Source organism: Gambusia affinis, linkage group LG01, assembly GCF_019740435.1.
Source record: "Gambusia affinis linkage group LG01, SWU_Gaff_1.0, whole genome shotgun sequence".
NCBI classification, from domain to species: Eukaryota; Metazoa; Chordata; class Actinopteri; order Cyprinodontiformes; family Poeciliidae; genus Gambusia; species Gambusia affinis.
Genome location: NC_057868.1, coordinates 32,748,568 through 32,804,116, shown reverse-complemented (window position 1 = coordinate 32,804,116; position 55,549 = coordinate 32,748,568). Strand labels below are relative to the sequence as shown.

At 37.7% G+C, this 55,549-nt stretch overlaps 1 protein-coding gene across 2 annotated transcripts; it reads right to left on the bottom strand.

Moving 5' to 3' along the window:
- Positions 1-13,125: 13,125 nt before the first annotated feature.
- Positions 13,126-44,173, bottom strand: dlgap4a (discs, large (Drosophila) homolog-associated protein 4a). 2 transcript variants are annotated; one of them, XM_044130635.1, is made up of 12 exons: positions 44,090-44,173; positions 34,781-36,023; positions 34,267-34,502; positions 33,840-33,917; positions 32,537-32,684; positions 29,394-29,613; positions 20,335-20,759; positions 20,151-20,248; positions 18,141-18,571; positions 17,227-17,318; positions 16,203-16,355; positions 13,126-15,971 (listed from the first exon to the last, which is right to left on the bottom strand). In XM_044130635.1, exons 2-12 carry the CDS (start codon positions 35,957-35,959, stop codon positions 15,747-15,749), a joined length of 3,285 nt encoding a protein of 1,094 aa, XP_043986570.1. In that variant the 5' UTR covers positions 35,960-36,023; positions 44,090-44,173; the 3' UTR covers positions 13,126-15,746. The 2 variants fall into 2 exon arrangements, with proteins under 2 accessions (XP_043986570.1, XP_043986572.1); XM_044130637.1 differs by lacking the exon at positions 33,840-33,917.
- Between the last annotated feature and the right edge of the window lie 11,376 nt (positions 44,174-55,549).

The following is a 55,549-nucleotide window of genomic DNA, read 5'->3' as shown; positions in this document are numbered from 1 at the left end:
TGAAGTGACCCAATTACAATTTTAATATATATTTTATAATTTTATAATTAATTTTTTTTTTTGCCGTGGTCGTTCACACTTACAAATATATGCGACTCCGGTTTGAACTACAAACGGCCTCCAAGTGTCCCGCATGCGCAGTAGAGGGCGCAATAACGTCACAAATAGAGCACGCTCAGTGTTTCGCTAACCGCCATAAAAGTAATAATAATAATAAGAAGAAGGAACGCTCGGTGTTTGCGGAAGTAAACATGGATGCTAATGATGGAGCATAGCTTACGATTTTAAAGTTGTTGTCCGACCGCAGCCAGCATATTAATAACTTAACCCTCATTATCGTCCGCCATTGTTGTTGTTATTCTTCCTACTCGCTCGTATTAGGGCGCAGAATAGTGACGTTGGTCGAGTATCAGTGACGTTCAGGTTGTGCTGGCCGTTCTGGCCTGTGTTGTTCAGACGTCATGAAAATATCACATTCAGGTCGCATTGAGGCAAAAAACGGAAAAAATAAAATAAAATAAAAATCAGAATTGGGTCACTTCTGGCAGCTGTGTGATCACATCCTTAGTCACGTGGAAACCATAAACTTTGACATATTTTTACTAGGATTTTATGTTACAGACCATGAGGTGAAAATGATACATGGTTTTATTTGTTTTCACAGTTAACAAAATATGTAAAAAGTAGTTATCCAATATCAATACTTTAAAGGTCAAGTATGTAGCTTTTATGAAAAAATATGTTGCTGTCATGACAGTTTGTTATGAGACACATAATCTATGAAAAGATTAATGTCCTCTACCCAATTTCTGTGCAGCCTGAAGAAATGCGTAGCTCTTGACAAAAAGCAACCAATCAGAGCCAGGAGTAGGGCGTTAGCGCCGGTCGATGCGCTAATGGCAGAAGAACAACTTACCATTTATACAAATTCAAAAATACTTTGTTGATTCCAAAGGAAAATTAAACGTTGTAACTCACCAATACAATTTTTCAAAGAGTTATCGTCAACAGTGATGGCTATTGGCAGGAAAGATCGCTTGTAGCGGTATCTGTCGTCACCGGATGCTAACTAGCCTTAGCATTTACAAGAGGTTCTGTTGGCGGGGAGAAGAAGTATCATTGCAGTGTTTTCTATAAATTTTATGTCAATAAAATTTTTATTTTATTGACAATTCTTTACTGACATGTAAAGACATGAGCAAGGAAAACAAATTTATGTTTTTCTTGTATTGTAGTCTTAGCGCTGTTAATAAACATTGTGTATGCATTTCTAAATGTGTTAAAGGTGGAGAAACAACTTACAATTACAAGAAAACCATTTATACCAGTGACCATGCTAAGTAGAATTAGCATTCATGACAGGCTGTGCTGGGTTGAGCAGCGTCACACACAGGGAGAAGGAAGAGAAGCTTGATTTTTTCATAGATTATTTGACACATACCCTATGGTCACAACGTAGTGACAGTTTTAACAAATATGTAAAAAAAAAAACAAAAAAAAAAAACCTATATAAATATAAAATGTATATGATTTTATATTTATATTTTTTTTTTTATAAAAGTGGCATACTGCAGCTTTAAGGAATAACAATTTGCTGCAATGACAGCAGGCATGTTTCTCCCAACTTCTTCTCAAAATAGCTCAGAAGAACATTATTTGTCATTTATGGCCACAAGATTCCTCTTTTGATTTACACCAGTACTTTGAGTAGGCCATTTTAACACATGGATTTAAATCAGCGGTCTCCATTTTCAGCTCTCAGAAGCATCTTTGTATGTTGAATTAAATAGTTGAATTATCTCTCTAGAATGCTATCAGGTGTGGAAAAGGCTGATTCAGATGTTTCGGGACCATTAACAGGTTATATTTACTTAAGAAACTTATTGGAAAAAATTACCTTTTGGAGTAATTTTTTTACTACGCTGTACTTTTTACTTTTTCTTGAGTAGCTTTGTTATAAAATATCCCTACTTTACTGAGTAACCTAGCTGAAGGAAAGTTGTTTTGACCAAACACAGACTCACACCTGAGTCTGTATAACTAACTATATTATTAGGGTTTTTTTTTTATTAAAAATTTTTAATCTAATTTTTTTTCAAATTAGAAACTAATTTGAAAAAAATTCTTTTGTGTAATTTTTTTTTATTTTGTAATTAATCATGTTACTTATATGAATCATTTACATTCTAGTCCTTCAAATACCCAAATTTTTACATGGCTTTATATCTTGGTCCATCTGATGATGTAATTGTAAATATGAAATGATTGATAATTTGATCAGTTACTCAATACTTGAGTCGAGTTTTTACCAAATACTTGTTTAGTAATTTCTTGGATGGCTACTTTTTACTTTTATCTGAGTAAAAAGATGTTGAAGTACTGCTACTCTTACTTGAATATAGTTTTTGGGTTCATGTAAACCAAAAAATTCAGTTTTGATATCTAAACTTGTATTATTGATTTTCCCACCTTATTTATTGATCTCTACAGGTTACCATGTTGTCTGATTTTATGATTTATACTTCACTAGGTTTGCAGTTATTTCTCTTTTAGATGGTTTAACAGCTTTACTACAAACTTTGGTTGTAATTTAACAATAAATGAATTAATCTGTTCCGTTAAAAAATATCAGTGAACAAAAACAAAGTCTTTTTGCTAATTATGTGTTTTCCAAAACTACTGGTTCCTCCTGAATTTACACAGGGGAATCAGAAGGGGTTAAGTAAAAATGAATGTCATAAATGTTTAGTTTATCAGTAAAAAAAAAAAAAAAAAGTTAAAACCATAATTCACTTATCATGAGTTAATCTGTCACATATTTCTAATAAAGTACACTTTAATTTTTTTTATACTTTTAAAAGGCAGTGTAGGTTTTAAATATGTGTTCAAATATGCAATCATGACAATTGATCTGCTTATAAATTGCTGAAACATAAACACAACACCTTCTTTTAGGCACTAACAAAGACTGAGATTGTGATGTTTTTGCTGGATTACAGGAGGAATATAGAATAGTACAATAAAATAAATTCATAAAGTTTTACAGCAATATAGACTCACTTGTCTCAACCTGCTGTTGCAAAAAAGAAACTTTTATTTCTTCACTGCACTTTTTTAGAAGCAGCAGTGGGAAATTAATTAATCCAATAAAAACAATGAGAAGTTTCAGGTTTTAAAGCATAAATAAGAAGTGTTAAGCTCAAAATCTTTTTTTTCTATTGGAATCTTAAAATTGATTAGATCTGAAACACGATCAAATGGATTAGCTGACAACTAACTCTGATTTCTGGAAAATGCCTCCAAGAAGTTTGCCTACAAATTCTGGTTTATAGTCTATAAAACGGCTTAAATGGAAACAAAAGGTTGAAAACGAACAAATATATTTTCTCTCATCTCACGCAGATTCAAAACTCTGACTGTAAAAAGATGTTCATCCAAAATTTGTTTTCCTTTGTGTACCTTATAAATGTTCTATAAATATATGCAGTACAGATCAAAAGTTTGGACACACCTTTTCATTCAAAGAGTTTTCTTTATTTTCATGACTGAAAATCGTAGATTCACACTGAAGGCATCAAAACTATGTATTAACACATGGGGAATTATATACTTAGCAAAAATGTGTGAAACAACAGAAAATATATCATATTCTAGCTTCTTCAAAGTAGCCACCTTTTGCTTTGATTTCTGCTTCGCACACTCTTGGCATTCTCTTGATGAGCTTTAAGAGGTAGTCACCTGAAATGGTCTTCCAACAGTCTTGAAGGAGTTCCCAGAGATGCTTAGCACTTATTGGCCCTTTTGCCTTCACTCTGCGGTCCAGCTCACCCCAAACCATCTCGATTGGGTTCAGGCCCGATGACTGTGGAGGCCAGGTCATCTGGCGTAGCACCCCATCACTCTCCTTCTTGGTCAAATAGCCCTTACACAGCCTGGAGGTGTGTTTGGGGTCATTGTCCTGTTGAAAAATAAATGATGGTCCAACTAAACGCAAACCGGATGAAATAGCATGCCGCTGCAAGATGCTGTGGTAGCCATGCTGGTTCAGTATGCCTTCAATTTTGAATAAATCCCCAACAGTGTCACCAGCAAAGCACCCCCACACCATCACACCTCCTCCTCCATGCTTCACGGTGGGAACCAGGCATGTAGAGTCCATCCGTTCACCTTTTCTGCGTCACACAAAGACACGGTGGTTGGAACCAAAGATCTCAAATTTGGACTCATCAGACCAATGTCCATTCCTTGTGTTCTTTAGCCCAAACCAGTCTCTTCTGCTTGTTGCCTGTCCTTAGCACTGGTTTCCTAGCAGCTATTCTACCATGAAGGCCTGATTCACACAGTCTCCTCTTAACAGTTGTTCTAGAGATGTGTCTGCTGCTAGAACTCTGTGTGGCATTGACCTGGTCTCTAATCTGAGCTGCTGTTAACCTGTGATTTCTGAGGCTGGTGACTCGGATGAACTTATCCTCCGCAGCAGAGGTGACTCTTGGTCTTCCTTTCCTGGGGCAGTCCTCATGTGAGCCAGTTTCTTTGTAGCGCTTGATGGTTTTTACGACTGCACTTGGGGACACTTTCAAAGTTTTCCCAAGTTTTTGGACTGACTGACCTTCATTTCTTAAAGTACTGATGGCTACTCGTTTTTATTTACTTAGCTGCTTTTTTCTTGCCATAATACAAATTCTAACAGTCTATTCAGTAGGACTATCAGCTGTGTATCCACCTGACTTCAGCACAACACAACTGACGGTCCCAACCCCATTTATAAGGCAAGAAATCCCACTTATTAACCTGACAGGGCACACCTCTGAAGTGAAAACCATTTCAGGTGACTACCTCTTGAAGCTCATCAAGAGAATGCAGAGTGTGTGCAAAGCAGTAATCATAGCAAAAGATTGCCACAAACTTTCCCAGCTGGGTCAGTTTGCTGTTTGGGAACCGTTGAAGGTTTGTTCCCAAAGGAAGTGCTCTCGTCCTGAGAGGCACTCTGGTCCAAGTCCTTTCCAGGAAGGTAATGGTCAAACAGTTTCTTCATACCTGTTGTGACCAGGTAACCAAGTCCCCAACCGACTGGAAAAATTAAGGGGTAAGGCATCGCTGAAATACTAAAAATCCTTGTCCGACACAAAGCTGCGTTTCACTGAACTGTTTAGATCTTGACTGACGATGAACTGAGTTACATGCATTTAAAGTCTCATAGACTTTCATGAATGACCTCACTGGTGCAAGGTCTTGCTTCTGATCGTTGCTATGGAAACAATCACATCAGTTCTGCATGACTCAACCTATAGATGAAATGACTAAATATTTAAATGATGTCATATTTTTTAAATACAATTACATAAAGAGATCGACAATAGATTTTTATATGATTGAATTGTTTCATTTGTAGTTTTCTGTATCAGCTGTGGTTTAAATTTTCTTAACCCAATTATCCATTATTATTTTTTAACACAATCCTTTGGTAAGCTAGCTGTACCAAACTATGGTCAAGGGGACCCCAGTTTGAGAAAGATTGGTTTGAGCAAATCTAATCTACTATTATCCGACACTTTGATCGCTCTGATTTAAGGGGATAAAGCAGATGAGATTAACAATAATTTCCCAAAATGAAAAAAAGAAATTAAATGATCTATGCGGTTTGTCTTCAAGCAGCGAAAAGGTGCATAGACCTTGCAGTCATAGTGATATAGCCTATAATTTATTAAATGATAACGAAAAACCTACTTTGAAATATATATTTCAGGGCTATCAGCATTAATACATGCGATTAATGTATATATATATATATGTGTATCTAGAGATATATCTGTAAAAACATAATTTCAGGTATAAAACCACGTCTTTTTTGATTCAACAACAAAAACAAGCTACATGATGCTGAATGCCAGTTGCACTTGAGGTAAAAGCATTCATAAAACAAACCTTATGTAAGAAGCTGCACTGAATGATTATGTTACATTAAGATAAAATGGATATGATGGAAGAATATAGCATGCTTTTATCCTAATTAGAGTCTGATTGAAATCCAGACAGTGGATGATTGTATAATTACACTAAAAAAATAATTAGCTCATATTTCAAAAATGAATGCAAGCTAATTTCTATTGTCTGCCTTGGAGCACTGAGGCTGTGCATGTCAGAGATGTTTCCATTGTAACCAGAATCCTCAAAATATTCCAGGTTTGACAGGTTGCATCGCGTCTGCCTCCTCATCTCCGACTGCTTTATTTTTAGTCTGCTTCCCTCTTCCCCATCACAACAAAAAGGCCATCTTCCCTATTAGTTGCTGTACATTTAAAAAGGAGTTTTCCTTGTTTAGGTTTTCCTGCCGTTTTGAAATCTTCAAATAACTGTGAACTCTGACAACCTGAAACTTTCATCTTTAGCTGGTGTTATTCAAGAAAGTCAGGTCAGTTTCATCATAAGATTTTTAAAAAATGAATTTGACCATGACTGCTGGTAAAGTGGATGCAGAAACATTAACATGAAGAGTATTAAATAATAATAAAATCAGTGAAGGTTACAGTTTCCCTGCATATAAAATTAATTTTTAAATCTTATTTTCTTTTCTCCTGAAAACAGTGTGGATACTGAAATACAAAATAATCTCTGGAGTATCATTAATGCATTATTCTGGCAATGCAACACCAATGCATCACTTTTATGGCTTCAGTAGACATAAAGTATTGGATCACAAGCAAATAATGAGACATTCTTTTTGCCCCATCTCTAACATTTCCTACTTTGTTCAGAAAATATTGCGGTGCTAAAATATTATATTCACAGAAATAATTTGATTTATTTAGTAGCACAACGTATTCAGGGTTTCACCAGTCCAAATTTAAAAATTTTAAAGACCTGTATCACATCAGAAACGGACAAATCCATCCATCCATCTTCTTCCGCTTGCAGGGTCGGGTCGCGGGGGTAGCAGCTTCAGAAGGGAGGTCCAGACTTCCCTTTCCCCAGCCACTTCTTCCAGCTCCTCCGGAGGAATCCCAAGGCGTTCCCAGGCCAGCCGAGAGACATAGTCCCTCCAGCGTGTCCTGGGTCTTCCCCGGGGCCTCCTCCCGGTGGGACGTGCCCGGAACACCTCACAAGGGAGGCGTCCAGGAGGCATCCTGACCAGATGCCCGAGCCACCTCGACTGGCTCCTCTCGACGTGAAGGAGCAGCGGCTCTACTCTGAGTCCCCCCCGGATGACTGAGCGTCTCACCCTATCTCTAAGGGAGAGCCCAGCCACCCTATGGAGAAAACCCATTTCGGCCGCGATCTTGTTCTTTCGGTCATGACCCAAAGCTCATGACCATAGAAGAGGGTGGGAACGTAGATCGACCGGTAAATCGAGAGCTTCGCTTTTTGACTCAGCTCTCTTTTCACCACGACGGACCGGTACAGCGCCCGCTTGACGGCAGACGCTGCGCCAATCCGCCTGTCGATCTCCCGCTCCCTTCTTCCCCGATTCGTGAACAAGATCCCGAGATACTTGAACTCCTCCACTTGGGGCAGGACACCCCCCTGACCCGGAGAAGGCACTCTACACTTTTCCGGCTCAAGACCATGACCTCGGATTTGGAGGCACTGATCCTCATCCTGGCTGCAAACCGCTCTGCAAACCTACTTGATAAAACAACATATATATATAAAAACCATACAATTCATTCTGATTAAAAGAGACAAATGTATGAAGCCTGCCTGCAGCGTCAAACAACCACACGCCCAGGTAATTACCACCGGAACACCATTAACAATGCAGCCCTGCATAAAAACAGCACAACTTACTTAAGAGAATCACTCCTCAAAACCTACCACAGCCAGCAAACAGCGTGGGCCCAACACACACCTGGTCTCACACAGAAAATTAACACTTGGCCACCGCCCTCCCAGCTTCCCTTCCATTGAGGCTCAGGCTGTGGAGAGTGCGACACTTAATGGTGGCACCCGTTATACTCAGAAAAACAACTTTTTTAAATAAAAATTTGTGGAAAAAACCCCCAAAACAAACAAAAACAGTCCACAAGCATCCTCATTCCAAACACGTTCACTTTCATTTTTATCACTTGGTACATGTTCACATTATTTGACTGTTTTGAAGAATGATCAAATATATTTTGAATTTAACTGAAGATATGACATAATACAATATAAAATAAAATACAATGACTTAAATCTTATTGTATAGACTAAGTCATCAAATCGGTCTGTCAACTATGTTGCCTGTAGGGATTTTTTTAATGTCCACCAGGTGTCAGTATTCAGTGACAGTATGGTGGTATGACAGCTTAACTTTACACAAGTCTGAGCTTCCTGCAAATGATGAAGACCATCGACTCTTTAAGACACCAAGTTTCTTTTTATTGGCTTGTTCAGCACTTACCACGTTCTTGAAACATCTTTTTAATGTTTCATCAGCTTGAGCAGATGACAAATGTCTAGTTAGGGGGATGGATGCTTTCTCCAAAAGTGGACCAGGCTCCTCCAGCTCCACCAAATCTGGAAGTAACGGAATGCTGTTACTTTTGGTTGCTGCACCACCGTTACGCCCCCAAGGTCTAGGGATCCAGGGGCTGTAACATAAAAATGTCCAGAGAAAAAGGGGTTAGATAAAAATGTGATTTATTACCAAAAAAAAGGAGGTTTCACAGAACCAAGACACAATAAATTCAACCCAAATAATACAGGAGAGAATAATAATTAAAAAAACAAAACAAGGAGAACTAACAAACTAAAGAATATTAAGTGTAAATGAAATTACAGAGTGTCCAAACAAGTCAAGCCAAAGTAAACTCAAACCAACCCAAAAGAAAGAACAAAAGGGAGCACCAAAACGCCCAAACACAAGCTTCAAGCAAAAACAAAACTATTCAAAACTGCCCAAAGCAGTTACAAGTATCAGCGGTGGGGGAACAGCTTCACAAAACCTCTTCCTGATAGCTGCCCCACCAGAGGAATGATTTTTAGGAGCCTTTTATAAGGTACAGGTGGGCCTCATCAGCGTCTGATTGGCTTTGCTGATCCAATGGCGTTGCAGCTTCCAGGCAGCCAATCAGGAAGGTGTTCTGCAGCTGAACCTGCATAACAAAAAAGGAGCCTGCACAGCCTCAAGAGGCCAGGGGTCGTAACAACCACCCTCACTAGAAAATGTAGACATCAAAACAAAATCAGAATTGGAAATATCAGGGTCTTTGCGTGCCTGGGCACAGGTGACCACACAGGCTGGGTACAGCCCAGGGTCTGAAGAGTCTGGGGTTGTCTAATTTATCGAGTTAATGACCTCTTTGCTGTCGTTCTCTCCATCTTTAGTTGTTCATCAGACTTCCCATCAGCTGGTTCTGCCATCTTTTGAATCAGTCTCAGTGATGCACAGATATGAAGCAAACAAATGATGTCAGCAACTGTCTGTCCTTCAACAAGATCCTTCAATTAGTTTATTTTTTTTTTCCTTCAGCAGTTTGTGGCCGGTTTTTACTGTTTTTTTAAATTATTTGTACAGCTTCCATACTTGAAAAGGGATGGATAAATCGATGCAGACTTTTGTCAACAGGGTTTTACTCAAAAGACCAAGTGGTTTTCTTAATTTTATCCTCCGTCTATTTAATGTGTGTTGGGACATTTCATGACTGGTCCAGGTAAAAACCGGCTGCCTCTCCGCCCGTCTACAGATTCCTCCAGATCTGCACAAGTCGACCAGGATCTCTGATCAAGAGTCACCAAACTCCAGTCCTCTTTGTTTGGCTTTCTCTTCCGCTTCCCCCCCACATTGTCCGTCCCTGTTTTAGGTCCGTGTGGAACAAAATGAGCGCATATCTCCCCCCCCCCACCCCCCCCCTTTTCTTTTTCAGATTTGACTTCACAAGCGGTGTGTCTTATTTAAAGCACACAATGAAAAGTTACTAGAAAATATTCCAAATTTGTTTTCAAATGAAGAATAATTTTATAACCTCAGACGAAAATACAAATTCAAACTGTTCTTATTAAAGAAAATGGTTTACACTAAATATGAGAAACTGTATTCATGCTATTGTTGGAAATCAACATTAACAATATTCTGTACTTGACACTATTATTAGAGCTATTGCTAATATATCAATGAGTGTACTGCATTAATCAGGAAGTAAAATGAAGGTGTACTTATAAAATACATATAAACAAGATGAGATCATTTTGTGATGTTACTGGAAAAGGGCTGGGACTTATTACGTTTACACTTCTACCCACTCCTTTGAACGTTTGTGTTGTTGCACTGTTGTAATTTTATTGTAACGTGGCATGTTCAATAAAGTAAATAACCTCTGTGGGATTAGAGGAATGGCATATAATTGGTTTAAAAGTTACCTTTTCGGTAGACATCATTATGTAGCTATTAATCATAAAAATTGGGGAAATCAAACATGAAGTTTCCCAGGATTCAATTTTGGGACTGTTAGTTTTCATCATTTATATTAATGACTTTGTAAACTCTTCTAAAATCTGATCTAGCAACACTTCCCCTAGTTATATCAGAAAACTTGAAAGCTTTCAATAGAAGATAGTAAGAGGTGTGTGATGGTCCCAGAATATCAGTGTTGTTTTGTACAGCCCTGGCTGTGACATGGCCTGATATAAATATGTCTAAAAAATATCAGTTCAGTTAATTTCTGCTGTATTCACCCGTCCTGGAGTGTGTTTGTCGCTCCATCCTGTCTCAGTGGGGACTTGTGTCGTTCTGCACCAGCCAGCAGTGAACCCCTGTCGTTCTGTACAAACCAAGTGGAAACCTTTTATTTTTCCTGTGATAAGTTTGACATGGACTGTTGTAGATTTGTCTTTAAAAACTTAGCTCTGTAAAATACTTTGTTACTCTTTATTCTGACCACTTTGTGCTGCAGATCCCTTCCCTATTGGAATGTCAGTTCCAAAGCTCTATAGCCAGAATTTGCACATAACTTTACATTTTTATCTGTCTGAAGTCATCATCTTTATGTATTAAAGTCAGATGATCATATCAGTTGCTTGAGTAGCCTTTTAGGAAATATGTTTTATTAGAGAGTTAATTTTTACTTGTACTTGTTATATATGGTAGGTGTGATACTTCAACTTCCTAGTTAATATAAAGTATCCTGGTTCATCTTGGGTTGTGAATTGCAAATTGGTTAAGGCTATAAATGCCAAAGTATTCAGTATTGCTTAACTCTTGTCCCAATGCGAATAAACAATGAAGAAATAAAGATATATAATAATAACAAAAATAAGGTAGGATAATGTAAAGAAGGGTAAGTTTAATTTAATTTGTTCTGTGGTTTTGTATTTCTAATAATATGTTTTATTCTAAAAGTATTTTTATTTTACTTTGTTTCAATTTTGTTGAAAGTAAAGTAGAAAAATTAAATAATACTAAACAAACCATCAAATGTGTGTTAAAATAATGTTAGCTAGGATTGCATAAGGGGTGAAAATTCATTGAACTTTTGAAAGAATTGTATTTTTTAAAGTAAATAATCCTTACTCTTCATTGACTGATTCAACGTTTAAATTGATAAGACATATTAGATATTTGAATAAGAAAGTGTTTCATTTTTAAAGTTCGTCTTTGACAACAAGCCAGCAGGGGGAGCTATGATCAAGAAATGGACAGGTGACGTGTACTGAATTTTCTTTTTCTTGAGGTTTTGTTAAAGGGATCAAGGATGAAGTAACTGTGAAATATTTATAGATAAGCATTCTTGATGACTGTGTTGGATTGTGTAAATATGTTGAAGTACACATAAAGCAAACAAATTGCATCCATATGTGAGAAAATTACTGGGACCAGTACAGAGTCATTACTTCTAACACAGGTTACCTTTTACAGCCTGAATGTTTGTTTTTGCTGCTGCTCTACAATCTGCAGCAACAAAAAACAAAGAGTACATGAGATATCACATTAGGTAATACCTGCTGCAGTTTCTGTTCTAGACAATCCGGAAACTAGAATATATTGCCAGAATTTTCATAATACAATTGTCCATATTTAGTGGATGAACTGCAGTTTTTGTTGTCCTTATGGCTGGTGCTCATTTTTCTGACTAGGGTTAATATGAAGCAAAGGAAATCAGTTACTGATCCTTGTTTTTATTTTTGGTTATAAAGCAAATGTAACAACTGAACACAAAACAATATGGAAACACAAAGACTGGTTTGCTGTATTTTTTTTTCTCTGTGCCATGTATGAGAAGAGTTAATAGAATTGAGACAATTCATAAATTTTCTACACAATAAATAAAAATATGCATTCCAAAAACCCAGTGGCATTCCTCTTTAATTCTACATCTTATGTAATACAGAAAATATGCCACATAAATCATTGCAATCACAATTCTTATCTTTGAAAGAAACTAGGCTCACAGTGTCTAACTAATACATAGTTAACTTTAAACAACCCTTCATGTGTAAGATATGTGCTTCTCGTGTAAAATTATTCAGAACAACAGATTTTTGAACTACAGTTTTTGCTTATTTGACTAGCTGGCTCTCTGAGAGGACAGATATGTGGCCAGGGAGATGAGGCCACTAAGGATAGGTTCTCCAGTAAGAATGTTTATTTAATGATTATGTGTTTCAGTCCATCAAGCAGCCACAAGAAACAGATTCCTCACATAGCCGGAAAAATATTGCCTCACTCACATGGTGGCTGGAAAGCACATTAGCAAAATGCACCTCCAGAGTTGCACCTTCCGGTCAACGTTTGTCCATTTTGTAGCCCTTTGAGACCCGGGAAGTACTGGTAAACTGTCTAAAGATCCCTGATCGGAGGTCTTGCTCTCAGTGTATGGGCAGATAAAGGGATCCGGCTCGAAGACGATACGAAGAAAAGAGAGAAAGGGCTTTCCACCATTCGTCACAGTTATAAACGCCAACGCACAGTACATACCCTGAATGCCTCACACAGATCATTTGCAAGACCCAGTTAAAGGAACACTGAAAGTTTACTGGTAAGAATCTTTGTATATCTTATGTTAAAGAAAGGCCATGCTTTCAGAGATTACACAGTAACAATAAAAGATCTGCAGTAATGTCTATAATTTACTATAGGTGTAATATTAACTTGGCAGCTAATATTACCATTGGATCATGAATGAGTGCAATAAAGAAAGACAGCAGGAATGATGACCAGGACATGTAGCAAAGGGATGTTTAATGATTTCTTTGGACAATGAGGTGCACATGTCCATTGTTGTTATACAAATAGAACTGATTATGCAGTGCTGTATCAGCATTCCCAGTTCAACATCCTTTGCTTGATCATTTATGACTGACTCAAAGAAGAAGCAATACATGTTCCGAGTGTCACGCATTAACTGACCAGTAGGGGGAGAACCAGCTCTTAGAAACAATCTTTACCAACCTAAAGATGGAGGGACAAAGGTGCCAGAATTCTATTAAAACAACCTGAAATATGTGATAATGTAATTGAAATTGGTAATGCATAACCTAACTAAAGTATCTCTAGTTACATAAACATTTTAATATATCAAAAACTCTGTTTTAACAAACTGAATTTATTACAGAAAGCTTCTATGCTTATCTTATAGTCCTGTTTGCTACAATTTATTTGATTGGTCAGATTTACTAATTAAAATGAAATTGTGATCACACAAGATAGACAAGGTGATTGTTCTGTAGTTCTCTGCTGCACAGATTAAAGCAATCAGGTATTAGGATCTACTGCGGATGTGCAAGTAAAATGAGATAATGATGATTTAACTTCACTTAATGATTAATTCATATTTATTTTGATGTAAAATATTTCATTTATTTTAAACTTGTTTCAAGTAAACATTTAATTTTTAAGCAATCACATACTGCATAAGGTTAAACATTTTCAAAAAGAATCTATTAGGTGAATTGTAGCACTTTTGCCCCTCTGTACCTACATCTCTGAAGGATCATTTGCAAAGTCCAGCTCCAATCATAAAGTTCTCAAATTTATTGTTTTGAAAAAAAATATTCTAATTAAAATCTATAAGACATGACATGTCACATATGAAGAGGCAAAACACATGAAAAAACAAACAAATTGCAGCCAAACTTAAAACATTTAAATAAAAAATTAAATAAAGTGATAAAATGAAACAGAAATGAGAGTTGCTAACTTGACAGAGTAGAAATTTTCTTGCATTTCATACATTTGTTAAAATTACATGTTTATGTAATTTATATTAAAAATGAAAGTCAAAAAATACTTCAAATAACATTAAAACTTAAAGTAAAACAGTTGTACCTCACTTTGATTCTAAAAAAAAAAAAAAAAAAATAATAAAAAATAAAAATCATGATGCAACAAATAAGACAGACATGTCATTCGTTTTATTAAGACTGTACAAAACTGCACCACACTTGGGAGAGGGAGGAGCATCTCTTAGAGGAACAATTATTATGTCCAGATGCATAAGAAGTGTTTTCGAAAGGTTCAGAGCATTTGGCCAATTGTTTTAAGCTTATATAGCAAATATTCAATGTATAGTGGTTTTACTGTCAAGTGTTCAACCTGAGATTTTTCATTCCAACAGCACAGTTCACTTTTTTTGTCCTTCACATTAAGATAAACAATTTAAGAATGGACACCTGCAGCTTGCATTGGTCTGAATTAGATTATTGCTTTCCTATTTTGATTCCTTACCAGGAGCGAGCAACCCTCCCTCTGCCCTCCCCACCTCACGCTGCGGCTTGGTTGAATGGGAACGCCACATTGAGAGGTGAATGTCTTGGTCCCCCACATCCCATCGGGATGCAGTGAAAAGTTAGAATGATTAAGAAAACCAAAAAGGTGGCCGAACTTGATCTGTCGTGAACTGAAAGTGCGGTGACCAAGTCATAAGTTCATACATTCCACTATAGATGATTAAGCAGTCTTTCCATAAATCCCTTGCTCAAAAATCAACATAAGATTGGATATTGACTGACAGCTTCAGATGAATGTTTGTGAAAGGGAGGAACAAAGGAAAATGATGAAGTGAATGATTGCATCAAGCGCTAGTATATCATGACAGTAAATGTACTCGATTTATAAAAAACTAACTTGGTGCTTAACACTGACCTCTTTCTAACAATTATTCTGGTATACAGCATTTACAAAATTAACATTGTAATAGTGTGTTATTTATAATATTTGCTACTGCCTTCCTCTTGTTCTCTTCGGTTCAAACGCCATCTTGTATTCCTCACACAGTAAAGAGCTTGCGCCACACGCCAAGTACAAAGAGAGAACAGGAAGACTCTGTGGATAGTGAGTACACCTGCATGTGTGTCCTGAGTGTGTGTGGATGGTAGCTCAGCTCGTAAACCGCACAGCCACAATTTGCCGGTAGACTCAGCAGTGAGGGTTTTTATTTTTCTAGAACGTAAACTTCTGGGATACCAAGATTTTTCGGTTCACAAGGTACATGATGTCCTAATCCAAGATACTCACACAATTAAAGACAGTCTTGAAATATTTTAGGAGATAATTATAATATCAACAATAACAATGAGAACAATAGTATTAAACATCTGTGAAGGTTTTTCTGTCCCAAGGTGGCCAGATCACGACCTGGAATATTACAGTGCCCTGCGATCCTCGAGTCTTTTATCCATCAGCCGCGCTGCTAAAGCAGATCGGCGTCTGTGCATCCGTCATACGAGTGTGTATGTGTGTGTGTGTGTGTTCATCTCACAACTGTGTCTGTGTCAATGAGTATCTGAAAGCGAGTCAGGATTTTGTTTCATCATCATCAAATTTAAATTTCTCAGAGGCGGGTCTGGGCCTCGGGGACGTAGATTTCGATGCTGTCAGCACTTTCCGTGGCGGAGTTCTGTCGTACTGACGCCGCCTTTTTCGCTGCCATCAAACGCTTCCTGGCTTCCTGCCGCTGCTTGTCCACAGCAGAGTCCACGCTCCTGTCCTTCCCTGTTGACAGCCGCGGCTTGGACGGCTTCTTTGGCACAGATGATGGAAGCTGCTTGTTTTCATCCTGAGAAAATTATGTCACAGGTAGAGGAATGTGAGGGAAACTAAATGAAGACGCATTAAGTCATACTGATAATTAAGAGTTGAAAACAACGCAATCAGTAAAAATGTTGAACTTATTTAAGGTAGCAATTTGATGATTAACAATAACAATAGTACTAAACACTGTTCCCACTGTTATTTATCTAATGACTATGCATGTGTAATTGTTGTACATTACTCTGACAGAAATCACCTTCTTCTCCGGCTTCTCTGGAAGTTGCCAGTTGTTTGCTTTTAGTTGGTAGAGCTCATCGAATTTCATGCTGATGTCTTCTATCGAGAGCTGCAGCAGATCCCAGAAGCCTGCAAGGTCTTGTGCCGTTGGTCTTGGGTTGGCGTTCAAGTTCTATTTGTTGAAAAAAAAAAAAAAAAAAATTGTAATAAAATAAAAATCCATTTAAAATATTTTATTAGATCCGAAATTGAAGGAAATATTTGACTTTTCTTTGTTAATGCTAAACCAATAGATCAAGAGAAAACACATCCTCACCATGTGTAAAATAGGAATAGAAAACTTTGTTCTGATGAAAATACAAGTCATCAGGAATCATATCACACACAAAATGAAAGTTGATGGATCAGTTTACATTCATAGGGGCAATTACCAAATTTTAGAGTCACAAAACCTATAAATAAAAAATGGATGTAAATAACGCAGTATGTCTGTAATTATATATGCATGCAATTACAAAAATAAAACAAAAAGGAAAAAAGAAAACATGGTTCCACATGTCTCTCAAAACTGAAAGCTTAAGAGATGCTCGTCATTCACTTCATCTTTCTCCTCTATGCAGTCTGATAGACTATTGTTGCGCAGAGGACAGACGGTTTTCTTCATTAAAAACTGGAATAATTTATAAAAATATGGCCATTTATACACAGAACATTGACTGAATCAGCCCTTTTGCTTGATCAGGGAGTCGAGATGTTTGTGAGCATAAAGTTTGTCAGGTAAAAAGCTACTTCCTTCAATGCTACTTTTACCTCTTTATACATCATCCTTCAGTACAAAAGCACTGATATTTAGCCATAAAAATTTTAATTAACAGAAATTTATTTATTTTTTTCCCACGTGAGCCAAATGAACGAGTGACTGCAGTGAGCTACAAGTCTGACCAAACTGGCAAATAAATGGCAGAAGGCCGAGAATATCTACCTTGTAAATAGGGTAGCATTAATCTGCAGAGGAATACTGAGGATGTAATAAAACTACTCACCAGATTCTCGTTACAGAGGCCTCTGAACTGCTCAAACTTCTGTGAAATGAGAAGCTGAGCACTTCCTACTGCACTACGGATTGTCCCCAACACTGAAATAGGCAGAGACACACAACACTTCTTTACACGTCGCACAAGATGTAAAATTATGTGAGTGATGTTTGTTCGTCTTGTCACACTAAACAGCTTTTTTTACAAGCCCTTCATTCACTAATTCAGTAATTTTATTCCTTGTATTTACATGTAAATGGGAACTCATTACTGAACGTCTCAGAACAGAAACGATTTGAAAAACCTTTTACTGCTCATTGTCTTCCCTCATTTATTTTTCAGAAAGTAGATATTGACTGGTCTGAGAGCCTGCTTCGTATTCTGGAAGATGGAAACATCACATGACTGCAGTGGAGTTAAACCATCTAAAGCAGAGTTTACACCCACTTTTAAGGGCCTGCAGTAGTTGAGTTAATGGAAGTAAAGGATGCACTGCTTTAACTCAACAGACACAAACGCATTTGAGACATAACCTAGAGAAGTCTGTGAAATTTGTCATTGCTTTAAAAACCCAGTTGCAAAAAAAATAAATTTGTATGGATATATGAATAAAGTACGTACAGAAGAGATGTCAAACAGAATCAAATGTTGCCATGAAAACCAAAAGGAAGTGGATTAAAGCCAAAAGTCATATAAGCTGTAGATTCTGCCTACTTCACTAAACATTAGCATGAAAAATACAAGTTCAAAGCATTTGGAAGATTTTGGTCAAATCATCCTTTGCAATATAAATTATGCACGCAGTGATAATGCTGTGACTATATATCGTACATACATTACGCAGCTCTAATGCATGTTGTAATTCATGAGGATGGCAGATATCGAGAAGTCGACAGGGCCTAAATGTTTTGATGTTCACTTACCCTCCTCTGAAAGATTGTTGTCTTTGGTCTCCTGCTCCATCTGTTGACACCAGCCCTCCATGCGGCCCGTTTCTGCCTGCAGAAGCTTCAGGAACCAGTTCCCGTCTCGGAGGCACGCTGGCGTACTGGAGTGCACACCGTCTCCCTGGGAGCTGCAGTTCCCAGGCTCGAGGCTGGGGTCTGGAGGCGGCAGGGAGGAGGGGTCTAAAGCTGGATCCAGAGTCTCAGGAGGCAAGCTGGATGTCCTTGATGGAGCCGACGTGTGTTTAAGGTGATGCTGTTCCATGGCTTTGTCTTGTCCGTTAGTTGTGGTGCTATTCAGAGTCTGGCTGTTGGTGCAATTGGTTGCGTTTTCTGTGGGTGTGGCATCCTGCGGCTGAGACTCAACCTCTGTATTTTGTCTGGAGGCCATGCTGTTATCCCGACTGAGACTGCAGAGATATGGACAAAAACATCAGCTTCTGACAAACCTAAAGAAGATAATTGGACTTTGGGCCCATACTACGAGTTTGAGGACAGACTGCATTAGAATCCAAAATAATGAGGCATTAAGAGCCCAAAAAGACATGACATATGGGACAAGGCAGTAGAAAAACTGGAAAGAAATGTACTACTGAGCATTAATGTTTATGAAACTGCTGTTACCTGATACAACAGGCAGGAGAAAAAGCAGCAAGTAGTCAAAAAAGATTACAGCAAAAATACTCTGAACAGAACAGAGCTTTGCTGCAAAGCGAACTGCCAGAATCACCAACAACCAAGATGAACTATCAGTAAACCTTAGCTATGGGGGAATAGAGGCTGGAAATACACTACTTACACACACATACACAGGTGTTCATGGAGAAATAAAAATAAAAAGGTTAACATACTGCTCAGCATCAGTATTCTGTGACAATGCGCCAACAAAGACCAGGTGTTAATGCTGATCAGAGCCGTTCCTAGGATGCGATTTACTCCAAATTATGTAAGAAATTGGTTTGTGCCAGGAATCAGATAAAATCTACTTGACCGTTATCTAAAAATGAAGTCAGTGGAAGTACAAGAACTGTAAGGAGCTACCGTACTTAAAAGACAACTATTTCCTATTGAGGCATTTCAGCTGCTCACTCAAGCTTCTACAGCAGATAGGTAGACCTCATCAGGTCCTGGGGAGGTTTTTCATTTACAATTTCAAAGTTGTGTTAGGCTGTTTTGTTGATGATAACCTGATTTAATTAGAAAAATCAAAATAGAATAAATTATCAAAGTAAGATCTCTGAACTTTAAAGCCCTTACTGTTCAGTGGAAATATGTTTTCATCTCACAAGATGCTTATGTTTTCTTCAAGTTTGAAATAATGAAAGAATCGCTACTAGAGCAACAGTCACATTCAGCATCCTGAATCATCATCCATAAACAGTGCAGATGTGAGGCCAAACTGGAACCTATGATGCTCCTCACAGCCTGAACAGGTCAGTTATTTTACAATCACCAAGAGGAAACCAAGTCCATTTTTAGTGATGCGATCAACATTATCTTAAAGAGATTAAGGGTTAGTCTTTGTTTGACACAGTCACAAGGTTTAAATTATCAACTGGCACACTGCTGCATTCAGAATGTTAGAGAATCAAGCTCTTCACCAGGATAAAAAACTAATTACACTAAAGATTTCCCAATAGTTTATCTCTGGACAAAGATATGCAAAACCAAATGTTTATATGGAACTAAAACACCCTGGAAAGAGTCTGGCATATAAATAATACATGACTAATGGAGGGCTGAGATATCTGTTTGCATGTGTAAACAAACAGTTCTGATGGAGGGAAGAAAGCCTAATAAAGTAATCAGGTGGAGCCTCAAAAAAACAGTGTTTGGGAGTAGTACAAAGTTCAGAAACGGCTGTCACACTCAGTGTGACGTCACTTCTGAACGGAAACAATTATTGACCAATCACAGCAAGGAGGATAGAAAGAATGATAATACTTGTTTGTATATTTATAATTATCAAATACATGCAACGCTACTTACGGCCTGCCGTTCTCAACTTGAACGCCAATCGACTGAAACTTCAAAGGTGCAGTCAGAGGTAAGGGCTCCTCTCTCGGGACTGGAAGAAGACAATCCACCTAAGATAACAACAACATTAAAACCTTAGAGGATTGTAGCTCCAAAGGCTTCCAAGTTTGTGTGTGGAAAACCAAAGCAGGCTTACCTGGATTCCAATAGAGGAGAGCTTCCTCTTGGGTGCCGTTGGAGGCTGCTCTAAGCTGGCACCAGGGCTCACGGTGTCATTTTGGGACTGAGTAGATGTTGAGATGGTGGTGGTCGCAACAGCGGTGGAGGAGAGGTCACGGGGGGCAGGAACCGGGGGCCCAGAGCCTGCAGCGAGTGCAGGGCTTACGATTGAGACGAGGGGTTTTGGAGCCTGGGTTCTCTTCAACAGGCTACCCGTACGTATGCTACAGAGACTGTCGGATGAGTTGCTGCGCCCCGATTGGCTGTTGACCTCGCTGCCCCGGTCTTGTTGGTCAAGGTACGTGTCTTGGGCCGACTCAGTGCTGCTCTGCAACGTCACAGAGATGAGGGGCTTTGAGGCGGAGCGAGGTGGAACTGGAGGAGGAGCCTTTCTATTGCTGACTGTTTGTTCACAAGAGAGAAGAAGAAAAAAAAAGAAAGCAGAAATTATTTTAAAAAATCCTTATCTTTTTCAGAGTTAAAAACATTCAGGAAAATTAAACTTGTACAGTTAGATTTAATAAATTAAAATGTGTTTCAATGAGGCTTGTCAGTCAGATTGAAAGTACCTTTTGAAAATATTTATACCACATTTCTGCATCACACTGTTTTTTATTAGTCTGACGTAATATTCAAATGTTAAATGTCATGTTTTCATTATCTGTACGTGCAAAAGTCTCATTAATAGAAATAAAATCTTGTAAAAATCTGAGTGTAATCGATACATATAAAGTGCTTCATTAAGTGACATTGAAATAAGGGAACATTTCATTAATATTCAAATTTATTGATTGGTTCTGCACACAGTTTGGACATATAGGGGATATGAAGGGCCAAATGTTAAAACAGTTGGCATGTCTTCATTGAAAAACTAACCTACACTTTGCCCTTATTACTGCATTTATGAAGTGGTACTGATTGCTACCTCTGTGCTTCTCTGAGATGAGTTTGTACCGATGGTTGTGTTTCACTGACGTCAGTGTGTCTCTTGGGATCTTCTCTTACATGCCACACCTTTATATGCTATAAGCTCTAGGGAGTTTCTTCTGACTTTCCTGTTAACAGCCTTCTTTCATGACCACACACACAAATCTAAGACCTATGTGAATTAATTAAAAAAAGAGTTAGACATCATATTGGATTTTGCGTTACCCACAGCATGAAAAGTTTTGTTAAAAAGTATAAATAGAATAAAAGGGAAACTGGAAAACAGAGAAATTGGATTTAAAAAAAAAAAACTGAGACAACTAGATGTTACTTATCTATGCTTTAAAATAGAACTGAATTTTTAGTAAAACATATATATATATTTCTCTATTACTTTGAAATGCTTCCAATGCAATTATACTATTTCATAACGTAGAAACATTTTTAGACTAAGAGCAGAAAATATTGTGAATCAATTAAATTCAAATCAAAAATACTTCTTTTATGGCAAATGTAAACTTGATGTCATAATCCAAGTATCTTCAAAGAGTTGTTGTGAATGCTGATCTCTTGACATGCAAACAGATTAATTTCCAGGCAGCAGACATGTTAGCATGTGTAACATGTCCTGGATGACAACATGTGCTCTTGGCAAGTACTGCCAATTCCCCTAGTGGGTTAGCAGGATAATGTCTCAAAACTACAGTCCACAATATGAACAGCATGTCTGTTAGGCAGCAGAGCACAGGCTAGCTACCTGAACAAACAGCCTGACTAATTAACACACTCGTATACTAGAGGTTATTCTATGAGAATATCAAACCAGAACACACCTGCTCGGTAACAGACCCATCGCTCACTAGTCTCCTTTTTGAAGGGTCACTCAGTTTGTACATGAACCAGATATTGTACATATATGGTTCCAGGAAGACTTGTACATGAAGCATATATTTCTTCCATTTGATGATGGATGTGTCTGATCTCCAGGGGATGTTCAGTGCTTTAGAGGCTTTATGTATCCATCTCCCTGACTTATACTTTTTAATAATCTTTTTTCTGATTTCCTCAAAGGGTACATTTGTCTTCATGCTGTAATGGTAGCCAGGAATACCGATTAGCCAGTGAACAGCCGTTAAAGTCATAGGTGTCTTTCTAATACAATCAGTAGAGATACAGCCACTCCACTCAGGTGATTTACACTGACCTAATTATAAGACTAGCACCAGTTGGCTGGACCTCTGTTGAATTAGCCCCAGCACAAATACTCATTGTGATTGGGGGGGAAAAAAAATAAACTTGTTTTTTCTCTCATGAGTAAAAACAGCAGGGAATTGTGTTAGATGATGCAGAATTTCCTCTTGTCTTGTAACATTTAGGAGGACGGGGGACAGATGTCACCACAAGTTGATTATCAAAACATTACTAGAACATTAAGAGAATCAAACCAGACCACAACCATCTGGCAGAATACAGGTCTTAAAAACACAAGTAATGGATAAAATACTTGGTTTAAAATAGCTGACCAGGCAATTTAAATTACTTTTGCTAAAGATTGAAAATTTTGTGGTAATTTTCGCCAGTAGCAGCTTCCATCTAAATAGCAAACCAACACCCTGTAATTCTGAGAGAACTGCACTTCCATCAGCAGCCAGTGACGCAAAGTACCAGTAAGGCCCTCATTAAATACCACTAACATACACAAACACGACTCTGGAATCCAGGTCATGCAATTCAAGTACTGCAAGCTTCTCTGGTCTGCAGTCAGTCTAGTCTCACAAAACTCCACTTCTCAAGGACACAAGATAACATTTATTCCAAATGAATGAGGCGTTTCATACAGAACTTAGAGCACAGATTGATAACATTCCTCTTGTTGAAGAATGTGGCCAAGTAACTTTGAATGACTGTTACATTTGGTGTCTACAAGCACACACTTTATCAGGGAAACGCATCAGCTTCTGAAACCGTGGACCTCTATCAGCAAGACATCTCACCATTATTCATCAAGCTCAAACACTGAACACCTTTTGGGTGTGTAATATAATTCCCTCCACTTAAATCAATATGATGCAGACATCAACATCTACGTCTAGGATAAGATGGATGTAAACATGACTTGCAGTATTGTGTCAAAATGAATCTATAAGCATTGGCTCTTGTTACAATTTATATTTTCAGGGGCCCAAATACTTTTTCATATCTTTTTCACATCTACCCAACACTTCAGTGTGCATGTGATGTTGACATTTCCATTAACATGTCTTTACTGAACAAAAATAAAATAACTTCAAGTTGATATTTTAAAATGAAATTCAAACAGGCTCACCTCTGAGTTTATTTAGATATTTTTTCAATTAATAAAAACTGAATTTGAGGTTTAAAAAAACTGGTTGTGAGTTTCCATTGAAGCACCAAATTAAGTAACGCAGGTTCTTGCTGGAGTGACTCAGTAAAAATTTGAATGAGGCTAGTATATGAGAAGAGGTGGTAGGCCAGCCTCTTTCCAACATTTGTTTGTTTTACTCTGCAGACTGACAGGCCGTGGGAATCAGGTGAAAAGATTAAAACAGGGACTCTTTCAGACTGGAAGTACATTAAGGACAAAAGAGGCAGCGTAAACATATTTTAGCCTTGTCTGACTCGTTAACTGCAGAAGTTTGCTTTAGAAAGAAAATATTTTCAAAGGCTTTTGGCTCTAAAATGATCTTAAAACAACCAGAACAGATACAAAGTCTGATGAAAACATAATCCTATGGTGAAGACATGGAACAAAAGGTACACTGAAATATGCTTCACTGCATTTATAAAATTACTGGTCAGGATCAAATGATTGAATACAGGCAAAAAGGCCTTTGATGGGATAAAGTTACACATCAATGCTTTTCCCAGCTATCTTGAATGCAGCGTTACCGTCATGCCTAGCTTTCATTTTTTTAACTTGAGAAAAGCCTCAGCTTAGCAACACATGAATATAATGGTAAAGCTAATACACAGTAAAGCTAGGAGAAAGGCAGACAAACATCTACAGCATTTAAACATATCTCACTTCTCCTTTTAATGTTCATATTGCTTCAGACAGCCTGCATCATAAATCAGCTTCCTATAAAAAAATTAGACCAAGTACTTGTGTTTTCCATTGAAAACTGCAAATCAATAACATTCCACACAATACTGAATTTACTCTGTATTCTTATTTATACGTCAAATCCAAAAATTTATATGTACAATATTATCATAGTACTCAAATAAATTTTAATTAGCAGTCTGGTGCTTTTCTAAATGACAGCAATTAGACAACTTTATACAGATTTGGTTTGAATTGTTAGTTAACATGATACTGTGTCATTTTTATCATGAAAAAAGAATTAATCTAGGATGTGTTGTATATTTGTGAAACTTTTGTTCAAGTTTCACAAATATAAAACTGCTGTAGTTCAGCAGAACAGTGAATGATTTTACAAGGTGTTGAAGAGCATTTTTAAAATAAAACACATTATGTGCAAAATAAACTAACCTTTCAAAATAAAATCTCCCTTTTAAAAATGCTTCAGTGTTTAATCCTACACCATGATATAATAGAAAGCTGCAAAAGGTTCAATCTTGATCACTGTTAAAATGTCGGATCCGGTTTTTTATGCCTTTTTGGACACCTTTCTGTCTTGGATATCGATACAATAAAACCATTTTAAACCGCATCCTGGATTTGCGTTTTGATCAGCTGGCGTGTCAACAAAGATTCCCCTATTCAGCCGCTCGGCGACTTTATCTGACAGTCGCTAATATAATTGTTCAGACCCCCTCCGAAATCAAAGCACAGTTGAACAGGTTATACACATTACGTTAGGGTCAGGGCTGCATGTCCTTTATTAGCAGGATTCAATTATTGTGGAGAGAACGCTACGTTCGTGAGAAAACATTGCTATCTTGAAACATTACTTGAAATGAGACACATTTTTTCTTGTTCTAAGTCTTTATTGAAGTTCAAAACAAAAGGTACACATTGTACAACAGCTGAAAATCTGAAGAATTAAAAGAAGTAGCCCACTTTGGTTTGTTGATAGGGTGACGGTGACGTCATCGGCCAAAATGATAATTTTTAATATCTCGAAAACCAAAGTTGCACAAACGAAAATTTCAACTGCACAAACCTGAAAACGGAGCACTAACGAACTAGCCCACTTTGGTTTGTTTTGGCGCAAGATGGGGTGACGGTGAACTCTAGATGACCTAAAAAATAATTTTTAATATCTCAAAGACGAAAGCTGCACAAACGAAAATTTCAACGGCACAAACCTGCACAAACGGAGCACTAACCATTCAGACTATTTGCTGAATTTTTTGACGTGGGTGGGGTGTCAGCTTCACACAGCTATTAAACAGTATTTACATGTGGATAAATGGCCAAATCACATTAAAATCTATTTGGTTTCCCAGATATCCGGCTACATATGGATTAGGCGTTACACTTCCATAATGATAATGATTAGGACATCTGTACATTTTTATTTCATTCATCTGTCACAGAAATCTCAACTGATTTACATGATGATCATACCAGTCCATGTCTATGTTTTGTCTTATGTTAATTTATTAAGAATGTCTCATATATATATAATCTCATGCCTTCTGGTATAGTAACTATGACATTTGTTTCTTAATTCAATAGAGGTTTGCATCACAGCTAAAAGCTATATATGGATGTAAAATGAACAGGCTGCCTGGAATTCTTGTACATGCCATTAGTGCTGGAAAAGGATGACTCCTTCCTGTACACGGCTAATGGCATGATGCTCATCACTAAGACATCTGCAGCTGAAACTACAGTTGGTTTGACCATTCAGTTTAGAGATTACCTCATCAATGAGTCTGGGAGGAAGAGGGTGTAAAACTGTGGAGGATGACTCACAGTCTATCCATGGTAATACACAGGCTGGCTCTGGATTAACATGAACACACCCTGTAACTACAACGAAGCTTCAAACCTGATTTCATGACATCCAGCACCCTTGTTATATCTCTAGTATTTTAGCCCATCTCTGCAAATGTAAAATAATCTTGTTTCAGTGTGGATGTGGAGTTTTGATGCACACAACAGCTTGTTTAAGGTGATTTTTCTTAAAAGCCCTCTGAAGAGTCTTAAGAGCTAAATTACACTACAGTAATCAGATGAATTATCTATTGTGTTCCTATAAACTGACTAGAACGTAGCTGCTGCATGAAAATGGCACACGTCTCTAAACAATAGATGCACAAATCGATCAGCCAGACCAGAATTGGACAATTTCCCCTTGAATGGCTGTGGGAAAGTTTTCCCTCCATCAATAAAATGAATCTAAAAACTCAAACCTACTGCCTGTGTCAGAGAACATAGATATTTTTTAAAAATCCTCTTAAATGTTATAGTATTTAGGGGAGGGGGGAATAATCAAAAGAAAATAACTGGTACTGGCCTGGGAAAGCATAATCAGTGACTCTTTATTGTAAACCCATAGTCACTCACCTGGTGTCAGCAGCTGAATTGAACTCTTTAAATGTTTATGCTCAAATTAGTCACTGCATCTACTCACCCTAAATGAGACATCATGTAGAATTAATAAATACTTATGTCTACTTTTGATTATAAACCCCCAGGGAGTCTAAAACAGAACGTTACTTGCTAAATGGAAATAAAATTAAGTACAATGCCGTTTGGACTTTGAACAGAGATTAACTGATGAATACAGCAAAATGTAGCCGTGGCTTCTTTCGGGTCATTGGAAACATCACCGTCATATAATTACACCAAACGCATCGGAAAAAGCGATTTACTTAACCTAAAATCTATTCTTAACTCAAAAAGGAAAAAGCTGGAATGAAACGAATATCCAGTAAAATAACCCTGAAGCTGTTTCCTGTTATTCCGGAATTTCTTTTCCCCGTTACTTTGGATGATAGTTCAGTCGTAATTGAACAGCTTTGAATAAAGATAATCCATTTCCTCAAACTAAACCGTGGTAGTGCAGTGTGACTGCTATAATAAACGGATTGATTATTAATTTTCCTGGATGACTGCCACGTTCATACCCGGACAGTTCACATGATAGCTCCGCCGGTTAGCATTCACTGTTAGCCGAGAGATGCTCGCCGCAGCGTGCTACCCACACCGGGCATTTAACGGTGTAATGGCCCGAGGCATTATGTGATATGATACGGGCGTGGAAACCACAAAGAGAATGCTTTTAGTCTCACTGCCATTACTCTTGCCAGTAGCAGCCACATTACCACCTCTCAGCCTCGCCTGCCGCACACAAACGATCCCAGTTTTTCTAATCCTAACCGCTTTCTTCATCCACAGCAGCTAGCTACCAATACCATCAACGTTAGCTCGGGTTAGCTTGCTGTTGCTAGACAGTCGACAACAAGTAACAGTCCGAACAGTAACGGTTAGAAGTGATAAATTACATAAAATCTTACTGTGCTGTTGGTAGCTCTGAAATCCTTATTTTCTGTTCATTCATCAGCAACAGACGGCAGACGGTGCCCCGCTGTTGGATACACAACGACGGCGTAAAGAAAAGATTTGTGGTGCACGCCCTTAACGCTGACTATTGGAGTCCACGCTGTTGGTGGCTGAAGTCCGACAACGATTGGATAGAGGCGAAGCTTGAGGTTATCAAAGATGAAGGTGATTGGCTTACGCGTCAGCGTTACGTTGTTTGTGTGAGCTTGTTAAGGGTAGGTGCGTTGCATTTCGAGAGCGACGCCGCGGGAACTGAATCCAGTCTAGACGCAAGAAAAACAACCTCGGATCCAGGCTTTTGTGGTCTATTGTTACCTCGGACAACAAAGCAACTCTCGATTTGAGACATTTCTGTTGTGTTGTATCCAAAATATATAAATAAACATGGGAGTCGTTGCAAAAAAATGAATTGTGAAAAACATCCGTGGTTACTGCAAAACCAAGTAATCTACAATCTGAAAAACGGAAAAATATTTTTCAGCATTTATTATTTGAATATAAATAAAATCAGAAATATTTTAATAAATATTTATTGTACATTATCTTAATATCATGACGATAATATGCATGATGGTACATCCTGGTCATCTTTCATATCAGGATCATATTTCTAAAAAACCCCCCAAAAAACCAAGAGGATCATATTTCTGCTCTCACTAGTTAGCTTCTTTCCTCCATGTCAGGGTGATAGACGTTGATGAATGAAACCCTCTGTGCATGATGAGCAGCTTCCTTGTCTTGGTAGAGGTGGATCTTTTTTTGTTCATGATATTATTCTAACAGGGTATCTGATGACTGACAGGGTGTAGGCGTGTGTGTGTGTGTGTGTGTGTGTGTGTGTGGGGGGGTCCTTTCAGGTGATTTTTTTAGGATCTGCTTTACATGGTGAATTTCTCACAGTGTCACTGTGTCTATTCATCTGTGGGATCTTGAACATCTGGTATGTTTAATTCTTAGTCATTCAACCCTTTCTGTTATAATCATCTCACCAATTTAGATAACATTTGACCAACTCGAATTGATGTTTCAGTGTCCAAGGTGAATGTTGTTAGGTGAGCCAGTTTGTTGATGTAATGCTCATTCTTGGCATACAGCTTGATGCGATTCATAGCATGAAGTTGACATCCACAAACACTGCTGCTCCCAGTTGGTATAATTTTCAACCATCATCAACAAGTAGACTTTCATAAGGCTAGTAGACTTTCAGAAGGTGCTGTATTAGTTAGCCGGGCCATGATGATTCAGTCATGATCTTATATGTCAGCTGTGAGGTACCACTCAGATGGTGTTGTACAGAAAAATATATAAATAGACAGATGTCATAACTGAGAGTTGCCACAAATTTCTTTTAGGAGAATGCAGAAAACTAATATTGACTTCCGATACATTGCAGCTTTTTACATTCTGTTACTGTAAGCTTTATTATTTAAGGAAGTTGATCCCTCATTCTATCATGCAGCTTAACACAAATGTATTTTTTCATCCTTTATTATATAATTTACATTGTGCATGTATGTGTATATCCCAAATGGGATCACACACAAGAAGCCTGTTTTTTTTTTAAACTCAGGACTACTGCACTTAAAGGTCCTCCTCCAAGTGGTACTCACTTGTGTTGGAGCTGTAGCTGTAGCCTACAGCAGTGGGCGGTGGTGTCTCTGAGTCCACTGAAGTCGTGTCTTCATCCTGGGAACAGCCCGCCTGGATTGCCCGCAGGTAACTGTGACTGCGAGAACGGAAGCACGTGGGAGCAGGCAAATCCAGAGCCTCGACTGCCTTTGATTCCCCCTCACAGTATGGTAACGAGTGTCCACAGCCCTGAGCGAATACCTGAAAGAACGTGTGCAGGCTGACGCACTGAGGGCAGAGGGCAAACTAACAACCATACACAGGCAGATTTATGCTCACATGGGGTGGGAGTGGGACTGGGGGATCCCGATCTAACATAAAGATAAGTCGCTGAAAAAAGGTTTTCACATAGGTTAAACATAGGTGAAGCAGAATCTTTAAAGTTCACTATTTGTGCTGGATATAGTTGTATGTGGATGAAATAAATGAGTGATTCTGAATGTATGACTTGAGTCACCCACACTGAGGACAAAAAATAAATTGAGTTTAAAATAAAACCGAAGGAGAAGGAAAATATTATAAAAATAAGGTATTATTTCCTATTTCTAACCGTTAGCATTTAGGGTAAACTTGCTGTAGTCTGTATTATGTCATTTAAACTGTCACAGATTTAAAACGTAGCAGGATAGTGCAGACTTTTTAAAAAGAAGCTTTGTTAAAAGGTTATAATCAGTTAATATCTTAGTGGCAGTAAATAATTCTCTGAGTATAATTATTTAGCAGTTAGCTGAGCCTGAAGCCTTAAGGGCGCCAAGACCAAGGAAGGCTTCTCCTTCCTAAAATAACTTCTACTTCATAATTACGATTTAATGTGAATGGAATAAATTTTTATTTTATCCCTTAAGCTGTCTTCACATTTGGATTGGATGGTTATTTGCAGAGATTTTGATTATTATTTCCAAAAGAAATGAAGGTAGAAAGCGGTGCTGCATCAATTACCTTCCTATGTCAAATATATACTGAAAATGAAACAAGTTAAGGATTTCCAGGCAAAGTAGCAGTCTTATAAAAATAAGTAAAGCATTGTAACGATGCAAAAATGATCATAATGGTTTTGGTAAGCACTGTATTGTTGATTTTTACGCTGTCTTGAGCTACTCGGACCAGAAATGCTTTACATGTTTTGTTCTCGGTATGTTAGATAAATGTTGATGCATTGGCACCTATTTCCACTCCCGACGTAAATAATCTTTAGAAAAAAACCAAAACAATAACCTCCAATTCAAAGTGGCAATGCTTTAAAAGTTAGTAACATACTAGTATGAAACGCAGTGATATTTTTAGATTAGAGTTGCTTAAGATGGTAGAAGTCTGCTTTAGTGTTTATTGGCTTCCCTAAATCTAGCCAGCTAATCTGGAGGTGTGCAAAATGAATGACATGATGAGATTTATCAGTGTGAGGAAAAACATTTGCTTATCACCTTTTGATGGAACTTCACTTTAAATACTCTCTCTTATAGAGAAATAGTCATTTTGTTGTTTGTAAGGTTAATGATAAAATAAAATCATGATTTCATTTCATGTTCTCCTAAAAATAGCCTGTCTTTCATTGTGAGAACAAGTTGAGATATCTGGAGCTATGCCAAGTCTTTTAAAAATATTCTTTTCTCTATGCAAAGAATTTCAGTAACATAAATAAATAACTTGTAGGATTTTTTATTTGGAGGGGGGATAATAAATTCCTCATAATATTTGACTTCACATTTATTCAGATGTATATAAAAGAATAACAGAATGACTGACTTTACCTTCATCTCAGGATAACCTGATTCTTTCAATCATTGCCCAGTTTATGCAAAATATGTCCAAATATAGCAACATTTTTGCTTCTCTGCAGTTCTATTTTTGTTTCAACTGATCATATTCAGCATTCAAGCCAAACTCTGGATGAAGTTGTCCAGTTATCCAGGTAATATATTTTAACAATCTGCAAATGTTCTTTGAGCACTTTTGTTATTGGGCATATTCAGAAACTATTGGGTGTTTGAATACTAGTGTTTAACTGAAACAACATTCATATATCTTGAATGTTTATACATTTTGTCACATTACAATCTTGTATAATATTTATATTTTATGCACTGGAACAACAGAAAGTGTTGCAAACATTTTAAGTGAAAGATATAGGACTTGAGGTTTTACATTTTTAATCTGAAAAGTGTGGCTTGTATTTCCACCCACCCTCCTAAGTCAACACTTTGTAGAATCACCTTATGTTGCTATTGCTGATACACTTCTTTTGCAACAGTTTTTCTTTGCAAAATTGCTATAGTTAAAATGTATGGACAGTCTACCAACATTCATGTTCAACTCTTGTCACATATTCTCAATTTGATTTCAACCTATACTTGGACTGGGCCGTTGTGACGCATGAATATGCTACAATCTCAACCACTGTGTTGTAGCCATGGCTGTATGTTTGGTGTTGCTGTCCTTCTGAAAAGTGAACCTTTAACCAGTTTCACATGTTTGCAGCCACTAACAAGTTCTACAACAAGTTTGACCACTGTGGATTTTTCCATAATCTCCAACCAACATGCCATGTCTCACCACTGACTCCACAGATTGGTGTCAACACCATGTCTCATGGGATAGTGTCTCAGAGGGATGTGCATTGTTAGCTATCTACCACTAGGAATGCACAATATATTGGCATTAACATCAATATTGGTATATTGATCAATTAGTATCTGTCTGATATTAAGAAGTAATTTATTTTTATTTTGTTGATGTTTGAGTATGTGTTTTGGGACAGAGGGCAGTGGAGGATTTAACTGAAACAGAAATGCAATTTTTAGTGATGTCAGTCTTTCAGGGTGTCTAAAGAAAAATATATGTAATATATAGAACACAGATACATATTGGATGTCTGCCATTACAACAATAATAGTATCAGATACTGATACCAGCCCATCCCTGTCCACTACAGGTATGAATGATTTTGTAAGAGACTCTATATGTCAGGCCTAATTTATACAGCTGGTAGAAATGTGAACTTATGTAGATTTGGCAATGTTAAAATAATTACACACAGACCTTTTACCTGTTAAGTAGGTAGTAAGGAAAGAAATAATAATCCCAAATAAAAGAGAGTGACACACATTTATTCAGATTGTAGACCTACCTGAGTGCCCAAGCCTCTGCCCAGTGTGCCGGAGCATTGGCTGAAATCACTGTTCCTGTAGCGAGGAGGAGCCTCCACAGGGCTAACCAGGCAGTCCAAGTTATCAAGGCTCCGATTAGTAGGCAGCTCTTTGAGGGACGGCAGGGAGCTGTGGGTCGGGAATTTGATTATTAGCCTCTCGTGAGTCTGAGAGTGGAATAAATGTAGGTTGTGTTTAATTGATGATTTTCTCGGGATACTTTAAATCAGACTCTTAAAAAAATTCCCTGTGGTGTTGAAATATTAAATACTGCTGAAATGTGTGGATGGTGATATGTATTAGCATGTAAAAAGCAGCACAGAGGAAACAGCAATTTATAAGCTGTCAAAAAAGGTTTGTTAAATAGTCTTTGTCATTGGCTTGGAAATCAATTTCCTCTGTTCTGACATACAAGGCTGGTTGGTGCTGTTAGTGGCAATGTGTGCACTAAGCAACAGCACATGCTGAAGGGATTTGCATGAAGCTAATTTCCATGTTTTTACATCAAGGTCTCGAGGAAGCAAGTTTAAAAGTCAAGTGCAAACATGAGCTTCAGGGTACCTGCAAGGGGAAAGATGGTACTGGGGCATCAAGGGCCAAAAATGCCACAATAAAACAAAAAAATAAATAAATAAAAACGTTTAAAAAAAACATAGACATCACAAAAACAAACAAAATAGATAAAGGATAATTATAAGAATTATTTAAATGTGGATTTTCTATTTATTATATTTTCAAATTATTGTTTTAAATTATAAATATATATTTTAACATTTTTTATTTTATTTTTTTTTACAGGTAAATAATAAATTAGTAGTAAAGTAATAAACATAGTTTTGGTTTGATTGTTTTTTTATGTATATGCTTATACATTTAAGCAATAGCTTTTTCAATTCATGTTCATCTTATGTAATATTTCTTTTTAAAATTATTTCTTTAAGAAACATTTAGGCAATCAGTTTATACTGGACCATTGTATCATGGAACATGTGTATATATATATATATATATATCTATATATATAGATATATATACACGCAACTCAAAAAAGGTTATTTGTATGTCTCTTTAAAAACATTGCTGCATGTTTTACCAGATTACGTTTCAATATTTATGTATGCATGCTTGTGCTTATTTATTGCACTGTGGCACTTTTGACCCTCTACTGAGGCACTAAGGAAAAAATATTAGGCAAGTGAGGGCAAAAACAGGTGGTGGGTAGTAGAGGGAGGGCAGGTGAGGGTGAAAGTAACGCCACACTGCCTGCCTGTGGATCACACTGACCTCAGATGCTGCATAGAGCATGCACTCTGCAGAGGAGACCACAGAAAATCCTCCCGCATGAGAGCGTAGCAGCGAGACCTGTCCATGTGGGTGTAGGAGTAGAGCACATGGCAAAAATTCACCTCTTTTTGCTTTTTCCACCAATTACAGAACGATGCAATATGTCTGTTCCCATATGCTCTAATTAAATCGCAGCTCCACCTTCATGTACAGCGTCTGTAACTCGTTTTAATAAACACAGCGGTTGTACAATGGGATGGTTGTTAGTGAAGGGATGCTGCCACCTGCTGTTTATCTTTGAGGAAACAATGTTAACAAAATAATTTACTGGTGAATTGTGTTTAAAGAAAAAACATAGACTAAAGGAAAACGATACGCATGGTAGCCAAAGCCAGAATTTCAGTGTGACTTATTTAAAGTTGCTCACTTGCGAGGTGGTGGCGGCGGCTGCTGTTCACTCAAGGATGACTGGGTGGCCTTCAGGTAGCTCTGGCGCCGTGCTGCTGATTTTGGAGAAGGTTTGGGGCTTCCCTCAGATTCCTCACTGTCTTCTGGGTCTCCCATTGCTTTAACATAGCTGCCGCTGCGCATCCTCCTGCATGGGATCTCCGATCCCTTGGTTTTTCCATGACCCAAATTTCCGGTCCAGTCCTCCAGAGGAACCTGTATAACAAATAATTTCATGCTTTCCTCATTTTAGCTAAGTGTATACTTCACTTTTTTTTTCCTGATATTGTTAGCAACATTTATCTCCAATTTTATGCAAGTGAATAAATGTTACCTATAAAGGATATGTAGCTGAAATCTGCAAATTGTTTTAAAAAATTTAAGAAAACATTATGAGCAATGAACTTACTAGAGAATTGAGGTTTGTAGTTGTAACTGGGCAAAACATGGAAAGGGTTAGGGAGTAGGGTGTATAATTTCTCAGTATCTCCTACCTGTAGAAACTGTTGTGCCAGGTCCTGGTGACATGACTTTGTCTTAAGCAGAGTCCTGTTGACAGTAGTTGAGCCTTTCTGCAACACTTGCCTGGCCTGGTTCAGAGTGAGCGTGGACCAAGTGCCCCTTTTCACCGCCATGTCATCCTTGCTCCCCCTGTTTCTTGGCTCCTCTTCCTTGGCTCCGACCTGCATCGCAGGGCATGCCAGGAACTTGAGGTCGCTGCTGCTTTTTGAGGTTTTAAGAGAATGTGCAGAAATTGTGTTATAGCCCTGTGGAATATGTCTGAGAGCAGTCTGGCTATCTGACACCGCTCTGCCAAGAGTCATCATACTCAGTGGGTTGCGGTAACCTACAGCGATAGTGCCAGCTTTGGTAGTGTCAGTGTCCAGAGCGTCATCTGAGCCCCAAAGGCCTAGTGTATTAGGTCTAGGTCTCTGTTTTGATCCCTCAGTCTTAGCCCTGTCTTTACTCTTACTCCTGCGGCTTGGTCTGCCACCTTCCTCGCCACCTCCTGTTGAATTTAGGCTGCCTTTCAGCCCCGAGTTCTCTAAAGACTGGGATTTGGCGAATAATTTCTGCACAGAGTGCATGATGTGACGGATCCGACCGGGGCTCTCACTGCGCTGCTTAGACATTCGTCCTCTGTGAAACTGTAGAGTGCTGAAGCCATCTCGCTGCAGAGGCAGGTGCCTCTCAAGCTGATCCAAAAGACTTGAGGGTAATCGGTTCATCTTAGCCGCTGCTGCAGAGGATATGGTAGCAGATCCACTGGTGATCATGGGAGCACCAGTCAAACCCAGACCCAGTCCCATACCCATCGACAACGAGTTGGACAGAGCAGCGGCCCTGCCCCCCTGCCCAACTCCCCCGCCAGGGATACAGCTCTGGGAGTAGTCGAGCTGGTCAGCGTGGGGGGTAAAATGCAGACGAGGGAATGTGCTGCTATTGGGAACCTGGCTGAAAGGCAGCAGACAGTCAGGGGTCAAAGAGGTGGGGCTGGTGGGAGTGTAGTGATGGAAATGTGGGTCCAAAGTGCCGTAGTGGTTTATTGTAGGACTCAACAGAAAGGAGCTGTGAGGATCAGACGTCAGGGGGCACAGAGGCTTCTGAGCACACCCCGCTGGTTCACATGAGTCAGACAGGTGGCGACTGCGGCTGGCTCCTAACCCTTTCATGGTGGCCGAGATGTCGAGCTCAGAACATGTCTCCAATCAGTCTGGGTCCAATGATGGGCTTCACCTGCATTAGGAAAACAGGGAAAGCAAAAAGAAATTATTAAACGAACTGAAAATGATTGTTTAGTATTACACTTGTACTGAGCTAAATTAACAAAGCTTGTGTTCTTTTTCTAATTAATTATGCATGAACAACAGTTAAAGAGCCACTTGTTTACAATCTTGGAACTGTAGAAAAGACTTTTACTCCTAAAGCTTAAATGAGTGAGAATCCAATTAGAAGTTTTTAATTTTCAGAAAATTAGATAGGGTAAAAAACTAAAGAAGTAATTTATTATCTCTGCAGCACGGGGCTTTTTACAGCATTGCAAAGCCCGTTTCCTCATAATAAAGTCTCAACAAATAGTGCGGTGAGTTGTTTTAATAAATCTAACCAGCAGGTGGCGCAATAGTAGAAGTTACATAAAAATAGTTTAAGAAATAAAACATTTATACTTCAGGTAAAAAGACTAACATTTAGGGAAATCTATATTAATAAATAATACAGCACTGAAATAAATGGGTGCAGAGAAACAGAACAAATAGATGTCCTTTCAATCATCTTGTGTTTCAGCTGGATTTTAATTTAACATGTTTAATAAAATTGAACTTTTTTTCTGGCATTTTAAAATATTTTACTTTGATTAACAAATTAAGTATTCCTTTTAAAATATGTCATAAATAATGTCACTTATTTTTTAAATTTATTTTATGTTAAAACATTTTCAAATGTAACAAGTTTGGCCTAATCGTACACAGTTTCAGTTTCAAAATGCAAGCTTTCAGTCCACCAACTATTTACTGCAACCAAAGGTTTCTTCCAAATTACCACAAAAATGTGATTTTCAGCTGTATTTTTATGGTAGTAAATATGGACTTCCTCAGGTAAAGCAATGGTGGGTTTATGTAACTTGTATAATGTTATGGAAGTCATCGGCTGTTCTGATGAACTTATGAAACTTCAAGAGTTAATGCTAAAATCAAGAGTTGTTTAATTTTAAGCTTTTCATGAACTTTAAATAAAAAAGAGACATATGTGTAGTATGGAAGCTACCTATTCTATTTGTCAAAAACACCTTAATTGTAAAAAATATCAGAAATATTAGGGATTAAAACATGTATCTGAAATATCAAGAAAGAACTAAAACTACAGTTTCTTAACTGCTTTTTTAGTTAAGAAAATTTAAAAAGCAGGTTGCTGGATAATGTGGAATTTGCTCACGAAGCTCATTTTCTCCTGACAGCCTCAGAACTTCATTTGGATATCTAATTAAACATTTATGGTTCTTTTTACTGTAAAAGATCAGCATCTCTTTCTCTAATAATTTTACTAAGACCTCTGCCTGTACTGCACTTTCATGTTTTAATAAAGAAAAAGGTTCTTCTGGAAAAATTAGACTTCACAAAGCTCTCACATTACATAAAAATCACAAATGTATGTTAAATATAGTTGTAATAAATGTTTAAACTATTCCTCATTTCTTTCTCGTCACCCGAGTGATGTATCCTTAAAACTTAAATTAAACTTCTTTGGTTTCAGTCACAATCTGCTTTATTCTGCCATTAATCACATAAGAGAAAAACCAGAGTTATTATTCTCAGCAAAGCGCACAGCTTTCTCTGCTTATGGTATGAATAAGCCAACCAGACAGCCGCAATCTCTTTATTAAACATCACGGTGATGTATAGCTCTAGGTATAACACTGACGATGCACAGGACTTTTTTATGACTCATACATGTAAATGAGATTAATATTTAAGAGCTGCTATTTGTTCCAGGGAATTGGACCCTCATTTCCACAAATCTTATTTTGTGTCTTTGCCAGCCTCCTAAAACCACTTACTGCAGCATTTATGGTATTTTGATTCTTTCCTTTAATACCAAGAGGAGAACTTGGATACAGGAAAAAAAAAATACATATTCTGCTTTAATTATTACATCAACTGGGAAAAGTATGCACTGTTTTCTGACTGAATTAAGTAATTTATGTAAATCCTGAATTATTTTCTGTCGCCACACATTAGCCTCATATTTTTAGTGGCATCTATGGTTAAAAAAGGAGGTAAAAAAATCTAAAATTAGAGAGACACTGACAAAAACAGGCCAGAACTTGAATCGTATGATTTTACACGTGACTTATCTGCTTCATAATCGCTCCATATGATCACTGAAAAAAGTCAATTTGTTTTCAATTATTGAACACAACACAGATGAGCATTGTCAGGTCATACGGACAGCAACATTACTCTGAGTATAAGTTGCTACTGAAGGAGGAAGATTTATAGCTATTTTCAGTAACAAGAAGCACAAAATATATAGGAACCTTCAGGAAATGATGGGGGGATTTTGGAGAGGCCTTCCAACCAACATGCCTTCAATTCCCATATTACAGAAAGCCAAACTTTTCACACTCTTTCTGATCCAATTAGTGATATTTTTTATGGTTTTAACTTGACAAGAGTATCTAGGATCTTTACACGACTCCACTTTTCCCTCAGACATAAATATGACACAAAGGTAGATATTTTATTAATGTATTCTTCAAAGTAAGAAAAACAAGAGAGCATTCCTTTCAAAATAAGATGTATATTGATTTTAAAAAGTTATAAAATTGCTACATAATTAGCTACTTGCCCAAATGTCTCCATATTTACAATGAGAGTCCTGATTGAAACATTTAAACCAACTGGAAACGTGATAAACGAAGACCCGCGTTGGTCTTGGCACCATTGACAGTGAGTGGGAGGGTAAAGCTCACAGATAGAGAGAGAACTGAAGCTGACTTTTCAAAATTAGATCATACGAGTAATGTTTCGCATATATTTATCAAGGATTACCAGTAATTACCAATAGGTTGCCAAATTATTTTATTTCTGTTACCGTGTTAAGCATAATGATGCTCCAGGTGGAGGAGTTGGCAACACTTTACCAAAATGACCAGAACTAGCACTGAATGAAAAACTGGTGAGTCTCTACAACCGGTTGGCACATTGTCAAAGCTGACTTTGAGCAGACGGTAAATTACACCAAGGTTATGAAAACTTACATTTCACGCAGCAGAAATTCATGCTGGATTAAATTCAGCCTAACAGATGCTGTCTGTATCTGAGAGGAATGACTCACCGATCAGTCAATGGAGAGAGCCCTCTCCCACAGCAAGCATGAAATCTGGCCTGGGAGCTGAACGTGGAATGTTAACTGCGCACATTTTCATTCCAGCGTGTTGCTTTGCCACTTCTTGCAGCTCTCTGACCTCCCATACAATCTAAAGTGTGAGAGCAGGCACTTATCTGAGTCAGTGCTCCTGGTCGCTCACAGCAGAGTGCTGACAAATACACCAGCGCTTTACGACGGCACAGCCTGCCGCAATTCATCCACCCAGGCTGACTGCAGCCTAACATGTTCGCATCCTGTAGGCGCCACTGCTGACAAACTGACACACACCTACACAATGACACACCAACACACACTGACACACACGTGGATGTGTTAAGCTGCTCACCCACCCATCTCCCGCACAAATGAAACTCTGACAAGTGATGAAAAAGGAATAACGTTCACAGTTCATGTCATTCCATCAAAGGTTCAGTGCATCTATGGCTACGTGTGTGGTGGAGGCCAGCGCGCTAATGCATAATTACAGGGTGGATGCAGGTAATGTTAGCAAATACAGCATGTATCCATGGAGGTTTGTGGAATCATAGAATCACAGGAGTCGCTTTGACCAGCAGAATCATGTATGTATCCCCACATGTGCTCTTTAAGAGCGACATATTAATTACATTTGTGGCTAAAATGGCTGCGATTTTACAGTTCTTTCAGGTATTAAATTATGTAATAATTCCAAAGTGATAGAGACACACTGGGAATTCACAATCAAAACAGAGCCTGGGGTTTTTCTGTGACAAATATTATATCCAATTTGATGTATGATGTTTGCAAAAGAACCAGAATGTATCGATATGTGTAGAAAAGTTTAAATAATGTAGTACTATCTCCCATGTTTAAATGTCATTTGTACATTTTTGTGTCATTTATTTTGCCTTTTGTATTGTTCAGCCATTGTCAATAAAGGTAAAGGAATACGCAAAAGTGGAGAAGAAAATCATCCACACACTTATCAGAAGGATAAAAAAAGACTTCTACAGTAAAGTATATGACATCCACTGCCTGCTCCCTTACTGCATTTAGGCAACGTTTTAACAAGGTCCAAAATGCAAAATTCAGTTGCTTTTTGATGACTATTTAAAACTCATAAAGACAAGCAGGACATCAGTGGAAATCTGTCAGCTGAGGCACAGAGAGGCTATAACAACTGCACTAAAATCTGGTTCCTGCTCAGGCATAAAACCTGGTTACTCTGGATGCAAAGTTTAGATTCACTAAATGAACCCCTTATGCTAATGAACTGCGTTTTCTGGTTTGCAGGATGTACTGAAAGTATTTCTGCGTTCTTCTATTTCCTGACCTTTTGGGAAAACAAAAATAATCCTGTAAAAATGACACTGACAAATGACTGGCAATTAAATTGCTATCTTTTGTTTCCTTTTTGCCAAAGGCTTTTTGTGCATATAGAAGAGCTTCTGGCCAGCTAACGCATTTAAGGGCAATAATCTCCCTCTTTTTATGTCTATTTAATGTCAAATAATTCCTGAGGGGAATATCTAGCCACTAAACGCTCCACCATGGAGACCAGCTGGTCGCTAACTGTGTGTTTGATGCCAAGTATGTAATGCAAAGCAGGCTCAGAGTACTTTTTTTTTTATTACTGTAAACAGCTGTGTGCTGCAGAGGAAAACAACAACACAAAATTATGAGCAGTGAGTTTGATCTGAAGGGAGCTGCAGAGAGTGGTAATGATTCTCTGCGGCTTCATTACTACCAGTGGCTCATTCACATTAACCATAATCATTCAGATTAGTATGAAGAAATATTGACCGGAGTTGCTTTAAATACCACGGGACAAAAACACCCATAAAGGTAAGAGACTAACAAAAAGCAATAAAGGCAGCAGTTAACTCAGTGTGGCTACATCAGCAAAAACAAAAAAAGGAGATAAATTAACAGATATTTTTTCACTCTTAAATACATTAACATCATAAAATTCTCAAGTAGAAAACTGACCGCACTGCAACAAATTCACCTGTTACCTTCACTGCATAAAGGGAACACATGGGAAAAGCTACTACGTCTTGTCTGAGACATCTTTACAGCTCAGTTTATTGTGTGCTCCAGCAATCTGAGCAGAAAATGACTTCCATTCAATCATGCCTTGATACAGCACTGCACACCGCCTTGATTGTGTTCCAGACCTGGGACCACACCTAATGCTCACTGTTGGAAGACGTTTGAGACTTTGTAGATTTTATTTTTAATGCACTCTAGTTCCCACTAAACTGCATCGTCACATGGTGAGTAAGTGTGATACGTCCGCGCTAGAAGCACCAGACTCTTCTGCCTGAAAATAAAATATGCATAAACGAGCTGCAAAAATTGATCACATCAGTAATAATAATAACGATCTTTGCGATCAAAAACCATGAAATTGTGTTTGACGTTACAGTGCACTGCATTAATTTAATGCCCAAGTCAATAAAAGTTGAGCAACTTTGGGAAATCAGGTATTTTTCAAAATTAGAAGAGTGAAACACACGAGCACACAGAAGCTGTGATTAAACTTTGCAACATGAAGGCTTTATAGACAAATTTAAAAGTTAAATCAATTCTGATTACATTTATTTTCTTTGTCCAAGCCACAAAGGAAGGAAAAAAAAACCTATTTACAGTTAATAAACAGAAACACACAGTCTAAACTCACACTAAATGAACTTTGGCACAATCGTAATCTACCCAGGGCCAGGGTAACAGCAGCTGCTTTATCAAACCTCCATCGTTGGCCCGCTGAGAGGTCACGTTACGAAGCCTGACGCTGAAGTATGGCTCTGGTTAATTCTGCCGCCAGGCCTGCTAACACACAGAAGCACAAGAGCTGCTGGTCTGCGTCCCACAGAGCCACCAAACAGGCCTGTAATAAATGTTTCTTGTAACTGTGCACTTCCCCTGCAGCCTGCAGTGATGAGCAGAGGGAGAGGCGAGAGAATTATCGATCTGTTCTCGCTCCTTGTTCTAAGGGTGAATATACAGCTGCTGGCTATTGGCTCCCACAGTCTCCAGCAGTAATCACTTCTTTCCTCTTATTGTTTCTCCAAGCCATCCACTCTCCTTTACCCTCATGTCCTGCACTTTTTACACAACAGTCCACTACGATTACTCACTGCAAGAATGAGCTATAGTGCTTTAAGTGATTTCTGTGGCTCATTTTTTTAAGTTCCTGTTTGTTTGCCAGATTTCCCAAATGAGAGTAAAATAAAATGCTGTGACATCCGGTGAAAATGTGTCTGTCTTCTTCCAGGCTTCCACAAGTACAAAGTGCATGCTTTCAGTAATAACACTTAAGATGGGCCATCCGCTATCTCCACTGTCTGGTGAGAATATACTAATAGCTTGTTGCACTTGGGAAGTTATGTCATCTGTGCTTCCTGTGGATAAAATAAGTGTTATTCTCTTCTGCCTCAAGCAAGCAAACAGAATCTTATTTATAAGGAGCACAAGGAAAATTAAAGTAAAATTAATTCAAAAGAATTTTGACAACTGTATGAATTTGTCTATCAGTAGATTTCACGCAGAGTGTTATGGACATGGAGACAGAAGAACACAATAATTCAATGTGACAAATATAGGGTGAGAGGAGAAAAACTAAAGCAAGAATTAAGGAAACACGCTGTGGAGACATTAACAATGACTATTGGTTGAATTGTATAAAGATTATAATTTTTTGAACAATACAGAGAGAGCAAGAATCTCTAAATTCATTTTTATTCTGTTGAATTATTGTATTAATGCACCATCTATGGATCAGTGAATACAAATTTCTCATGTTTCCTGTTTCTGTACCACAGATAATCTAAGGAGGTTCTCTTTTTAGTGCCTTGATTTCAAACTGCAGAGATGGCCAGTACGACTGCATGTCCAGTTAAATACCAGAGACACACGGATGAAGCTGAATCATTCTGACAGTGCAGCTATAACTGGAGAAAATATTTGTTTTAAGCATTGTTTATAACATCAGAGGCTGAAACACAGAGAACCTCCCCATAGAGAGGAATTAACAACCAAATGTTCAGTCACTTCAAGGCAGAACACATGAAGCAGTGAAAGTTGATTTTATCTCTATTTTAGTCCCTGGAAACTGATACATTAACCAGCATTTTAAGCTGATGACACTGTTTAGCACAAGCCAGTTGACCCAGATAAGACCTGCAGATCAGATTTTACTATGGGGCTTGTCATGTTTTGGGTAAGTCACAGGTACTGTGATGAAATCCTGGGAAAGACAGCGAGCCAGATGGGCTGTTTCATGTTGCTTCACAAGCAAGAGCAGCTGACAGCTTCCGTGCTTCTCCTTCTGTGTTTACAGAAGCTGTGCGAAGCACCTGCTTAGCTCTTCCAGGGATGTACATGTCAGAGAAAGCAAACATGCGCTTCAGAAAGTGAAAGGTTTGTACAGCACCCGGCGTGAGCGTCGCTGCTTCCCTGTCACCCATGTTTGAGTCTCCCCTGCTGGATGAACTGGAAGATTATTGGAACAATTTGCTGATTAAAGGGATCCCAAAGTACAGTTTTTATCTTACATTACAATAGAAATCTAATTAAGAGACATAACTTGCAGCTGAAGTCAATTCCTGCAGGGGCGGAGCGTTGGGGGGGCCCAGAGGGGGCCAGGATGGGAGGCAGAATATGACTTCAGGGATCCAGCCCTTTATCACTGTGACAAAGTGGTTCAGTTTTTGTTCACCACTTGTCCCTTATTCTTATTTTGGATACATTTACTTTCTGTAACTGGTCATAATGCTTAAATTTAAACATTAGTTTGCAATCTTACTTCATTGACTATCCCGGGTTTGTTTGTATTAGCATTATGTTTCAGTTTCCATCTATTTATATGTTTAGTTTAAAGCTACTACTTCTGGATTATTGGTTGAACTTGTTTTCAAAGTATATTCATGGTATTTGTGATCCTTTTTACTTACCATTGTTCCTTGTAGATCTGCAGCAGGTCAGGAGTATGGGAGCGGCCAGCCCAGTACTTCCTGCTTAAATGTCTGAATGATGTCACTGATTGCCTTGCTGGGTTCTACCAATTAGAGGGTTCTTTGAAGTATTGCTTTATTTGTTTTTCTTTAAAGTAACTTTGGAGTTATCTTGTATTATAGGGTTTATTTTGCAGACTATTTCATTATGTTGATGAGTTTGTAAATTAGATTAACAATGTTATTCTTGTTTCTGTTTAGATTTATTTATTTTTTGACCTGTTTAATTGTGGCTTGGTCCACTTATGTGCAGGTGTGTTGCCAATTGGCTTTTAAAACTGTGTTTTTGGAAGCTTGGGGGAGAGCAGAGGGTTGTCAGAGACTTAAAAAAACAAAACAAATAAAATCTGATTTGTCAACTGCTGATGCAGTTTGTTTCGTTCACCTTGAGGATCCTTGACCTCACTATCTTACAGTCACGTCTGATGAGAGAGCTGGAGAACTCAGTGCATGTCTCGAAACCAGCTGACTTCAGGATTATTAGCCCATCTGTGAAATTCAATTCCAGATGTTCTGCACAGACCTTAAAGTTTTGTCTCAATTTGTGAACAATCAAACAGACCAGAGTTCTAGAGAATTTCAAAGCAGAGTTAAACTATAAAACAATAAGCTCTATCTGTGTAAGTGCGGCAAGCTCTCAATAGCCTAGCCCCTTAAAGCTCTTTCGTACGCGACACGTTTCTTCTAAAAACAAAGGTCTTGAATCCGACGGTCATCTTTAAGTCTTTACTGAACTTTAAAGAAAATAAAAATAACAAACAGATTCAAAACAAATAGAAAGTGACGGTTTAAAGACTGTGTTACTCTCAAGGTGCCAGATTTCTACAATAAGCAAGTACTTTCTTTTTTCATAAACCAATTAGTCAATATCCAATCAAAAGTCATAAGCTCAACCACAATACAATTACAGATGCTTATCTTTTTCAAATAGCAGAGTAAAAAAATTAAACTCACATTAAAGCAAAATAACATTTTGTATTAAGCTCCAAAAATGTATACATGGCTCCTACAATATGCCTCACGGAGCCTTGCTCAATCCATCATTTGAATAAGAAAAGACGACGGCACAACTGCTAACCAAGTGAAATAGAGCCATCCATCTAAACCAACAGACTGTAAAGCAAGACATTAATCAAAGAAGCAGCCAACAAGCCCATGATAATATTGGAGGAGTTACAGAGACTTGTAGCTTAGGTGGGAGAATTTGCTGACTGGACAGCTATTAATCATATATTACATAAATCTGTTCTCTAAAGAGGAGAGGCAAGAAGAAATCAGCTGTTGAAAGAAAAGACATTAGGAGTTAAAATTTACCAGATGCCATACAGCGTCTATGTTTAGGAATGTCCTTTAATCAGAAGAGAATCAGACATTTTGACCAACATACAAAATGTCGCAAATCACCTTAAACACAATGACAGTGGCAACACTGAGCTGAAGCTTTTCCTTGAGCAGGAAAAGGGAAATTGATCAGGTGGAAGCAAAGATTAAATAATGGTAAATGGAATGATATTCTGGAGAAAAATGTGTTGAGACTGAAAAGGAGTTAAAACTGTTCACCATGACAGCCTCATTTAACGTTTAGCCTGAACTCCCACTTAGATTAAAGCGTGTAAATGTCTTAACCTGGTCCAGTTAAAGTCTAGACCTCCAGTCCAACTTAGAATCTGTTATAATAGCTCTGTTTCCATAAACAGTTTGAAATGTTGCATTAGAAAAGGTTGATGGAAATGGCAAGTTTGGAAATAACTTACTCAATTTTGTGAAAAAAAAAAAGTTTTATGCTTTTATGAGGTGTTTTCTGCCAGATAGGATCAAAGGATCCTATCTACCAAGGATCAAAACACAGTTTCTGAATAAGTTCAGATGTAGCAAACACTTCCCTCACATGACTGATCACCTGTTTCCGCCATAAGGATAATTAGAATTGCATTTTTCATATAACGTCGGCAAAACCAGTTGACATGACAGAATAATTACAGCCCGACAACAATACATTTCTGAGAACCTCGCTCCATTTTTCTGAGATATGTGGTCTATACGAGAGTTTGCAGCCTCTACTTCCTGTCATCACATGCGTAATGTCAACATCCGACGACATTACGCTCTGCGTAGCCTTGTCGATTCGCTTCAAATAAGTACATGGAAATACCCTAATTTGCATTTTCTATTTTTGTATTTCTTTGTGAGATTTTAATAGATCGTTCAAAATTCGCATGGAAATTGAATGGAAACGGAACAAGTCTTTCCATTGAATCTAACTACACATGACCTGCTTTGCAAAGAAAAATTAGTCAAAATCTTATTCTCTTCATATGAGAAACTGAGAGAGATACTTAAAAGACCACCCAACATCATCAATTAAAGCAATTGGTTGACAAATTGCTTTAATTGACTAAGGTGTAGTGAATACACATGCACACCACACTGACACTATTTGTGAAGAAAAGATAAAAGGAATGAAAACCACTTCACAAAAGTGCGCTATAATATTACAAAATTTGGAAACATTTGAAGGCATATGAATACTTTGGATATTCATGCCAGCAAAAGTAAAACTGATTAAAAAATACATAAATTTCTGAATTTAAATGTGTGCATCCCTGCCTTTCTACACCAGCTCTGTATTATAAGCTGTAGGGAGAGTTTATTGAAAACTGGAAATTTTTCTCCTTGTCAAATTGACTTTGACGCTGTATTGGTTTAAGGCAAAAAAAAAAAAAAAAAAAAAAGACCAAGAACCCAAAGACTTGCACTTGTTAACCTCTGCAGTTATGTGTTGTTGTGTCACAAATTTTAAATATTCACAGCCCAGTGTGTGCAAAACTAAAATCAACCAGCCATGAATTCAGAACAGGAGTTTTGCTGTGGGGAATTATTGCATCCTATTGGTTAGTAGCTGGCAGGGTGAATCCTCCAATGGTGCTTGTTAAAAGCCCTGCCAGAGCTGTAATAGTCCCAGAAGGTTAGGCTCTGAGAGGCCAGGCTTAAGTCTACTCTGCATAATGAAAAGGCAGAGGAGGCCGCAGTAAAATGGCTTTGTTGGAGCTTTGTTTAAGTTTTAAATCTGCTGCTTGGCACCCATCGCAGCACGATTACTTTAATAGTCTGCTGGATAACCAACCTATTTTTAAACTGCTAAGGTTAATTCCCTGCAGCCTTGATTTAATCCACTATTTGAGCTAAAGCTCTGTGTTGTTTATCTGCTTAAGTACTGAATGTATGACAGGACAGTGACCTCAAATGATCTTGATTGATTCAAATCAACAAACTTTATGTATTATCTTAGCCAATGGGGATCCTAACGACGATAATCATCTCACATGGATGCAAAATTCATGGGTGAACCAACATGTTTGAACGGCAGTTCCATATTTTTTTAAAATTCGACCTACTGCAACACATTGCAGCACAGGGGATTTACAGTTGCATTACCATAAATCACAACAGCTCCAGTTACAACTTAGTACAGCTCTGGGGCGTCAAATTAAACGGGATGTCTCAGAAATAGTCCCACGTAAATCCCACGGGATGTAAGCTTGGGCCATCTGAGCAGCAGCTGTCCCAAGCTGCTCAAATTGGCTCCAGGACTGGAAACAAGATGAAATTAATATGCTGTTTTCCTCTCTGTTGTGTGGATTAGAGACAGGATTTGGGATTCAGAGAGTAGTGCCTGCACACGACCAGAGCAAGCAGTTCAAGTGCAAGCAGTCGGAGCGGTGGAAAGCAGAGCGAAGGCCGAGAGGAGGAGGAGCGTATCTGCTCATTAACAGCCAGTCTCAAGCTGCAGCTGAGGCTGTTGTGAAGATTACAACAAGGTCATTTTAAAATGCACTGATATTCTTATCTATAAAAAGCACCACAGTGTGGTGGTGTAATTAAAATGAAAATCAAAGCTGCAGACAGCCAGGAGTGAGAGAAATGGAGTAACAATCCCCAGGATACCGTTTAGAACCATAAGTGTGTAATTTACAGACATGATATAAGAATTACTCCAGGTTGGGATTATCCGTGTTGCATGTGTGGCATGCATAGATCCACAGCAGACTAGTAGAGTGTGATGATATTTAAAATAATGTTTTAAAACAACATCCCAAGTTTTGGACATCTGACAACAATAACGGTTACCATGACGATCCTTGAGAAGCTGGTCAGAGAGAACTTGGACTAATCTAAATACAGGAAATTATGAAAATCCAATATGCAAAGAAGAATGGCAAAAAGGCAAAGATTATGCTTTTCTGCTTGTTGCCCTCCCTTATAAATTTTGTATAAGACACGTAATGTGTCACTGGGTTTCAAAATTTAAAGGAATCCTGGGAAATATCTCACTTCAGAAGATAAGATTTGATGCATTTCTTGAGCTGCTTTGGTGATTAGGCAAGTTCGCTGAGTGATATAATGATTCAGTCGAGGAAGTCTTGGTCACAGAGGAAGCTGGTTCCGCCGTCAGAGCCGAGTCTAAACAGGCCTGGGGTAAAAAGAAAGACACACGGTGACAAAGGTGACACACTCATCTGTGCTCACGGGCGTGAACAGTGCTCTGCACAAGAAGGAGGCTTGAGGGAAGAAGTTGTCAAAGGAAAAAAGTTTCAGCACACAAAACGTTGGTTGAGGCAAACAATGACTAATGTCAAGGCTGTAGCAGAGCTTGTGGCAACGGCAACACTGTTGGTCATTTTATTTATGTCTGAGCAGCTAATGAGACCAGATTCAGCTTCATGGCTGAGGGCGAAGCAAGCACACAAACAGCTTCAGACTCACGTCTTGTGTTGTCCCTATCATCTTGTCTTTGTCCAGGGGTGCTCTGAGCTTGGAGAGCATCGCTTGAACGTTTCTCTCCTACTTGGATTACTCTTAAAGTGGGAACGCTACATTGTGTGTAAATCACTTTTTCCTTCACTTGGCTGCTTTTAGTTGAAATCCATATATTAAAAAAAAATCCAGAAAAAAATAAATCTGGCATATTTTAAATGTCTTCTGTGCCTAAAGTATTTTCACTGACATAGTCAGCTGCATGTGGAAGAAATGTGATATACATTATTCTCCTCCTGCCATAATCTCACTTTAAACGTGACTTTTGCTGACAAATTAAGTAGTAAATGTCAAAATACTTAAGATTTAGCTGATATTTTAGGATCTCTCAATAAAAAGTCCACAAGATACATTTATAACATTAGAACAATAGAAAGTCACCCATCAGATTTCTCTTTAAGAAGTATGATTAGTTTCATTCAAAATTCACCTTTTGAATTTGCCAAGATAAGAATTAGAGGTTGTGCAGTAAGAACAGTTTTATAGCGTAAAAATAATACTGCCATGAAATCAGTTGATTTTAAAATAGCATACTTTGTTTGAAAGAAATATACAGCTTTATTAAAAATGTACAATATATAAATGTGAGTGAAAAAAACCCAGCAGCCTATTTACAAGAAGTGAAGAAACTGTGCAAACCACAGGGATGTGCAAACAACAGCAGGAATGATATTTGAAATGAGGAAAATGCCAATAATAGCAGAACTATAAAGACTTATCGAGACTGTTAGGATCTGTGATGCTGAAAATGCTCAGCTATCTGTCCTCTTTCCAAAGTAATGATTTCTATAATGAAGTCGGTATTTCTGTTCTTAAATATGTCCAAAAATGTGACAGCTTAGTTTATGACCAACTGATCACCAGACAGGATCGGCAAAGATGAAAACTGGCCAGATTATTATCTGTTTCTTATACCATCCAGCTGAATGTTTCTTAAAAAATTCAATGTGTCTTGCCAACTACAAAATCGGAAGTAGCCATAAATTTTGCTTTTACTATTTCCAGATTGGTGCATCAATAACCGGTGGTTTAATGAACCCATTTAATTGTTTATAACTTTTAAAAAAAATTTGTATGAAAGAATTTAATATCCTGTGAGAACATTTTAGGTTAATATTCAAAAATGAAATATTTTATTTGAAAATTTTCTCAGTTGTCTATGTTTAGTGACTCAAAATGAGATGTGTAATATTAATGACTGGTTATCATGACTATAATAGTAGTTCCTTATGCAGTCTAACACATTGTGGCCCATTCTTCAGTCATCTAAGGAGCAATCTGTTCAGATTGTCATCTCCAAGCACAGGAATGGTCCCAACCTCTTCAGAAAAAACAGAACCTTATCTAAAGATGAGCTTTTATTATAGCATGCTTCAATTGAAAATACTTCATAATTGTTTTCCACTTATGAGGAAGTGTTGAGCTCCATGAGGTCTTTCTTATTGATATTTGGTAACATTTAATATCTTACTTCCTTCTCCTTTAGGCTGAAAACACTTTAGGAAGTCTTTACTCACATCAAAACTGGAGTCTAGATGGTGAAATTATCGCTCCAGTAATAGCAGATGGGGATAGTTTTGAACCACAGAACTTCATGCATATATGCACTTTCCATAAATGGCAACTTGTGCAAAAAATAACCATGTCTTGTGAGTGTGCCTATAGCTCACCTATAATACAGTTGGAGGAGGAATCTGGCAGAAAACGCAGCCTGGAGTTCCTCCTGTGAAATTTGACAATGTGAGCCTTGAATTGCATAAAATCCAGCCAGCACTTTTTCAAAAATTCAGAAATATTATATAGCCATCCCTTAGCAGGCAGTCAGTGTGGAGCTGATGAACTGGAGGTGGACCGAAACCTCCACCGTGTCTCAATAATGACACGCTGTAGCTTCAACTTGGGAGTACTTCCTTAGCGTCCCGTGTGATCTCCCTGTTGACAAAGCTCATCAGTCACCGCGCTCCAGCCGGTCCGGTCCATGCATGCATGCCACCAGGGGGACATGAGGGGCAATAAAAGCAGTTTACAGCACGCAGCGGGATCCACGTCCGGGAACGCTGGGCGGCGTTTCAGCCAGCGCAGTGTCAAAGTCATTTATTCTCGACCATGTTGTCATCTTGGAGAGAAAATGAGTGACTAAGCCTTCAGGGTGGGAGGAGTGAAAATAGAACATCTGTCTGTGGGTTCAGATGATCCACTCAAAGCTTCCAGCAGCATTTTGTGTCATACAACTGTTATACGCTTCTTTCAAGCCACAAACACATTATCCCACATATAAACCGGAGTGCCCTGGTAACAGCAGAAAAATGGGACTTCAAGTGTAATCTCCACTGTGTCACACACCAGCTTGACTCATTTTTATTCCCAGGACGTGCGGCTGTATGCGCATCTGCTCTGCTCATGATGTGCTTGCCAGCACACTGAGAATATAGTACAGTACATCTACATATTTAACTTTCTCTGCAAAGAAAGGAAGACAGGAAAGGAGACATTTAACCACGAGAGAGAAAAACCCCTTTAATTAAAGTTTAAAGATAAGAAAAGACACAGAAAGGGCCAGGCTTTATTTCATTTTACTTCACTCTGATTCTATGCTTCTGCAAGAAACTGTGGATGCATGCAAACCTGGGAGAAATTATAATTTTTAACATAATTACTGAACTGAGAGTGGTTAATTTAATTCTTCTTCATATAAGCATTAACATATGAACTGTACTGTTATGCCCAAAAGTAAAAATATTCCTGCAGAGTCGGATTTAAAAAAATACTTTTATTCAATCCAGGAGTTTGGTTTCTGATGGGAAATGAGACAAGCATCACTCAAATAATAATAAAACAATGTATGTGGTTTTTTTTTACATTTAATTTAAAAATGGCATGTCAAAAATGATTTTTTTTTTTTTACATGCGGTAATCTACTGATTATTGACATACTCAATAATCAGTGGAACCATCTGTATTAGCTCAGCAGCTTTTTGGTGTTTTGATTATTTTGATAATAGACTCAAAGTTTCTAAAAAGCTAAACTTGCAAGGATCATATATTTGATGTTTTGAAATCCTACAATTGACAGAGGGTGTACCTACTTTTTTTTTATCATGATTATAAAAACAGATCAAAGTCTGATTAGAACCAGACTTTGGCAAAGATTTCAGTGATTTATTTTCTAAAATTCTGCGTTATTTTATTAGATCAATGTTTCAAAAATAAACTAAGACCACACCAGCATCAATTGCAAGTAACATTTGCATACATTTACATAACATTTAATCTGTTCCTGCTGCTGCTGGGCAGCTAATTAGCTATCTGGCCTCTAAAATGACTTTAGCTGTAATGTGATTAAACATTTGTTTCCTCAGGATGAGACATGGATTCATGTTTCTGAGATAAACGCTGCAGCTTTAGCAGGAATGTGGGTTACAGTTCAGTATCGATGCCGCCTGACTCAGAGTGTCCCTCTGCTCTGCAGAACATTTTATGAGCCGCTGAAATTTGATTGGATCTATCAAACTAAGCTCCCATAGGAAGATCTAAAAGTGGGATGCTAATTTCAACGTTATGCAAAGGAAATACAGAACTGAGTAAATATATTATGTCTTGCAGTGCCAGCAATAATTATCAGTGTCCCTCTGGACGACGCATTAAAAAAAGAGGATTTTATTTTTTTATTTTCTATTGTAGTAGTAAAACCCGAATTTATATTTGATGTTTTTCTGGACCTTTCTTAATTGTTGGGTGAGAGATGTTTTTCCACATATTAATGCTTTGTTTAATGGCAAACACACCAGGAGTTTTATTTTTTTATTTATTTTATTTATTCATTTATTTTTTCTAAAAAGCTCAGTCTTTGTTGTCTTTGTAAACTCCACCTTTCTTACTTTTACTTTTGTGATGGTGGGAGAGAAAAGCTTTTATTTAATTATTTTTTTTGAAACACATTCAACAAATGTGGGGTTACCAATAACATTATTTAATTTAAATCTTTTTACACACCACACCGATTCCAATACTATGTGTTCCAACATTACAAAGCTGTTAATACAGGCTAATTATGCTGCTTTTCTGTTTGTTTTTCAGCTGCAGGTTAAACATTCATCCATCGAAACCTCTTCCTTGTAGACAGAAATTACAAAGTGTGTGAAGGAGAGGACATCTCAGTGGAGCTCGTACCAAGCAATATCCCTCCAAGGGGAATGGGAGGTTTAGTTTCTGCATTCTGTGAGGTTTTGTGTTAAGATTAGAGCATCTAAATCAATAATTTCGATCAAATGGACAAATGCTGCGATGGAAAACAAATAACTGTCCAGAGTACAAGTGAATCCAGCAGCATATGTAGACTCATTGTTTGCTAAAAACAAAACATAAACACATTGAGTCAATTCTCTGAATGTGATTTTATGCTCTCTTTTTTAACTGCCACGTGGCTGCAGGAGTATGAATAGATCCTCAGAGGTCCATTTCTGCTTCTTACATTGTCTCCACCATAATTATAATAGGCTCATGTGGTCGAGTCACAATATTACTGATAACAATGGCAAACTGTTGGCATGCTTTGCTCTCCAAGCGTCAGATCATCTCAAAGCAATTCTACCAACAAAGCATCAGTCATGACAATGGAGTCCTACTTTTCTCCATAAACAAAAATAAATTACAAAAGCTTCCGAATGTGTGGAACATTTTATTCAGCAAAGAAATCCATTTAAAGCAGCCAAATGTGCCTCTAAAGCTTCCCTCGGATTTTAGTTTTTATGAATGCTTCCTTTGCCTTGCAGAGATAAACAAGGAGGAATCCAAGCTCTGGTCATAATCCAGTTACCATCTCTGCTTTAAATTACTAACACCACCGAGGTTTATTAACACAATTAAATGCAAACTAGATCAATTTCACTTTCATATTCAAGATAACTAAATGATGGAGAAACTTTTAAAAATGTTACCTCTTAAGCTACCTTTTATTTAATCATTTAATCATCATTTTTTCAGTTTTGATAAGTTTCCTGTAGCCGTAATTCTGATAAACTGTTTAGTAAATGCAATTAATTTAAATTAATTACATGGTTAATTTTTATTTGTTGCACTAAATTCCTTCTCCACAAAAAGAAACAAAGCAAACCCACACAGTGTAAGAATTACTACCGTTGTATTGATATTATTATGCAGCTTTACCCTTGGGATTTATTTTTGCACTGCACTGAAACATATGAACTGCAATTGCTCTTATTCTATAATAAACCTTGATTGGAAACTGTTTGGAAATCACAAAGTTAAGCAAAGGTAATTCTCACATCTCTGTAGCTAGCCACTCCAACTGTGCTAATTGCAAGTATATCATAAAATTTGTCATCTTTTCTTTAACATAAGTGAACTTTACAGTGACTCTTTGCCTCTCAAGTGGTGTGAGCATTTCTAAAACAGATAGTTAGTGACGGCTGATGGCAGAAATGCTTGAAAAGGCTCTACTTCTGTTTTCGCATCGTTTTGAAAGAGGAACTTGTCTTCAGAGAAGCAGAAGACTGGAAAATGACTGCAGATTTCTGAATGATATATTACTAATCTAAAGTCATGTGATACTGAATCACTTGGGTGTTGTTTACATTTTTTCTTAGTCAGCTTAGTGAACTTCTCACACCGCTATAACATTTGCAAAACAGTAAGAACATTTCTTAAAACAATACAAAATGCAAAACCAAACCAAACAACCTGAAAAAGTGAATCTCAAAACTGATTCGCATCAATAAAAGTGTCAGTGACATCGAATGAAGTCGAGACAACATTGTTTATGGACAAGATAGACAAATGGCTTTGTCATATTTTCATTAAAACAGTTCAGTCTGTGTTTTTCCATGCAAAACAGTCAAATCTTGCTGAAATGTGAAAATGCTCCAGACAGCACTATGAACTATTTGCACAGCCATTTGAAATCAACACTACTCACTAAATTCAGTACGTTAGACTCTACTCTATTTGTTGGTGGAAGATATTGAACATGTATGCTTCACATGTCGAGTCCAATTCTGATTTGTTGACAGATTTGAGTAAAAGCAAAGTACAATTTTTTTTCAGTAAATATAAGAAACACTCTGGGTAAAGCGGTGAATAACTGTAAAACAATATCACCAGTGGAAGCTCAGGTTGATCTGAGAGAAACTGCACAACTGAGCAGCTTTGTTTAATATTTTGGATGTTCTGAGAAAAAAATATCTCAGAGACTGGAAACTCCAAAGAGCTGAATGTAACATAAGAGTCAGAAGATACAGATGCTGTAGATATTTCATAAGTAATATAAAAGTAATTACCAATCTGCTTTATCACCCAGTATCTTTACTGGAAAAAAAAAGTTTTTTTGTTGTTGTGGATTTTAGTTTGTTTAGGAATTACGTGAAACACAAGTGATGTTTCACTGTAAATACTAATAAAACAAATAAAAACAGAAGCAAGAAAACCATAAAAGACAGTGAATGAGTGTATGAAGCCAGAGCAAAATCAATAATATTCTCATTGAATTATCAAATGTTGACCTATCAGTACTTCACACTTGCAGTAAATGCGGAGAAATCGGCAGCATGACCTACAGACCAACCGTTT

Bases quoted from the DNA above. Each gene is read 5' to 3' on its own strand.
- dlgap4a (XM_044130635.1), bottom strand. From the start codon at position 35,959: ATGAAAGGGTTAGGAGCCAGCCGCAGTCGCCACCTGTCTGACTCATGT. The intron at 33,918-34,266 runs GTGAGCAACTTT...CCACATGGACAG, and splicing joins CCGCCGCCACCACCTCGCAA to GTCTCGCTGCTACGCTCTCA. The intron at 18,572-20,150 runs GTAAGTAGCGTT...ATATCTCTGCAG, and splicing joins CAAGTTGAGAACGGCAGGCC to TCTCAGTCGGGATAACAGCA.